A 72,089-nucleotide genomic window follows, 5' to 3' on the forward strand; every position below is an offset into this window, starting at 1 on the left:
ATGGAGCTAAAATTTATCCATAACAGCAAGTGGTTTTTTGTTTCTTTTTTTTAAAGATTTATCGTTAGGTACGAAATTTACTGCAGCTGGAAGGTTAGAACCGCAGTTACCAAGGGCCCCAACTGTGTCACAAATAGTGTCTATTCATCGAATCATCCCAGAGGCCCCGTGAGGTCAGCATCCTCAGCTGCAGCATGCAGGTGAGGAAAGTGAATTCCAGAGCCAGGCAGCGTGAATGCCGGGATGCCAACGCGTGTATGCCCACTCCCAGGCTGGTGATCTCCCCACATGCCCGGCTCCCGGCTGAGAATTGGTGCCCAAAACGTCACGCACACGTTTCCAATCTAAATGTTGGCCACGCTTGAAAAAGGCATTGTCCTTTCTATTCAGTGGATGTTACAGAAGGAAGAACATCCTTTTCACTCCCCTTTTTCTCAAGCTACAACCTGAGAACTCAGGTGAATTGAGAACCATAGGGAATTACAGAGACATAGCTGAGAAGAACATGCCCTCGGTGGTTTTCTCCTAGGGTCACAAACACTGCATCTGCAATTCGGGAACCTCAGCAAAGCTTGCTGTGTCTCACTTTCTCCTCTCGGTTGCAAAATAAATCCATGGACCCCCATGCCCTCCTTGGGAATTTGTCAGATAAAACCCACAGGATGTGCTAGTGAACGAGCCCAGGCTGGTCCTTGCCCTCACAGTACTTACCTGCTCTGTAGGAGGAGAGACAGGTGATGAGAAATAACTGAACGAGAAACAACTACAGGAGAGCGTGGTGCCGGGAATGAGGACCCCTCTGTGTGTGTGTGTGTGTGTGTGTGTGTGTGTGTGTGTGTGGTGTGTGTGTGTATACGTGCATGCGCAGTAATCCTGTCTGCATCACCCTGAGCTCTGCCACTGACCTGCGATGTGAGCTTGGGCAAGTTCCTTAGTGTCTTTGTGCCTCAGTTTCCTCATCCATAAAACGTGGATAAGGATACTCACACATTCACAGAGTTGCTTTAAGAATTAAATGGGTTAATACGCAAAGCTCTCGTTCAGAGCAGTGCCAGCCCACAAGCAGGGCCACATGCGTGTGAGTGAAAAGGGTCCTAGGGGAGAAGGCGGTGGGCTCGTGACAGGCAGAGGGAAGGGTGAGCACAAAAGCCCTGGAGTGGAAAATAGCCCGTTTGAGAGAATTTTTTCCATATAGGAGGATTTTCCTCTACAGTCATGGAAAGCTTACCCATTTAAGTACCTACCAAAGCTTGTATCATATTGAGAAATAAACATTTAAAAAACGAGTTTCCACATCTAAATAAATGTCATGTGGATCATTTCACGCTATTTCTTAACTACTCATTATTCACATCATCTATTGCATGATGACACCAGTCAGGTTGGAGGATGGTTGGCCCCTAAACTAAACAGCCCCAGGATTTTGTCTTTATGAGCTAATTATCCTACTTTTACCTTTTTCTTTCTTTGTTCACGTGGCCAAACTGAGCTGCGCCCTTTTTTGGTATCTCTTCGGACGCCCAACTGTGGCAGCGTGGAGACCCTCTAATATTCTGTTTTCCATCTGCCTCGAGGTGAGAAGCCTGAAACCCCATCTGCATTGAACACGATGACAGCAGAGTTGGAGGAGGGGGTCCTGGGATGAGGCTTCTCCACTTAGCGACTCAGGCCTGCTGTGTCTGATCCTCTTACCGAGAAACACGGCTCACGGACGGGCGCCCTTCTCGGTTCCGACGGATCTAGAATAAGGGCTTTCATGTCACTGGAGCGTTACCGTGCAGCTTCAGTGCTTGATGGTCCCGAAAGGACTCCAGTGGGGCTGGTCAGTATCCCTGACTGAATACGCAGAGTCTCGCCACGGGAAAGTGGCATTTCCCTCCGGAGAATCACAGAATTTCAGAGTCAGGATGACTGACAGGTGTGCACTTCCGTGCCCCTCAGCCCCGGAGGAGAAACCCGGGGTTAGAAGAGGGGCAGGCGACGCAGTCAAGGGCACGCGGCATCCAGGTGCCGACGTGGCTGGGGCCTTCAGTTTCCCGCTTTTCTGCTTCGCTGGAACCTCTCTGTCAGCGGTCTCCCAAGAGTGGTAGCTCTGAACCCCCGGCCCCCCGAGAATGAGTCCTGGGAACTCGCTGGGCTGGGTCTCCTGAGTCCCCACGTGGTCCCCGCAGTCTCGGGCCATCTCCCCACACCAGCATCCCAGCCTCTGAAACAGCAGATAAAACAAGAGGAGGAACAACAGTCATTTCACGCTATTTCACGTGGGTTTGGAGTTTAAATAAACAGGGAGGTGAACCTAAAGGCTGGTTTCAGTAGGTTGGCGGCAGAAGGGATTCCTGCAGCTGGAGGCGATGAAATAAAACTACACAAGGGATCTTCCCAGTCAAACTACAAGACAGGCCCCAGAGACCAGAGGAGGCTTTGGCTGAAGAGGACGAACCCTCCTTCGCCCTAGACTAGCTGGAGAGGCCTTCATCGGCACAACGTTTGGGGTGAGAGGGGTTTGTCTTTTTGTTTCTGTTTTCCTGGTTGCCGGGCTAGTTCCTACAATTATGATGGTTCTCAGAGAGGACGTGAACTCTCGTAATAAGATCAAGCGATGCCAGGTGCCATCTGCAGAGTGTTGGTCGGTGGAGTGCCAGTCAAGGGTCAAGAACTGGCTTTCCAAAAGAGTGAAAAGAAATGAAAAAGCCCTGATTTGTGGCATTTGCCCGTGTCCACGGTGTAGACGCTCCACGTGGGCTGATTTTAAGCTACTGACAGGGTGTCACTGTCCTCTGATTGGGAAATTGGGCAGAAGAATGAATGGCCAACCCCGCTGCCCAGACACAGGGCAGCACACAGCGACAGGGGGTTCCGAGCGACGGGAGAACACGTGTGTGTCACGGGGAAAGGGGAACGCTGGTACACGCCTGTGTACAGGGTATAACTGAACTCTATCAACTCACCCACCCACCTACCTACTTACCTCCTTGTCAAGGTGGGAGCCTTAAGTGTGGAACCAGATTACCAGCATGGCACTTTCCGGTTCTAATATTTTGTGGTTTCGTCACGAGATGTTATCTCACTGAAACACTTCATGGCTTCACCTTTGCTTTCTTTGTCACGGTGCCCATGCCCTTCTGTGTCTGTCCTCACAGCACTCATGACCTCTCAAGATCCTAGGTATCCACTTGTCATCCTGTGTTTTCCCCGGAAGCTGAGCTCACTGGGGACACGGCGGGTCCCCGGAACCTACAACGGGGCCTGGCTCACGGCGGCGCCTGGAAGGCATGTGTTAAATGACATGGTCCAAGCTCTTCCCCGTAAACTTAGGGAAATCGAGGTCCTAAGAAATGAAGGGATTTTCCTGTCGTTTCGCCGCCAGGGATTTGTGGCAGAACTGAAGGTAGAACCCACCTCCTGAGACCCAGGCCTCTCCCCTGAATCATTCTTCGGCTCACAAAGTCCCAAGTCACAAAGGCCTAAGAACAGGCCGTTGTGTGTTCCCAGGTCGCAGAGGTTACGGGAATGGAGGGAGTTGAGAGCTGCCTGCCCTGCTCCCCTGACCGTCGTGCTTTCCCCTCACGATGGTGTCCCGTCTCCTGATTCTGGTCTCTTCGGGGAAGGCGGGCCCCTGAGTTGCTCGTTGTGATCAGATTAGTTTATGGTCTGAGGTCCCAGTGGAGGTGGAATTTGCGCTGATTCTGGCCCAGGGACATCCCCTTGCGCCCACTGTCATCAGAAGGCCTGCTGTGTCTTTGGCCCCTGCTTACTTCAGCAGAGCCTGAAGGTCAGGTCCTACGTTAGCTGCAGGAGATACAAAGGAGGGGAACACAGGTGCCTGGTCTGCGGAAGGCCCAGGCGTCTGGGGGTGCTGGGAGAAGTTGACAAACACACGCCGTGCGCAGTGTGACGACCAAGGGAAGTTCCCAGCTGTGGTGTCCAGGGCAGGGGACCCCACGCAGAGAGCGGTAGAGGTGTTTTAAAAGAGACTAATTTGGGTAATCTCGAAGCTATGTGCTTAAGGGTTTTCTCATCTCCAAAAGGAGTGGTATTTGTGAAAATGAAGGTCTCCACCCACCTGCAGAAAGTTCTACAAAAGCAAAAGGAAAGCCCCTTGGAATTCTTCTTCTTGCAGACACTGTGCCCACACTGCAGACCACACAGCCCTAAGGTCAGGTGCCCGGTGATACCCTAGTGGCACATCCTAGGGCCGCATCAAGAGAAGACCACCTCATGCAGCTAAGCAACTCCTTACCTGTGTCCCAGATGGACCCTGGCCATGACCCATTCGAATATCTCAGCTGGATTAAGAAAATTTACTGGATGGAAATTCAGCGGACTGAGTCAGCAGGACCATTCAGTCACAGTTAAATTACTTCAAGCCTGAGGTCGCCATAAAGTTTCTGATTTTACAAATGATGGAGAGTCTGCAGGTCCAGGGCTTTAAAGAAACCTCGCTGTGGGTTGGTGTCAGTTTTAATTAGATGTTAGAGACCAGCATTAACCACCTGGAGACCCATCACCGAGGGGCTTCCTCTCCACTGCCTTTAGTCCTGTGAACTCTCAGGCTTGTCCACCAAAAAAAGTCAATGAAACCCAAAGTGCTTTCCTGCCTGGGGAGTCCTGAGTCTCCTCAGTTAATGGTGAGGTAGGAAAATGGCTCTGTCTCAGCCGCTGGTGACAGCTGCCCTGGGCTTTACCTGCTGACAGTTAAAAGGGAACGGACACACCAACATTTGCTTATCTCACTTAATAAAGTTATCACGCGGAAAGGTAAATCAATAATGGCTGAGATCAAACATACCGATCTCCTGCTGAACACACAATGCCCTCATTTAATAAATCTCAGCCCTTGACGTGTCCCCCTGTGAACACAGGCGCTGCCAGCCTGGCCGAGGCCTGCAGCTCAGGGCACTGCTGCCAGAGGTGAGCCGGGGACCCTCAAGTCCAGGGGCTTCCTAATCGACCTGCTAACTGAGCAGGAGACCAGAGCGGGTGATTGGAAGTCCCTGCCTCGCTCCCCTTCTGGGGAGAAAGTCTGGCTGTGGCCCCGGGTGAGCCCAGGCAAGGAGCCAGGGAGGGGCAGATTTGCCATCTGCTTAGTTAGGCAGCTCCATCTTCCTCTCAGACCTTCAGAGGCGGCCCTGTGTCCCCCGAGGCCGGCTCTCTGTGTGGAGCTGGGAACAGTCTTAAAGAGAGGATTTAAAACTTCTGCAGGAGTTTCCAACTTTGAAAAGTTCCAGTGGTTGGGCCCCCTGCCCTCCGCTCCAAGGGCCTCCGGCTGGGGACAGAGGGGGCCGGGCTGGGAGGAGCCGCTCGGGGGGGCCTGTCTTCCTCTATCTCCCCCCCCCCGATGCCCAAGCAGGCGTGGGTTCTTAGTCCTCTGCCCACCGTGACACAGTGCAGGCCGTGTGGGAGCCAGCTTGGCTGTCCCACTGGACGGTCAGCCCTCTGAGCGTGGTGTCCGGCTGGCCTGGGGCCCAGCAGTTCGGAGGTGCTCATGAGAAGCTGTCGGAGAATCAATTTACTGAAGGGAGTTAGAGGGTCCCAGGGGTCCCGTGTCTACTTAAAGACTTCAGTGCCCAGGGATCCCTGTTGTATCTAAAATTCCATTGAGTGACCACTGGCCTCACGGGTGCTGTCAGTTGCAGGGTTGTCAGTTACGGAGAGGAACTCTGAGGTGTCCCTCAGTGGAGCCCTTGGGCCAGAGTGAGGGGGAGGGTCCCATGGTGAGAACCGTATCGGGTGAATGTGATCTAGAGGCCGTGTCCTGGGGCGTATACGGCTCGTTCTGTAGGGACTCCGGGTGTTGAGGCCGGCTTGTCACTCCTGTCCAGGAGGTGAGCAGAAGACCCCAGGTCCTTCCTTAGTCCATCCTTCAACTCCTAGGACTGGTGAAGCCATTGTACCCTCTTACGGAAGAAAGAAGACGGTGACCACTGAGGGGCATGTGTGTGTATACACATGTATGTGATATTTATACGTACATAAATGTTCAAGGGAACAGCCATGTCTATTTTTAAAACCCTTTCTGGTTCAGATCAACCATGTTAGCTATGTTAAAAACAAGACAACAGGCCCAAAATGGAGTCACTTAGGCTAAGCCTCACATCACCAAAATGAGACTTGACTTAATTATGCTCTCAGAAATGGGGTCGTAAACCATCACTAGTGAGGGGAGGTGCCTGATAGACCCCTGCCATCTTCTAAAGGGAAGTAACCCAGCAATAACCAACCTGCTTTTCTGCTTCGTATAACTTCCTTGTCCCTCCCCTTCCCACCCACGAAATCTTTCATTTTGTACAGCATCTTGGAGCTCCTGTCTGCTAGACCAGATACTGCCTGAATATAGCCAATAAGATCTCTAGCATTTGCTCTATTGAATTTTGATTTTTAACAGTAAGGATCTATTATTTTTTAGATAATATTTGACACGTGGGATAGAAAGGCAGGGACATGCTCCTTGCACACCATGAAGTCACGGGTTGGGGGATCGTCTGAGCCTTGGTCAACTTCTCTTTGGCTTTCAAGGTGAAGAAAGTGAATTAGAGAGATTTCAGAGAGGAATTCCTGAAACTCTCTGCTTATGGAATGATAATCTCTAATGTGATATGTTACAGCAGGATTTTAGTTTAATGAGGATTCATGATGTTAAAGTTATAAGAATATTCTGTTATGCTACCTTCTAGGATTATTAATAATGGAAAAGGCAACATGTCAATCTTTAAGATTACTCATTTTTTCATTAAGATTATATGCAAGGATTACAAATCAAAAATCTCTAGAGAAAACATTCTATGTCTCTTTCTCGTACCTTCTAAGTGCTCTTGGTTTAGCCAAGGAGTTAGCAAGGCTGCCATGTACGGTTGCACAGGTTGTGCACTGCTCCAATCCAGGGAGCACCGCGCATAGACCCCGATGGAAACAGTGCCTCCGTGGAGGTGTTCACTGCACAGTCTGCCCAGCCATCAATGGTGGCGCTGCTTTTTTGGCACCTGCCATGCGTTTGGAGTAGGGGCCATAGATGTAGGCCATGTCTTTTCCAACAAAGGAGCTGTGTGGTCTGACTGTGCTTGGGCCATGACAGCACCCACAGTTGGCTCGGATTAACAGCCAGGGATGACCAATCAACCTCTGCTTTGAGCCTCACTCTCGGGGTCACCTGTGTCCTGGTCATTTTCCATTTTCTCCTCCAGATCTTGGCTCAGCCCTTGTCTGTCACGCCCAGGAGCCTGACCTCTCAGACTGTGTGGCCCATGCTCCTTGGCCCTTGGGCTTCTGGTTGGATTTGGTCAAAGGGAAGCTCTGGCAGGTGGCCAGGGAGAAGGAGGAGAGAGTGTGGGCGTTCGCTTGGGCTGATCTCTCTTGCCAGGCTGTGGTTTTGGTGGCGGGTACCCTCTCGGCTGTCCTCACAGCTCCATCCCTGGGGCTGCTGCCCCCTGAGATTCCAGGATCTCCCACATCTCCCTCGACCCTCGCAGACCTGGGGCAGTGCCTCCCCTGGTCCTTGTCCCTGTGTCCTCCACCACGCCTTCACCTTCCGGCACAAATGTAATAACTCTGCCCAAACTCCGCTCAGTCACCCCTCGGAGAGAGCTGTGTGCTCATAAATCTGCAGTTTTATTTCACTTCCTCTAGCTCACTTATGTCCTTGATGTTGGTCCCACCATGCCATCATTTCCCATGGACACCTGGCTGCTGTCCCCCGCCCCCAGAGACAGCCCTGTAGCCACATCAGTTCTCCTTCTACCACGACTTGATTTTTTTTTTTTTAATTTAAAAAATTTTTATTTGAGTATAGTTGATCCATAATGTTATGTTAGTTTCAGGTGTACAGCAAAGTGAATCAGTTATATCTATATCTATCTATATATCAATATACATATATATGGCCATTCTTTTTCAGATTATTTTCCCATATAGGTTGTTACCGACAAGGAATTAATCTCCAAAATATACAAACAGCTCAGGCAACTTACTTCTTGAACCTTCCCTCCCGCACGACTGAGCTTCAGCCCTCTCATCACCAAGGTCTCCTAAGATCACCGCCGGGCACTGTTTGGGAAGTTGATCCGAGCCTCTTACTGGAGTGTGAGCCCCAGAACGCAGAGGTCGTGCATGCCACCTTTGTGTTCCCCATGGCACTTAGACAAGCCCCCTGCATGTCAAGGCCACTCAGTGTGTTTTGGTTGCACCAAGTAGCATTTGGAAGGAAGCGAATACGGCGCAGACGACATTGCACGTTGTGATGGGGGCACATCTAGTCCTTCATGTGGGTCTTCTAAAACTATTGGTTCAGATGGAATTGCACTGTATACCCGTATCTGCACTGTTTTTAGTTAACGATGTGTCTTGGAGAGCCGTCTGTATCAGCAGGGAATTTTTAGTCTGTTAGTTTATTGGTGTCTTTTTAAAATATGGAAACATCATATACGTATATATATGAAAATCTCTCTTTCATAATGAAGAATTTTGGCATACATAAAATGCTGAGAATAATATAACAAAATCTTTACCCAATTTACGTATAACTTTTTTCCATTTTGTTCAGATTTTTTTTTTTGTAACTAGGGAGAAGAGAGCTGAAGCCCTCTTTGTACCTCTCCTCACTGCCCCCATTGTTCCTTCTCTCCCTTGCTTTCTTCTTCCCTCTCCAGAAATCATCATTATTCTGCAGTTGGTGGATCTTTCTCATCCATGATTTTATACTTATACCACCTATGAATGTACCCATAAACAGTAGTTTAGTGTTACTTTTTGTATTTAAAATCATCACAAATTCTGTTGTAAACTCTCTTTTAACATTAGAATTTTTTTTATTTGGTAATAATTTAAAACTTTAAAGAAAAGTTGCACTTAACCCAGATTCACCAGTTTTCAATATTTTGTCCTGTTAATGTATCATTCCCTCACACACAGACACACACAGGCATGCACACACACACACACACAATATTTTCCTAAAGCACTGGAGAGTAGTTTATACACATCAAATGTATCATTCCCTCACACACAGACACACACAGGCATGCACACACACACACACACACAATATTTTCCTAAAGCACTGGAGAGTAGTTTATACACATCATGTCTGTTGACCCTTTAATATGTCAATGTTTCTTCTTAAGAACAAGAATAAGGATATTATCAAATTTAGAAATTTAAGATTGACAACATATTTATCTAATCGGAAGCCCATATATTAATTTCATCATTTATTCCAATAATGTCTTTTATAATAACTTTTTCCAGTACACAACTTAGCCCAAGATCATGCACTGAATTTAATTGCCATGTCTACCGCCTTTATCTGGAATATTCCTCAGCTGTTCGTTACCTTTTTTTTTTAAATTTTTTATTTATTTATATTTATTTTTGGCTGTGTTGGGTCTTCGTTTCTGTGCGAGGGCTTTCTCTAGTTGCGGCAAGCGGGGGCCACTCTTCATCGCGGTGCGCGGGCCTCTCACTGTCACGGCCTCTCTTGTTGCGGAGCACAGGCTCCAGACGCGCAGGCTCAGTAGTTGTGGCTCATGGGCCTAGTTGCTCCGCGGCATGTGGGATCTTCCCAGACCAGGGCTCGAACCCGTGTCCCCTGCATTGGCAGGCAGACTCTCAACCGCTGCGCCACCAGGGAAGCCCCGTTACCTTTTATAATGACATATTTTAAAGCACATTGGCCAGTTGTTTTATCAGATATCTCTAAATTGGAGCTATCTGATATTTCCTCATGATTATACTCAGCTGCAATACCATTATGATTATTAACAGATCAGAACTTATTTCTTCTTTCTCTGTCTCTGCCTGTCTCTTGATATACCAAGCTTTCTCTTTATTGGATTAATTGGATTTGCATTATTCGTCATTTCCTCTGTATTGGTTAATAAGTTACAGGACTCCCCCTCTTTTTAGTCGTTACCTTCAACATTTTAATATACATGTGACTCAAAGTCTCCAAGTCTTAATATTGTGGTCTAGTATTATTGTTCCTGTTAAAAATGCTTTCACTTTAGCCGTTTATAGGCTGAAGTCTATAATTTACATTCCTGCTATGTTCTTCTGTGGAAGGAACCTACATTTTTGTGACCTTTGCCAGTCCCCTCAGGTGAGGAGGCAGACCTTACCTGTTGATGAATTTGGGGGAGGAACTGAGCTTGTAGAGAAGATTCTCCCTTGATTCCTTCTCCTTGGGATCTGGTCCCCACAGCTAGGATCCTGCTGGTCCTCCATTCTGTGTCTGTTACCTGGGAAACAGCACTCGCCACAGTGATAAACACAGTTCTGGGAATCAGGATAAAGAGGACCATTATTGACATCATCTTACTTTCTCAAATATCAGATTTTTTTTTTAGTTATGAGGGTAATATTTGATCTCCAACTACCTACTCTTTTGTGTTTTGTGTTGACTAGTTCCCTACTCAGGTGTGACAGATGCATGCATTTTATTGAACGTCTTTAAACCCTACTTAATAGCTACTATTTTTGTTGTTGCTATCATTATTATTAATGTAGTAACATTTTGATGTATGAATATAATTTTATTGTTATTATTTTCTTAGTTTTTGCTTCTTGAATCTTATTAATACTTTCTTCTGGGGTCAAATTTTGTAACTAAAATGTGCCCTTTAATCTTTTAAATATTGTTAATCTATCATCTTTTTTAGGATTATCCTATTATCTCAGGTTCTGGGGGTGTATGTTCTTCTATTTGTTCTTTTGTTCTTTTGTCTTTCCTAGTGTTTTATTTCTTTTTCTGACATTAACTTTTTTGGGAAGCCCATCCAAGTGGGGGTTGTTTTTCTAAGAGTTCTGTATGTATAATGCACGTTGACAGTGTCTCTGCAGAGCAGTTTTGCATTTATTTTTATCTGGGTCCTAGAGTTTCTTAACTGTCATTATTTTCTCATATTGTAGCTTCTGTCACGTAGAGGCATAGCATAAATATTGTTGCCCAACACACACACGGCTCATGTTTGGAGTTTGTGGTTCTCCCCTTTTCCAACCTAATCTTCAGTCAGAGAGGAAGTTCCCAATGTCCTTTGCTGGGGAGTCATGGAAATTTTTTGTGTCACCTTTTCATGGACCAGAGACAGTACGGTCTCTCAAGCCCACTGCCCTGATTTGTGCCAATGTGCCAGAAGTTTTATTCACCAAGGTTTTGTACAACTGATGCAAATGCCAATACAGTAAAAAAAAAAAAAAAAAAAAAAAAAAGCAAGCCATAGTGTCCTAGTATTATTATAAAAATAGTTTTGACCTTTCAGATGCCACATCAGGACCACATTCTGAGAACCAGTGTTTTAAGAGGTTGTAGATTGCTATTCATATAGGTTTAACAGTGAAGGGCATGGCTTTGGTTCCCCTTAGGTTTTCACACCAGCAGGGAGTTCTCCAGAACTCTCTGAAATGGTGGTCAGGTAGTTTTCTGCTGGACTGGACAAACTCTGGTGGCATCTGGCGACTTTCCCCAGGCAGCAAAAAATAGAGTCCATGATTGTTGTATCATCTATGTAATCACAAAGGACCTGTGACTCTTCCTACCTCTCCTCCCTCCAAATCTCTGGAACGTGGCACAGAGTCACAGATACTCAAAACTTATTTGAACAAAACTGGATTTGACTGAATGTGGCATTTATTTAGTATGAACTTTTAAATTATATCAGACTTTTTTTTAAACATCTTTTTTGGGGTATAATTGCTTTACAATGGTGTGTTAGTTTCTGCTGTACAACAAAGTGAATCAGCTATACATATACATACATCCCCATATCCCCTCCCTCTTGCGTCTCCCTCCCACCCTCCCTATCCCACCCCTCTAGGTGGACACAAAGCACCGAGCTGATCTCCCTGTGCTGTGCGGCTGCTTCCCACTCTAAGATATATTGAAAAAGGATCCCATAGAATTAGATTTATATGTTTGACTTAATGTTGAATAATCTCTTCATTCCACAAACAGGTACCGTGCGCCTCTCACGCAGACCCCACAGATATGAATGAGCAAGCTGCTTCTTGACATTAGTGGTTACAGCCCAGCGTTATGTACTAAGAAATACAAAAAGAGGTGCTCTAGAGAAACTAGAGGAGAAGTAGACGCGAGACAGAGCGGAGGTTCGGGGAAGAGAGTGCTCACCTTTACCTGGAGGCAGGTGGGGTCCAGAAAGGTCTCTTAGAAGAGCTAAAGGTTTGACGTGAGCCTTACAAGGTGAGTGGGTGTTTGCCAGGCAGTCAAGTGTGGGGAGGGCACTGCGGGCAGAGAGACAGCTTGTGCAAATGCAAGAATGCAGCGGCTAGGTAGCTCAGTGTGGCTGGAGCATGGGCAGTGCAGGGAAGTGAGGGTTAAGGGTGAGGAAAAGATGAACAGGGAAAGTAGGAAGAAGCCAGATCATGTAGGAGTTTTAGGTAAGGCATATGGATACCATCCTGAAAAGGAGGAGGAACCACTAGAATGTTTTAGGACGAGGTTACATTTCAGAGAAGTCACTCAAACACAGACCTTCGTGGTAGAAGAGGGGACAGTGTTTGAGAACCGCTGTTGGGCTGGGAATCCATCCTAACAGCCTAGAACTGAGGGAGAAAGAAGAGGGCAGTGGCTACAGACTGAGGGACTTGGCTGTGTGGTCAGTTCAGCTTATAAAGCACAGTGGATCCGTAGGATAATTAGAATTCTGAAATCATTCATGCACGACTAATTTTGTTACATCATGTACATTGTTTCGGACTCATTAACAGCCTGAGTTGGAGCTGAAGCTATTTGAGATTTGCGGCTAGAATACATCGGTTTCTGTTCACACAACCGTTTACATTATTTGGGTAATTTCTTATACCTTAGGCACTAGAGATGGAGGACACACTTTATTCTTGGTGGTTTATGTCAAAGTGCAATGTTCTTAATCTCAGTCCTTGATCTTTACAACGCTCTCTATAGTATACGCCAAGAAATGTAACCAAAGGCTTTATGGTCTGAGAATTTCATTCCTTTCATTATGTCGTACTAGAACCTATAATCACAAAATATCTTCGCCTTTAGAGCAAATCAACTGTAGTGGAAATTCTTGATTTTCCCAAGCACTAGTGTTTTAGACTTCTTATCCTCTGGAAATGAAAAAGAGGAAATTGTTAGGAGACAATCATTCATTCATTCTTCCCACATTCATTCTGTGTTAACACTGGGGCAGTGCCATGTGTAGCTTTGAGGAAATAAGGATGAATAAACAATCATTCTTGCCTTTAAGGATCTTAGTGTCTGATGGAGAGAAAGACATCTTTGTAATTAACTGGAGTGTGAGACAGACTCAAAAGATGTAGAAGAAAAGTGTAGGCGGAAATTAAAGTTAGGATGTGTAACTGACAAGATAAAGCACAAATTATGTCAAGGTACGTTGTGATTTACATGTGTGTCATGACATCTTAAACTCTATTGGATAAGGGCCACAGAAACTGTCATCATTTGATAATAAAGGTAGGCATTGGCTCATTTCAGAACGCATTTGAGATATTATATATACTAATAATGTTGATAGTAATGGCAGTAAGGATAAAATGAATAGTGGGTAGCTCCAACGTGCCAAGCACTTGTAAAGGATTTTATGAATGTATCGCATTTGATCCTAGAGATAAAACTGGGTGTCAGGGAAACAGTAGAGCAGGTGGTTCATGAAAAGGATGTGGGATCAGACACCCTGAGCTGCAGACCTGGGTCCATTCTAGTTACACACGTGACTACACGCAAGTTACCGAACAACTCCAAGTCTCGGTTTTATTTCTTGGGGAGAATGGGGATGACTCATTCAGAGAGTACTTATGAGAATATTGAATTAATTCACCTAGCACAGTGTGTTATTATTTTTTTAACCTATGGGAAAAACCCTGGTTTAGAGAGTTTATATAACTTTCCAAATTCCACAGGCAAGTTAGTGGCAGAGCTGAGGTTCACCCAGATCTGCAGACTCCAAAGCCTGAGTTCTTTTTACACTAATATTGGACATATTTTAACAAGTCTTTATATATATTGATGATATAGTTATATATCATATAAATCTTAAAAACTTCCAACTTCAACCACCATGACATCTAGAAATAAAAGTTGATTTTACTTCCTCATTTTAGATTACAACTTTGTGTGCACTTCTCGTGTGTCTAATAAGTTTAGCTTTAATTAAATGACATGATTTTCTGTGGTATTAAAAGTTGGCGTGTCTAAATCATCCCATGAGCTGATATCAGATTAGATTTAGAAAACTCTGCGTTATGATGGAGATGTGTAAACACTGACCCACTCAGACATACAGAGTTCCCTTTCCTGACCACTGCCTACGTGATGCTATCTTTAGTTTTGTTAGTTTTGGAACAATTTGGGGAATGCGTTTTACAGCTGAATAGTGAAACTAATATTTAAGTAATGCTGACACAGCAAAAACAAAGCAAAAAAAGACTCTCTGCTGTTCTCTTTGCTGTTGTTGTGAGAAGGAGCACGTTAATAGGAGAGGACTTGGCAGCCGGGGTAGAATGGCAAGGCTGGCAGTGGCGGGGGTGTGCTCTGTGCTGCAAAACTTACAAAATTGCTTTACTGCCACATACGCCTCATTTTTCCTGAAGTTCTTTCTTCCTCATGTGCAAACCATTAGAAAGTACCAAACCAAGGCGTTAAAGCACTAGGAATTTTTTTTTTTTTAACATCTTTATTGGAGTATAATTGCTTTACAGTGGTGTGTTAGTTTCTGCTTTATAACACAGTGAATCAGCTATACATATACATATATCCCCATATCTCCTCCCTCTTGCGTCTCCCTCCCACCCTCCCTATCTCACCCCTCTAGGGGGTCACAAAGCACCAAGCTGATCTCCCTGTGCTATGCGGCTGCTTCCCACTAGCTATCTATTTTGCATTTAGTAGTGTATATATGTCCATGCCACTCTCTCACTTCATCCCAGATTTGCCCTTCCCCCTCCCCGTGTCCTCACATCCGTTCTCTACGTCTGTGTCTTTATTCCTGTCCTGCCCCAGGTTGTTCAGAACCTTTTTTTTTTTTAGATTCCATATATATGTGTTAGCATACGGTATTTGTTTTTCTCTTTCTGACTTACTTCACTCTGTAGGACAGACTCTAGGGCCATCCACCTCACTACAAATAACTCAATTTTGTTTCTTTTTATGGCTGAGCAATATTCCATTGTATATATGTGCCACATCTTCTTTATCCATTCATCTGTCAATGGACATTAGGTTGCTTCCATGTCCTGGCTATTGTAAACAAGCAGTAGGAATTTCTGGTAAGCTTTAGGGAAGGCAATCAGTGGACGATTCCTCCTTCAGCACCTGAAAAATGTTGTGTTACTTTATTCTGGCCTCCATGATTTCTGATGAGAAATCTGCTGTCATTCAAATTATTTTTCCCTATAGGTAATATATTATTTCTCTCTTGCTTTTTTCAAGATTTTAAAATTTGTCTTCAGTCTTCAGAAATTTAACTATACTGTGTCTTGAGGTGGATTTCTTTGGATTTGTGCTGTTCAGAGTTTTCTTCAATTCCTGAATCTTTAGGTTTATAGTCTTTTGCCAAATTTGGGACGTTGCAGGCATTATTTCATTGAATACTTTTTCAGCTTCATCCTCTTCCGCCTTTCCTTCCAAGATTCCAGTGACAGGAATGTTAGATCTTCTGTTACAATCCCATAGGTCCCTGAGGCTCTGTTCATTTTATTCAGTCTCTTTACTGCAGTAGATTCTGATATTAACTGCTAATTCAGCCTCACAAGGAGCTGGTGAAATCCTTAAGAAAACTGCCTCTATTCGAATTCCAATACGAATTTATCTTCTTTCATTGCCCTGGCTCTATTAAGCGTGTGTTACATATTATTCCTGTCTATTTTATGCTAGTAATAACTAAGCACTATGATGATAGTAATAGTAGAGTGGTAGTAACTGACATCTATATAGTTCCTTCTACATAAATTAAATGATTTAATACAATGACTCAATAATTAGTTACCCTTATTATTCTCTTAATACAGATGAGAATTAATGAAGGGGGTGACTCAGTGACTTGCCAAGTTCCCTCAGTTAGTAAGTGGCACAGCTGGGGTTTGAACTAAGACAGATGTGGTCACTTTTCTGTTTCAGAGAGTTTAGCGAAAATTGCAGAGAACTCTTACTAATTCTTTCAGTTGGCCATGACTTCAAGTCCAAACTTGAAGCACAGTCTTGACCCCTCACTTATTTCTCAAGTGACTTTGATTTCTTTGAAATGTCTGCCACCAGTGATTAATTATCCTACGAATGGCTTCTCTGCCTGATGTTCTCTGGTGCGAGACCCTCCTTCTAACATGGGCTTCTCAGGCTCACACATGTCTTGCTATGTCTCCAGGGAGCATGCAAGTCCCTGACTGCCCTTTACCTGGGCCATTTCTCAGGGTTTTGTTTGCACTGAGAGCAACCTTGAGGGAGCAGATACCATCCCCCCTCGAAAAAGGAGCAGGCTTACGTCCACTAACTATGAAAGCAGTGATCTCCCCAAACTTAGGGTTTCTCACCTGCAATGCACGCCAGGGTAGGAGGAGGTGTCCTCAGTCTCCCCATGCTCTTGTGGGGTGTGGGGCTTGGGGAATTGAGGCAACTATGTTGACACCCCGGCTACTGCTTTCTCTGTGAGTAATAACATTTTTTGTCTCTGCCCCAGGTGTCCTGGGTCTTCTGGAGCATCAGTGAAAGTGTAGCAGTCTAACTTGTTAGCTTGCAGGTAGGGAGGAGTTCCAGACCCTTCAGATTTGACAGAGATGCTGGTCCCCTCTTGCTTCCGAATCGGAAGTGCTCTGGGGCTCAGCTCACACTTAGATGTGGGAAGAGTAAGTCAAAAATTGAGTTCAGGCAGAAAATAATTTCAGAAGCATGAACTTGCTGATTCTTCCTGTGTAACACTATTAGAAATTTTCCTTGATTAGAGCAGTTTCACATTCATCATTGCATGCCCACAGCCAAACAGACTAAATTGATCTGTTGGTAATATGTTATCTTATCCATCTAACTACCCAGGGGAAAATTCTAGAAGATACAGGCTGATACGTGCTTTTTTGGTCAAGTCAAAAAATAAAGACATTTTGCAGAAATGTGATGAAAATAAAGACTTTATGCTTGAGAGAAGTTCCAGGATAAAAAAAAAAAATGAGATGAAATAAAAGCAGAACATACTCACTTGGAAGTTATTACTTTACACATAATGAAGGCAATGTTTGCTTTTGTTTGATTTAAACTTATATTTTGACTCTGAAGTCTTAACTTTCTAGATACTCTTCTAAGGTGCTGGGTTTATCACCTGCCTGTGACACAGCCCTCACTGGGTTCACCTGAGGTCACATCTCCATCCATCCTCTTTAACATTAAACACGAGACATCATGATGATCACAAGATAGGAGGGCGTAGCCTGTCCCAGAACCATTATGCAGGGTTCATGCAAACACTTAGCCGATACTTTGTGAATGATGTGTAGTAGTAGTAGCCTTGAAGGTGGTGGAGAGTTTATTGTCTGAAAAGAGGCAACTGAAAGAAACATGAACAGAAATAATCTAATGACAGCCTGGAGTGAGGTTAGGAGCTGCTAGGAAATGTCAGCAAATTAGCATCAAATATTCCTCTCCTGTTGTTTTTTCTTCCAGTATCATACCAACACACACACACACACATACACACGATTCTCACACAAACTAAAAGATTCAAGGGAGAAACTGTCTTCAGAGAACAGACTTATGTTTGTCAAGGGGGAGGGGGGAGGGGGGAGAGAGATGGAGTGGGAGTTTGGGGTTAGCAGATGCAAACTAGTGTATATAGGATGGATGAACAACAAGGTCCTACTGCATAGCACAGGGAACTGTATTCAATATCCTGGGATAAACCATAATGGAAGAGAATATGAAGAAGAATATATATATATAAAACTGAGTCACTTTGCTGTACAGCAGAAATTAACACAACGTTGTAAATCAACTGTACTTCCATAACATAAATTTTAAAAAAAGCAAAAGAGAAACTGTCTTCTAACCACGTCAGACTAAGCTGTGTCCTTCCAGCAACCCAGACGAAGTGGAGATGAGAACAGGCCGGGAGGTTAAAGTTTAAAAGTTTCCCCCTCAGCTTGCTCCTTACTGAGAGAGATCTGACACAGTAGGCGATTTCCTCAGGGCAGAACACTCTGGGGAAAGATGAATTTCAGTGTCTCTTTGCTCCCCACTTCCGTTCTTTCTCGCTCCTGGCCATCCCGTTTTCTAAACACACTTGCCCATGCTGGTTTGTTTGTTTTTTTTTTCATAGTTTGCTAAATATGCCTTTTAAATATCCTCTTTTCTTTAATTCTCTCTATTTTTTTCCCTCTGGTTTTTGTCTTTGTCTGGTTTCTGGACAGGAGGCTCAGCCTGGTTTACATGTCTTTTTGTGTGTGTGCTCTTTTCAAAACAATTCCTTCCTTTCTCATTATTATTCTCATTCATTTATTTTCTCATCAGAGAATTGAGTGATGTGCAAAAGGGACTTCCTAGCTGATCCTTCGGGGTGAATGTTTCCTTCTGTGCCTTTAAAAATATTCTTTGATGATGTTGGAAGATGGGGTTTAGTGCCTTCCTTACACGTTTTGCTGCTGAGTGAACTGATATTTGTTTTGACGAATGATGCTCACTTCTCTTTCCTTCCTCTACGGAACTGGGTAGAAATTGTGCCCATGTCTCTGTGTGTTTGCAAGCCTGAGTGTGGTGTAGCTGCTGAGGAAATGCTCTGTTTGTGCTGGTGTGTTTGTGTGTCTGCGGGTTTGTGCGACCGTGTACGAGGCAGGGGAGATGCATGGAATAATGCTCCACTGCGCTTTGGCATGTTTATTTTGGAATGTCATCTCCAATCAAATCTAACATTTATAACTGGCCTCCCTTCGTGGCTTTCTGGGCCACAGTTTAAATGCCCAAGAATAAACAAGTCAGCTCTGAATGGAAGATTGTGGTAACAACCGAGGCAGCTTGCATCTCAGCAGCTGCTTAAAAAGTAAAATTTCTTTCGTGGTTAGACCTGCTTACAGCTATGCCTATGCGCTGTGAAGAAAGCAGGTATTTCATGGAGTGAATGGGATAGGGGCTATAAGATGTTGAAAAATAGACAAGATACCTTGTCTCTCATAACAGAGAGCCCCCAGAGTATAGGAAGTTGAGCCAGAATGCTTTTAAAGGAATTTCTCCCAAAACACCACATTCTAGTGATTCTAGAATCAAACAAGATTCAGTTTTGCAGTGGGATGTGTATTCTGTAGTTATTAATGCCCAGAGTCGCATATTGCTGTGGAAGTGCATACGTTTTAAAGATGTCTAGTTGCAAAGAGAAGTGTAACTTAAGTTTTATTTTCTATTTGAAAGTAGAGAGTGTTTTTCACAAAGAACTCTACCCAACTTACTGACGCCTTCTCTGGATTTATCAAGCAAAACAGCAGTGTCAGGAGTAATTTGCCAGTGTCTTCAGTAAGCATGAACTTCATACGTGTTTCACATTTAAGAAGCCACCAGAAGCTGTCAGCTTGCCCAGCCCAAGGGTGTCCCACTGAGATGGTCCACGGCTGTCAAGTGAAGGCAATGATATATTACTTCGCTGGTGATGGTGCAGGGTGCCTGTGTCAGAGGCTTCTCTTACGAGATGTTACTCACCGTGGTGCTTTCCTTGATCATTATAAAATATATTGATTCCTCCCCTTTGCTCTGGCCAATTGAAGTGGTCTGAGAAAAGGGGTTTCACAAACAACTCAAACGGATTCTATATCATATAACGCTAGCCTTACTGCTATCGTAGCTCGGGGCTTTATCAGTGCAATCGAACCATTTTCTGGATCCTCACACGAACAAATAAGAAGGCAGGAGTTTATTCCTTGAAACAGCAAGCTGTGGCATTGGGGGTAGTGACGGTGGCCCGATTGATACATGACATGTTCCCAAATGCTTCGTCGTGTCCCCAGACTTTAGTCCGAGAGAGCAGCAGGCCAACAGCTGTTGACCCAGAAAGGTGGATCAACGTTCATGGCTGCAGCCTGTATTCGTTTCCTTATCTCTGCAAGCTGGGTCCTGCTGGGTTTCAAAGCCAGCCACCTCCGATGGACAGAAAGCCTAGAGCCACGACACGTGAAGGGGTTACCAGGTATCGCCTAATTCTGTGTTTGCTTGTAAACAGGCAGGTGGGTACGCAATGAAACTGATGAGGACAGTTCCAGCCAGGGTGAGACCACAGCCCACGGCAGTTACAAGAAGTCCATAACTTTTTTCAAGGAGCACTTAGCTTGTTAAATGATTGTTTAAAAAGTGTCGCTTCCATGTATTAAGTCTGAATTGTCTTTAGATGAATAGCAGGAAGTTATGTCTATCTTCTTAAAAAATATAATGTCTATGTTCATGCAAACAAAATGAAGTAAAGCATTGAAGTTTTATCTGTATAATTCAAGGCCCTAACTTTCCTTTATCTGAATATTACAGGAGAAGAATCTTGGTGGATGTGAATAGGACCTAAACTCTCTGCAGAATTGATCTAATTCTCATTTTATGGTTTTATTTTTCATATAACCTACAGGACATGACTTTTAACAAAATAAAAAAAGAAGACATTGCTATTGAATACAGGTTACATATTGACAGGAAAAACTGCATCAAGATTGGTTGAAAGAGACATTGATAGGGTTTAATAATCTTCCATCTTAATTTCAACTGTCACCAATTAGACATAGTTGGTGTTACGCACCAATAAAATTTGGACTCTGATTTCTGTAGTCTCTAAAGTTCTGCAATTGTAGAGTTTATAGCTCTGTTGTCTTTAAATTTAAGTATCATTAATGTATTTACAGATATTTTCACTGTTTCTTTCTGTGGCAGTTATGCACATACTAATCTTTTTTTCCCATACTTACTGTAAAAATAAAATTCACCAATGGTTATCTAATGATATATATCTGACAACCCCTTGGTTACGGTAAATTTCACACATACTGACATTACTTTGTGAAAACCGATTTGTACCTCCACTCCCATCCCAGGAGAATGTTCTGACTATCTCAGTAATGTCCAGCAGATGAGATCAAGACCTGGGTCAGCTGGTGAGCACATGTGGGATTATCAAGAAAATTGGCCTGAAACAGCTCAAATTCACCAATAAGCCATGCCCTGCATGGTATTTTATTTATCAGGAATCTTCATAAACACTTCCATCATAATTCTCTTCAAAGTCGCCTTGGCACGCTCGGATTTCTTCCTTCTTAGGGTCTTTATAACTCTGCAAGCATGAACTGATAAGTCGACAGATGCCCGGGGGGACTCAGCCATCCCATGCCCAGGTCCTGCTCTGAGAGCCAGCGAACACTGTTGAAGAGTGAATTAGCTGCCTCTCTAAGGCCTTTAACAGAAGAAATTTCTCCAGTAATTGTTCGAAGCCTTTCTTAACCTTAAGTGGCACATGAAAGAAAGCTGTAGACATTAGAGGGTTGGGAAGAGGATTGTTGGATTCTGGTGATTCTTGGCCATGCACAAAGCCCGCTACACTCCCTTTACTGGGATCTAACACAGATGGAGGGCTTACTGGGGGTGCTAGGTGCATTGGCAGGTACTCTCTATTCAAAGTAGAAAGTACTAGGAGTAGTCCTTTCCCCCCAGAGAAAATGGGTGGAGCTCTTCGTATGGAAACCAATGAATCTGAGTACATCTGACACAGGGGTCCCTGACTAATAGCGGGGGAGAAGCAGATAAGTCACTGACTTGGTCCACTCGAGGCGTTATAGCAAAATACCACTGAGTAGGTTACTTATAAACAAGAGAAATGTATTGCTCAGAGTTCTGGAAGCTGGGAAGTCCAACATCAAGGCACCAGCATAGTCACCTTCTGGGAAATCCCTCTTCCTGGTTTACCCCCAGTGCCGTCTTGCTGTGTCCTCACCTGGCGGGAGGGTCGAGGGATCCCCCTGGAGCATTGAACCTCCCAAAGGCCCCACATCCTAACGTCACCATCCTCGGGGGTTAGGATTTCAGCACGTGAGTCTGGGGTGAGGCAGAAACATTCAAACCAGAGTAATCACTTCTGCACACCTAAGACCGAGACTCGTTCAAGGGCACAGAAAAAGGTATGGAATTTATTTGAAATTATTAAGAAAGAGTTTTATTTTTCTACCAAAGCAAATACTTTCTTCTTCTAAATGTCTGTGCTGCAAACTCTGTACTATTTTTTTTTTCACTCCGTGTGCCAATCCCCTGCTGGCCTCTTTATTCCATCAGAGACAAAGAATAAACAGTGTGAGGGTCAACGTGTCCTTGGGAGCGGGTCTAAGTGATGCCAAGAGAATGGTTTCCAGGGGGAGAATAACTACTCCTGAAACCGGAACAACTTTTATTTATTATAGAGCCAAGATGTTGACCTATTGCCTGCATCCAGGTCAAAATTAGAGAAAATAACATTAGATCATTACAATTACAAAAAAGTAGCATAAAACTCGAGGCAAAGTATAGAAAATGTTATTACACAATACTTAGTGATTGTATTGAATCTTCCCTCTTCTTTCTAATTTAAACCCAAGGACCACTCATTACTATAATTCTACCCCCCCCCCCACCCCCAAACGCCACTAGAGCCTCCCACCGGCTCCCATCCCTTCACCCTCTGCAGGTAACCTTACCTGTTTTACTGAGACGAAGTTATACACAAGAGATGTGAAACCGTTCAACACCCTGCCTTCTTATTACAGCTCTGCCTGCTCAGCGAAACTTCCCTTTTGTCTCTGGTTCCTGCCCCAAACCAGCCTCTCCCCAGGGCCATTGATCCTACATTCTTTCGTCCCATCACCGTGTATCTGCAGTGTGTTCCTTCTGCACTAATTTCTTTTCCTCAGTCGATACACACGGTTGATTGGCCCATCCTCGGAGAAGCTCCTGGGCCCTGCCCCATTCTCTAATCATGGTCCCTTCTTTCTTTCTCATCCAATGTCATCCATTCATTCAACAGCGGTTCACTGTGCATCTATTCATTGCCAGGCAACATGCTAAGCTATTTTTATTCTATAATAGAAATAACACTTATTCTTTTTCAGATGAAAAAAAGCACATAAATTTTAGGTTAGGAAAATATAGACATGAATAGAGAATAAAAATCACAAATACTCTTACTTATATACTAAACGTTACTAATGCTTAATGTATAGCCAACCATTTGTGTATAACTACATATTGATAATGATGCACTTTAGATGTAGATATAGAAAAATACAAAATGTGACTTACAACGTAGCCACTGTTCTCTCTCTCTTTTTTTAAGGTTGATATTGTGAGATGTTCCTCATACTCTTGGATTGTCTTTGAGGCACAATTTGTGATAGTTGCACAGTGTTCCGTGTGACCTGAGTAGCCAGCGGATGACCAGACACTCACGGTCTTATTTCATTCTGTAAAGTTGGTCTGGGACGTGGCTACGTTGCTAAGATTAAGTTTCCTAGCCCACTTTCCTTAAGGTGGGACCATGCCACGAGATCTCATTAATAGTGGTGTGTGTTACTTCTGGGCCAAAGCAGTTAAGAACCAGGGATTTCTTCTCCAAGCCATGACTTCCCTTATCTGTTGACTGGAAATCAATGGCCAACATCACTCCGGAAGCCATGTGCTGAAGACTGACAGACACTCTGTCAATTAGGGACACTATTGACTCCCCAGAGTTAAGTGCCATCCTATCTACCCCTACTGCCAGCTAAATTTTACATAGTGAGAAATAAAATGTTATGGGATTAAGCCATTGAGATATGGGGTTTGTCTGTTATATTAATTAGTGTTACTTTAATACAGACATTAGCACTGTAAAGTGGATGCTGCCAGAATGAAAGTCTTAAAATATGTGGCATTGTTTCAGAGACCAGGCGGGATACAGTAGGAAACCCGACACTGAAGGCTGAGAGGATGGAGGCCCAGGTCATGGAGTGACAGACCATTCGGCTGAACTGTCCTCTCTTCGCCTTCTTCCCGGCACTTCTAAACTCGTTCTAATCTAGCCGCCACCGCACTGAGCAAGTGGAAACCCTTCTCGATAGTCTGTAATGACTTCCCAGTGATGAGGTCAAAAGGACATAGTGAATTCCTTGTCTGACTTCAACTCTTTATAGCATTTCTGAGACAGTGAACGGAGACTTCTTCTTCCTTGTTGCTGTCTGCTTTCTGGGCTTCTGGCTTTGTCATTTCATCATCGCATCATGGTGATGATTCAGTATTTGTCACCATGCCTTCTGTTCCTTCCTGGGTCTTCTCCCTGGCCCGGTCCTTGCACGTTGGGGGTGCTTGCTGTCCTGCCCTGTGCTTCGCACTCACGTTTTCTCCCTCCACGGATGCTCCAGCACGTGCCTCCTGGGTGCTAGCGGCTTCCGTGTCTGCGTGCTCACCTCTCACGGCCGCTACGGAATAGTCCCCACCTCGGCGTCCACCCAAGACCTCACACGAAACAGAACCGACTTCACGGTTCTTTCCTCCTGCAAACCTGCCTGCTCCTCTATGCCTCGTGTGGGTTGGTTGCTCCACGATTCACTTATTCCCTGGGCTGTTGAAGTCACTCAGTCTTCTTAAATATCCACATCCCGTTCTGTGGAGCTGCCAATATTCTTCATCCACATTTTGTGACCCAAGTCTAGCTCGTCGTCACCTGCAGCATAACTGTCCTTTTGGGTTCCCTTGTTTTCGGTTCTCACGTTGTCCACAACCCCATTCTCTGTATCAGGCCCTTAGCGAGCCTCCTAAAGCACGGCGTGACGGTGCCAGTGCCCAGCATAATAAAGTCTGTTTGCGCCCGTCAGCGTACAGGACACAGGAGAAACCCAGTACCCCGCGAGGGCCTGCCTAGGTTTGTAGATTCAGGCCCACAGCCCAGGAATATGCAGCTGCTAAGTTTCCCTGTTCAGATGGGGTTTCATAGTGTTGCACCTCGGCATGTACTTTTTTCCTTTGGATGAAAGTCTGTTCTTCTATGATTATGGATATTGTTGTTGCTGTCATTGTTATACTCTGAAAACTTGTGTTGTTATTATGCTCTCTAAGTGTATTATTGTTGTTTTTGTTACTGTTATTTTCCGCAATCTTGTAGTTATTCAACAAAACTCACTCGTCAGTTGCACTGGAGGGGCCTCCTAGACACAGCATTGTCCTCTGTTACTTTTGTTTCTGTGCATGATGTGCTCCTGTTATTGCTGCATCTCGCTGTGCCATTAGCAGTTTTTAATCCGCTTGCGTTCGTCTCTCTCGCTAGACTCTGAGCAAAGACCTTGGGTTCACGGCACACAGCACAGTGCCGTGCTCAGCAGCTGCCGTACGTGTTTGTCAAGTAACAGAAGCTCAAGTCAAGGAAGGTTCAAAGAGCAATCTCCCATACATAGAACTTCCTTTCCATCACGGGTCTCATAAATTCGTGAATCTAAGTTTCTCCCCAGTTCCTAGACCAGAAGCGTTTACGAGGGAGCGTATGCGTAAAGAGGAGACAGGGCCAGCTCGGGCCACCTCACTGTCACTTGGTTGGTGATGTCTTTCCACGCCAGGCATGGCAGGAGGCAAAGGGAACGTGCTGACGGGCAACGCGTGGTCCATCAAATGGCAGCATTTAGAGGGAGACTGAGACACAGGGAGGTTTAATGACCTTACCCAAATCACACTTCTGTGATTAAGACAGGATTAGAACTCGGTCAGGATCTAGAGCTTTTCTCTCAGCTGCTGACTATACTGCCATCGTGCAGAAAAAAAAAAAAAGATGGTGGGAATTGTAGGTAGAAGGTCATCACAATAGTCCAAAGTAGAATCTGAAATTGGAGATGAGCGCGCGGCCGGGAGAGGGGAGCGGGTCTGAGCCATGTGTCGGGGGCGTGATGGAGAGACGACGGTGACCAGTGTTGGCGGGTGTGTAGGGGGTGGGTGTGCGGGAGACAGGCGGCCCCCACTACCAGCCTCCTGGGCTTCACAGCCTGGGTGATCCCCTCCCCTTGGGCTCGGCTGGACCCGGTGACCTGCTCCTAATGCAGAGGGGGGGAAGTTGATGGGCGTCACTTCTGAGGTTGGGTCACAGACTCTGTGCCTTCGGCCCGCTGGCCCTCTCCCCCTAGAGCAGAGGGTACCTGGGATGGAGCCGCCAGCCTGTCGGGCCGAATGCCGCCTACAACCATGGACACAGCTCGGAAGCTGAGATTCGGCTTCACTTGAGCCCTGGGATGACCGTGGCCTTGACCGACACCTTGATCCCAACCTGGTGAGAAATCCTGAGCAGAAAACCCAGCTCAGCCCCGCCCAGCTCCTGACCAAGGAAACTGATGAGACAGGCGTGGTGTTTTGGCGACTACTTTATTACATCACTAATACAGGGAATAAGAAAACAAACATCATTATGTTAACATTTCTGAATTGTAACTTCTGAAATTTGTGATTATTAACGAGGGGAATTCTTAGTGGTAATATTCAGATACTTCTTAATACTGGTGTGTGGAAATATCATGTTTTAGCTTCTCCTGGCGTATATGATGTGACAGAAGTATTTTTCTTAAACGTATTTATTCATTCTTGGTATAGGTACTACATGAGAATTATAAATGTGTATCTCAATGGTCAAGAAATTATGTAAATGTTCATTAATCATACAGTAATTAGAATACATGGTTCAATTAAACCTCAGTTATTGACAGATAGCTATAAAGAATCAAAGCAATGCCCCTTGACCTTACCTTGTATTAACATTTCCTTGTGTAACAAAAGTGCCCCCAATTCCTTGAAAACATGCACAGCATTTGGCTCTTCCAACGCAAATTTAAGTTATCATTTTACATACCCTACAACGTAGCAAGTGGCTGCAGCTCCCAGGGTCCTGGCTAATTGCGTGTGTATGTGACTTAATTTAAGTGGCTGTCTTGTTTCGGTCATTACCTTAATACTCCCACCTCCCTCTCTCTGTCTGAAATTACCTCCAGGATGAAACAGAACGCTCTCATTCTAAGGGTAGAAAAACATTCCTTGTGAGCCACTCTTCAGTCACAGGTCAACAATTTTGATAGCTGGCGTTCCATTGGCCAGCAGGGTGGAGACCGACGGTCTCGTGGCTCGGGGACTCACCGAGGTACTAAATACCCCCCAGAGGACAAAGACAGGTGTTGTCAAGGAGGGCAAGTACCATGGCACATTTTATTGTGAGCTATGGCTGCATGATGAAGTTTGGTTCCCCAACAGACATAAATCACATTCACAGATTAAACTCATTTTCTGTGGCCTAAAGGAGCTTTTCTAGATTCGGTCATTAAATTTTTGGTTTAATCATTTTCATATGTGGAAAAAATGATGTTTTCTACAGAGATGGAATGGTTATCCCTACTCCAGAGAAATTTACAGCATTATATTGCCGGGGCTTAATAGAGATTTAGGTTGCATGTGGGGAATATACCGAAGATAAAATTTAATGGTGCGTAGAACCACAAAGGTGACTGGTCCTTGTAAGTCATACAAAAAAGCCGTAAGTGATGAGACTAGCTATCTCCTCACTGAAAGAAAACTGTGAAAACCCAAACTGAAAATAATGCCTGTACCATAAATTTTTATTTCTATGTACTCTTGCCTGTCACCAAGTATCACAAAAGAGCACTCCCTTCATTCTGAGATGTGTTGACTGTAGGTCTATATTTAACACTAAAATATGACAGCAGGCGGTGTTCTACTAACCTACAATTTAAAAAGATGCTTTCTCCCTCTTTGTACTTTACAACACAAAATAAAAGCAGGTGGATTTAAATGATTTAGTGGGTTTCTCCTAAGTTTTGCTCCTCACAAAGGATCCCCAGACACCCTGTACGTCCCCATAAAACTGTATTTTTTCCGCCTCATTTTGGCACCCAACATGAACTACCTTTTCTATATGGTGCCTTTTGCTCTGGACCTTTTGTGTCTCTTCACTCCATCCAGCATTTTCAGTCCTATGTTTTTATTCCCTCAATTGTTCAGAACAGGGCTGTCAAATAGAGCTTTCTTGATGATGAAGATATTCCACATCTGAGCTGCCTGAGACGGAGACCACCAGTCATGTGTGGCTATTCCTCCCTCGAAGTGTGACTAGTGCAACTGAGGAGCTGAGTTTTTAATTTCATTGCATTTTAATGAGTTACAATTTAAATAGTCACCATGGGGCTACAGTATTGGATGGTGCAGTTCAGATAATCAAGGGATTTACATGCTTCGTTTAAATGTATTGTTCCTCTCGGTATACAACTCATTGTGTTCCCTTAGCATTTTATTTATTTTATTTGGTTTTATTGAGTGCTTGTTATGTGTCAGGCACTGTGCAATGTTCATCAACACAGATGAACACTGCATTTCTAATTTCCATTATTTTTATTTATTTCTGAACACTAATTGGCCACTGAGCCTCGTAGGAAACTACCTTTGACCTTAGAGTGACTTGAGGGTGCTTGGAGCTTTCACATGGAACGTCGTGGTTCTCTCAGCGACGTGCCCTTGGCACTGGGCATCCTGCTGGGATTTCACAGTCAGCTGGGGGCGGTCTCTACCACGCACAGCCAGTGGAGCTGTGCATATGATTCAATGGAAAATATGTTAAATAAAAGGACTTTTCTGTCTCTCTTTTTTGCCTTTCCCCAAATTCTCTTTGAGATTTTACATTAAAGCAGTGAGATTTCCTTCTAACGGAATAAGAACCTTGTATCTAAAAATATGATACAACTTATCATGAACTTATTTATACAAAACAGAAATAGACTCACAGACATAGAAAACAAACTTATGGTAACCAAAGGGGAAAGGCGGGGAGGGGATTAATTAGGAGTTTGGGATTAACAGATGCAAACTACTATATATAAAATAGATAAGCCACAAGGACCTACTGTATAGCACGGGAAACTATACTCAGTATCTTGTAATAACCTATAATGGAAAAGAATCTAAAAAAGAATATACATATGTATAACTGAATCAATTTGCTGTATACCTGAAACTAACATAATATTGTAAATCAGCTATATCTCAATAAATTTTTTTAAAAGGACCTCGTATTGTAATGTCTATGGCATTTTCATAGATTCTCTGAAAACTAAATCCCAAATTCCCAAATATAAAAAGACACCATTGAATGCATTTTACTTAAAAGTATTCAGGTATTATAGTAACAACTAAGTAAATTTTTCAGAACATTTCTGCCTGATTTGATTAAGATCAAATTTATTAAAATATGTCCGAACCAATTAAGTACATTGTGATATAATGTAAAGTACAAAACACCCAGCAATGATAATAATTTCTATCAACATTTCACATCTGCAGTTAACTTAAAGCAGATGCTATAAGACATGGCCCATTGTTTTATATTTGCATGTGACAACATGTTTTGATGTTTGCTTTTTAATTGTAACATCATGTAATGCAGCTTTTAAAAAGTGCGTGTGTGGTAAGTGTCAAAGGCTGAGTTAAAATTTTATTTCCAAAACTCTTTGTAGCATTTCCAGTGAGCCTATCTTTTTCCATATACTCGACAGGATCGACAGATTTGGATTGCTGAGAATGGAGTTACGGGTTCCAGGCACACACACATTTTGCTTGTGCTGCTTCCTATGTCTCGATGATGAATCAAAATTATCCTTTTTTTATTTTCACCAAGGAACTTCTGTCTAATTCACAGGGGGGCGCCGGTGGTGGCCTCGCCGTTCAGAGATGCCCTGCGACTCACACGTGAGGGGCTGGCCTGGGAGAAAAGCTGGGACCCTTTACTTCAGGGAACAAGTAGGAAAATGGGGAGAATCCTCAAATTTTCTTTTTCTTTTTGGTCTCAAAGTGACTGTGCATGGATGTAGAAGAAAAAGCTTTTCCAATTAAGGAAAGTTCTTATTACCATTAAGATGTGTCTGAGCAAAATTGTTTAAAATGTCATGACCGCCTTGAGATAGAATTAAATGAGAGGCATATTAGAACGTGAAAGTACCTTTTATTAACATACTTTTTAAAGTTTATTAAAGTAAATATTTGCACAGAAACCATAATTCAATAGCACAAGTGGAACTAGGTTAAAGGAAACACGCGGACATCAGCTCTGGTGCCTTGGGGCCCCACCTAGTTCTTGACTTTCTATAAACATTTGCTGGTAACACGCCCAGGTGGGCCAGAGCGCAGACGCCCCTTCTTCATGGCATCCTTGAGCCCATGGTCCCGCTTTACTGCATCTCTTTCTTCCTTCCTCCCTATGACGCCCTCACCATGCAGTTAACCAGTAGGTGCTGTGCGAGGGTCCCTCTCCCATCCCCATGCACTTCTCCAGCAGGGGGCCTGTGAGGAGACCGGGGCCCAGCTTCCAGGAGCCCCGCAGGGTCCCCGGTGGAGACCCAGACACGGCGTTTGGCAAAGAACTGAAGACAAGGCCAGAGACAAACGCAGAGTCAAGGCTCAAACACATAGTCCAAATCCAGGGTTCTGGGTCGATGGTTAAAACCAGTCCCAGCAAGGAGATCACAAGGAGGGACAAAAGGACAGGGAAGGCGTTGGCCCAGAGAGGGCACAGGAGCTGGTAGAAGATGTTTCACTTCTACACAGACTCTGCGACCTACGGGCATTGGAGCTATTTTGGAAAGTAGGAGGAGACCAATGTGTATAATAAATGGTCTTATCAAGGAGTTCTTGGTGAGGAAATGTATTGCTTGTTGCTAAGAAGAAATCATCACATGTTCAAAAGATACTGATGGGTAGGGTCTAGTTGAGGTGGAAATGATCCTTATAAGAATGGGACACACTTTCTTTGCAGAACATGGTCATCACTAGTCCACACATGTGATGTTGTTTGTTGTTTTCCTTATTTTTCTCACAGAGGCAATTCCTGCGTCACTCACTGAATTGCCATGTGGTTGATCCACCTGGAGAGTTTTCAAAGAGTAAATCGCAGGGTTGGACGGTGCTACGGTGTGGTTCCTCCAGGCCTCATAACAAAGGGGTCCGACTGACTTACAGCCCATTCACGTGTAATGGCCTTGGCCATTACTGCAGTGCACGTGCACACACACACACACACACACACACACACGCACACGCACACAGTGCAGCCCTTGTAGAGATCTGACCATCAGCTTGTCAAATAGACAAATGATTCCGAATTCTGAAATGCGCCTCAAGAATATAGAAATGGAGTCTTCATCATGACAGGAGACTTTATCATTCTGCTCTAAATTACACCTTTTATGAAAATTCTCCAGGTTATTTTTACAGACTGCAAGGACAGTTGGAAACTGGTTGATGGTTAAAGATCAAACTGGAGAGGAAGAATATACCTTATTTTCCACATAGAAAATTAAGCAACCAGTTCCTATCAAATATATGTGTGGTTCTTACGTAAAGATAGAGTCTGTGTGTGTGTGTGTGTGTGTGTGTGTGTGTGTGTGTGTGTGTGTGTGATGTATTTTCGGCTTTCTTCCTCTAGCAATAGTAGACACAGAGAATGATGCCAAAGGGAATTTTCTCTTGTTTTTTTCCTTGTTTTCCATTGAAATGTGCTAAAAATCTTCACATACAATAGCATGTGTAGTGGATTAAGATGGTTTCTTCCTGGGTTACTTACTTGAGGATCAAGGCTTTGACATTGTTCTAACTGCATTAGTTTTTAACTGTTGAGGGTGAAGGCCTCTTTGAAAATCTTATTAAAGATGTGGACTCTCTTCCTAGAAAAAGTATATGAACATACTTGAAACCTTGGCCCATGGGACTGCCACCCCGGGTCTCTCCCACAGGGCACACAGCTGAAGCCTGGGGTTCTCAGGGTGGTCCCCAGACCAGCAATGTCAGCATCACTTGGGAGTTTGTTAGCGAGGCAGATCCTTGGGCCGCTCCCCAGACCCACTCAATGAGGAACTCTGGGGGTGGCCTGGAAATCTAGACTTAACAGGGTGATACTCATGGATCCTGAAGTTTTGAGGACTGTTGTCCCACGGATACTTGGAGCTAGGAATACAGCAGCTTCTAGGTAAGCAATCAGTGCTCCTGCAGGGCATAAACCCTCACCTGGATGATGAAAGAGGACACATGTCTCTGGGTGGATCGAGAGGAAGTTAGCCCTTCCTTCTGACATTGGAAGCTATCGGGAATCCATTTTGGCTCCGTATAGAATGATGATCAGATGTAACACTCCTCTTGTTCTTCATGCCACGAGCACCCAGCATAGGGTCCAGCTCAACACAAACACATCAGTGTATGTAGCAGATTCAACCGTTGTAGAGGTTTGTGTCTACAGATTCTTACACTCAATCTAACGATACAAAAACTATACCAAAAAGGACAGATTCTGTTTGAAATGTGTGGAGATACATAGAAAACACTAGGAGAATTCTTGAAATATAATCTAAATGATGACAAACATCCTACGAATTGTCTGGTCGCGACGTGTAGAAGCGCCTCGAAGGTTTGTGACTGTTGGTTTCCAAGGAAGTACTTTTGGTAAAGTGAGTAATCACAGGAATTAAAATCTGAAGATCTCGGCTCGAGCCAGCTCCACGGCTCACGGGAGTTGTGCAAACCTGTACAATTGCTTAACTTCCTCGAGCCTTGGTTTCCTTCTCTGTAAAATGGAGCTGATATTATCTACCTCACAGGAATATTAGGAGGACCAAGCTTAACACATTGTCTAACATGTGGCATGTGTTTTTCCATAAGTATGTCTTCTTCATTTTTCCCCAGCTAGAGTATTTATTTTTATCTTTCCCCACTCCCCTGCCCTAGCCCAATATATCAATTCTTTTTATATGAGGAGTTAGTCCAGCATAAACTTTCCAATAGGCTATTGAATCAACTTGGTATAATACAATATTTAGGGCGTATTTCTATCAGTATACCTTTAAAAGAAAATAAATGCAGAACATCTGCTTTATTGCTTTTCTAGATTAAAAACAATCATCCTAAAGGAGTAGGGGTCTCAACTTTCTGCATCTTGATCTTACTGGAAAGAATGTAAAAGAGTTTAAGAGGCAGAATCACTTTATGTCTCTAGAGACTTTTGTGTTTCCCTCATTTCGTAGGAGAACTGGGAGTAACTCTTGCATTGGACATAATTTCACTTGGATTGAATTAGATCATTTAAGCATTTTGCCTCTCTGAGACTTCTTTTTGAAAACGCCTTTTGATGGGAAAAGGGAGGGGAGATCTGGGTGACTTCTGGAATGCTTTTGACACATGTCTCTGTGAGCCGAGGATAATGGATCTTGTTTTGGGGGAAGGTTCTGTAGCATCTTGCTACTCAATACATGCTCCACAGGGACCATCAACATTGGCCACCCTGGGGGCTGTTCAGAAATGCAGAATCTCAGGCCCATCCTCAGAGGTACAAAACCAGAATCTGCAATTCAACAACATTCTCAAGTGATCTGTACTCACTTTAAAATTGGGGAAGTGCTAATCTGGTGTTTGCTTTTGACAAAGTGTAACCTTTTGTATCTGTGTGCCTACTTGTGATATACTAAGGGAGGATTTCCCAGGCTATTAGAATAAGCCTTCCTTTCCATAGAAGGAGGGAAAATCAAATATGATAGAGCACTTCCTATAGCCTCCCAATGGACCCAACATTCGAACTCGGGTCTAAGAGCTTTTCATCAAGCCATATTATCTATGGGATATAAAAAAGCAAGAGTTTAGAACTCAAACCCCCAGAGACCCAACCCTGAGCGAGAGTGTGAGGCAGGGCGTTAGTTCATGCTGTCCCCATGTCACTGTCCTGCACACCCTCCATCCCAGCCTTAACCACACCCTCTTCCTCCTTCTGTTTCTTTCTCACCTAAGAATTCCTGAAGCAGTGACTGTAGCATATCTAGGAATGGAGTTGCCTTTCCTAGAGATCTTTATTACAGCCTTTTAAAAACTGAGGCCCCCAAAGTCTTAATACCCAAAGGAGGGTAAGTATAACTGTGAGATTCTAGGCATCATAATGGATTGAGCTTTGGAAGTAAGATCCCCCATCTTGAACTCTTTTTTGTTTTGATTCGTTTTAAGTTCAATTTTTTATTTTAGATTGGAGTATAGTTAATTTACAATGTTGTGTTAGTCTCAGGTGTACAGCAAAGTGATTCGATTGTACATATACATGTATCTATTCTTTTTCAGATTCTTTTCCCATATAGGTCATTACAGAGTATTGAGTAGAGTTCCCTGTGCTATACAGTAGGTCCCGTTGATTATCTATTTTATATATAGTAGTGTGTGTATGCTGAATGCTTTAAAACACACTAGGGACGTGTCTGTTGGTTTGTAAAGTCTGTTTAAAACCCAAGAACTGTGTCTGTATCAGAGATGTAGGGGAGGCTGCCATGTGCACACTTGGGGTCAATTTTCTTCTTGGGTTTACCATCTTGCAAGGTTTCCACCAGCAGGAAGCTACGGTGGACCCAAATTTGTAATGTAGCTGGTGCCCCCTGCTGGAATAGGGTTTCTTAAATTTCCATCTCTTGGGGTGTCTGTGCCAGCAGCCCTGTTAAGACAACAGCCTTGCCAACATAGCCTACGGGCATCTGGGTAAGTCATTTAATTAACCTCCGCTTCAGGTCTCTGACATGTAAGAGTGGGGTAACAATAGCAGCCAATCCTAAATTTCTTGTTGAAAGGTAGAATTAATTAGGGAAGACAGTAAAATACTTTATGAAAACCAAGGACTGAAGAGTGGTAAATGTTTGAACATGCCTCTGCTATTCTTGGGCAGGAAAATGACCACATGATATGTATTCTTATTAAACCTGCTGTTGCTAATTTTATCTCTATTAATTCTCACTACTCTCCAAGTTGAAATGCATAGACACACCTCACATGTCCCAGTTGATGTTATATAAGCTAAAGGATCTGGGTGATCGTGGGCTCTAGCGCATGGGTGTGGGGAGGAGGGGTTTCCATGGGTGTGGAGAGGATGGAGGGCCCCAGTCCGTAGGTGCATCTCGGCACCGCAGGTATGACACTTTGGAAGTCTGCTCTGATCTGTGCTTTCACTGATAAGGGAGCATGCTATCTCTCTGCACAACAGTGAGAGTGCCGTTAGGATCCCAAAGAACGAATTCCCCTGGAAGACAGAAGGGAGTAGAAGATTGAAGGTGACCTTCCTGATACAGGAGAAAGAAGTGTCCTCTCCTTCTGGTTGAGCAGCTGATGGGAAAAAGAAGAGAGAATGGATTTGAGTGAAAAGGTCAGCGTGGGTCCCGTTTCCTTCCTTGAACTAGAACCCCAGTGGGGCAGGGGGAAGTCTGCAGACAGAGTAAAGATCTAGGAACTTTCCAGGGCAGTGGCTATAGCTGGGGGGCTGCTTGTCTCCAAGAGGAGTTGTGCTCACGTTTGCATCCTGCCTGAGGCACCAGCGGCAGAAGCACAGGGGTGAAACAGGCAGGCCTGTGGTTCCCGCTGCCTGTGTGCGGTGTGCCAGAGATCAAGAAACAATCCCGGTGGGAAATGGTGAAGGAGTGAGTGAGCCTGGGCTTAAGACAAAGGGTGCAGTTTGCTAAGCCTTCAGGATTCGGGGCCGGTGGCTGGGACCATGGATTTCGGCAAGGAGAGCCATCACAATGCCCGGATGGTCCTGGAATCAGACACACCATAGCGGCTGTGGGCTGGCGGGTAGACAAGATCACCCACCCGCAGCAGACACTTGAGGATGTTATAGATCCGGACGACCCTGCTCTCCGGCCACTCAGGCCACAGCAAGACTACAGTAGGTCCACTCAAAGTGCCCAGATGCTGTCTAGGAGGGATAAGGACCACTGAGGATTCACCCAAAGAAATAGTAAATTATTGGATCAGACTAAATTCACCAGACTGAGAAAGTAGATCAGCCCCAAGAAGTGAAGAAGCTCTCGTGCACAGCCTACTTTAGTGTACACATTTGTGGCCCCTCTACATGTCTCAAAAACTGTACCAAAAATGCACGTATTTCCACCGGTGGCCCAACTAGTTTAAGTATTATCCAGTACAAAAGTGTTGTATTGATACTATTGCCTGCACTGTAGAACTTGTTACAAAGGACCTGGTCTGGGTTAACCTATGAACTAAATGGACTTTTGTAGGCCCTCAAAGACGTAAAGTGGCCCTTACCACGTGATGTCCAGTTAATAAAATTATTATGGGATATGATGTAAACAGAAAGGATATATGCCATGCATGGAGAAGAAATCGGCAATGGAGGATTTCAGTTTAGATAATAGCCAAATTTGTTTTCTGTAATGGTGCAGAGGTCTGAGCAAGAACCAAGAAGCCAGATTCACTGACATTTAGAAACAAGAGGAATCTGGGCTGTTCTCTGGGTTTTTTTGTTGTTGTTATTGTTGTTGATGCTGTTGAAGCAGCCGCATAGCACAGGGAGATCAGCTCAGAGTTTTGTGACCCCCTAGAGGGGTGGGATAGGGTGGGTGGCAGGGAGACGCAAGAGGGAGGGGATACGGGGATACATGTATACGTATAGCTGATTCACTTTGTTATACAGCAGAAACTAACACACCGTTGTAAAGCAATTACACTCCAATAAAGATGTTAAAAATAAATAAATAAATAAATGTATGGAATGGATGGATGGAGAAAGTATGTTTTCCTACTTAAAGCCATTGTCAGGGAGGTTGATACTAATGACATCACTATTATGACTGTTGCCATTTTGTCTAATATTCCTTCACTTAACTAAACAGCAGGACTGAAAAAACCCATGGGTTTTGGACAAGCGAGTCCCTGGGGACTTCCAGTCTGGACTGGACCGTGTAGCCCCATCTCTTCCTGCTCTTCCCTGATAAATACAGCTAAACATCCTGGAAATAAAGCAGTAGACAACCAGAGGACAAAGTGAGAGGAGGAGTGAAGAAGACAGACTGACCGGCGACCTCTGAGAGGAGGGAACCCACGGGGGCGTCCATCCAGTGATGCGGCCGTCAGGCCTGGTGTTGCCTGACACGCAGCTGGGCAGGAGGTCGGCCCTGGGCCAAGGGGAGTCCTGCTGGAAACGTCACTGACCACCTGGAGACACCTGGCAGGGGCCCTTCTGCAACAAGCCCACCTGTCTGGAAAGTGCCTTTCACCTCGACCTCAAAGCCAACACTAATTAACAATGATGAGAGACTCAGGTTTTGTATGGATGTCACTGTAAAACCTAAATAAAATGTTAACAAATAGGACCCAGGATCACATTAGAAGAATAATATACCATGGACGGTGGGTTTATCTCAGGAATACGGCCTGTATAATATTCACAAATTATTAATACACAATATTATACCACGGGTTTACCATGTCACTTGGCACTTGGCGACCATTTGGTAAAGTTTTGTGAGATGGATGAAGTCAAGCACGCTGGCGACCAGCAGCCTTGGCCATGGGGGAAGCACCCACTATAGGGTGTGCCGTGATCCGTGAACGGTCCGTGTACTGCCTGCTAGCAAGCAACCCCCTGTGGGGACCAGGAAAACAAATCGCAGGAATGAGAGGAGCGGCAGGCCTTCCCGGTGGAGCATCGGCCCGGATTCCGCTCTCAGGAAAGGGGAGCAGCCGTCCCTGACACAGTTGGGAATATCTTTTTAGTTTTTGAGTAATTCTCAGTGTCAGAGCCATTTAAATTTTCCGAACGTGCAATGTAAAACAAGTGCTCAGCTGGGGAGAAAAGTCCAAGAGGAGAAAAGACTAGAGGCTGCAGACTTGTTTCCACTAGTCGGTGGCCAATAAATGATGTCTAGACTCTGTGTCTTGCCCCATCTGGAGGGTTCTTACATAACAAACGAATCGGAGGAAAACAGTGAAGGGCCGGAGAAACAGCGGGCTGTCCACATTTTGCTTCCTTTACGATGTCCTTGCCGACAGGAAGACAGCTCTTCTACTGAGGCCAGTGAACCCCATGAAAACTGCCTTCTTCCCAGCCTTTCTGCCCCCCTGACTAGCCAAGTGGTTTGGGGTCGCCAAGTCATATTTTGGCTCAGGACTTTCTTATACTCTGAGAATTCATACCAAGAATATTATATACATTTTCTGACTTCTTTTTTCAGAGCCTGAAACCAAAGAAATGTTTAAACGTTTTATTATCTCTCTCTGGTGATTATGTCTGTGTAAGTGATCAGTGTTTTCTAAGGGAAAGAAAACGGCAGATTTTGTTCGGGGAAGGGAGCAGCAAAGAGAGAGCGTGTTTCTTGTGCAACTGCGAGTGAATGAAATGAGAGTGACGGAGAGGGCGCGGGACTGCCTCCCGGCCTCGGACGGTTCCTTACATTTGGGTAGACTGCAGCTATCTACGCTTTACTGAGTTTTCTCTGTTGCCCAGGTCCTTGCGCAAATGAGAACAAGTCTCTTCATGCCCGAGGCCTTCCTAGGGGGAGGGGTGCTGTCCAAGGGGGAGGGCTCGGGCCCGGGAAGGACCCTGGCTCCTCACAGCGGGCAGGAGCGGAGCTCTTGGAAGTTTCCGTGGCGTCCTGTGATGCCCCTCGGCCCCGTCTCCTGCATCTTCGGGTGGCTGGAAGGAGGGAGGCTGCGGGAGGCTTTGAGAATGGTTCCTGAGCGGTGTGCTCCCAGCTCGGCTGCTGTCCCGGGCACCTGTGGTGCACCTGGAAGGTGCAGTCCGAGTGCCGGCCTGGGAGGTCACGGCCCGTGTAGGGACCGAATTGTGTCAACCGCTGCAGGGCCGTACTCACCTATGACTCTGCTCGTCAGTAGAGACGTTTCTGCTACTTTGTTTGGGGGGCATGTGACACGCTGTGATGGGACAGGACATAAAGGCACGAAGCCCGTACTGCTTTGGTCAAAGGCACACAGCTCAGCGCTCCCTCTTCGATTCCCCACGGCTTTGTTTCTAACTGGTACGTTTCCGCGTCTGTCTGTCTTGGGCTGGCGGGTCCTGCCGCGCGCCTGGAACAGGGAAGCAGCTGTGACTCACGCTTTCCTCATCCTCCGACTTCTAGGTCTTCATGCTTCGCTCACACCCGAGAGTCTGGCGGCTGCAGCTCCGCACGCCGCCCTCTTACAGGCGTCTTTTACTTGCCATCGCCTCTAAAACCTCAGTGTTTTAACAAGAACGGCAAGCACAACGCTGAAAGCTGCCGTGGGCTCAAGGGCAGGGGGAGCGGCTCATTCTTTCCTGGCCGCTAATGCTTACAAGGAAAGCTTGGGCTAGATAGGGCTCAATAAAATGTGGCGTCTGCTGAGCTTCCGTTTAGGTGAAATTCCTCCAGAATTAGACCCCGAGACAAGGATCTGAACGCGTGTAGTTTGGCGGCGGGGGAAGGTCCGGGGTCAGGATAAAAGGAGGGGTGAAGTGATACAGGGAAGGGAAGGCAGCCGATAAAATGTACCTTATCCAACCTACTACCACAGGGCCCACGGGAGCTTAATCCCACCGAGAAATTCTGGGACACATTGTAAAACACGTGCTTCCGAATTTTCCCACCCAAGAGGCAATGGAGCCAGTGCGATTAACCAGCAACTTCAGAAAGTAGATTAAGGGCTGTTTCCTGGAGTGTTCACTCCCTGCCACTTCCAGCCTGCCTTGCTGGGACCAGAGTGACCTTCCATGGCTCAGGAACTAAATGCCCTCGGACACAAAGATGCGGATAGAAGCAGCTGGAAATCCACCAGACACACTGACAGCCCAAGGTCGTCCAAGGGCACAGATAGGATCTGCTCCAGTTAGTTGTTTCTAAGTGAAAGTAGTTGTTTATTGTACTGATGTCTCTGGCTATAATTTTAAGGCTATCAATGACATTTTTATCACAGTCATTTCAGTAATATAAAAATAAGTGCTATTTTAATAAAGCCCAAATTATCTCTTTTTTATCCCTCATACTTTTGGTGTCATGTCTAAGAATCCACTGCCAATTCAGGTCATGAACGTTTGCCTCTGTTTTCTTCTAAGACTTTTATGGTTTCAGTGCTTCTATTTAGGTTGTTGATTGACTCTGAGTTAACTTTTGTACATATGTGAGATAAGGGGTCAAGTTCACTCTTCTGCGTGTGGATATTCAGTTGTCTCAGCACCACTATTCCTTCCACACTGAGTGATCTTGGTGCCCTTGTCAAAAATCCACAGGCCATGATGTATGGTTGATTTCTGGACTTTCAGTTCTACTCCATTGGTCTAAATATCTATTCCTATGCCAGCACTACATTGTTTCGATCACTGTGTCCTTGCAGCAAGTTTTGAAATTGGGAAGGATGAGTCCTCCAACTTTGTTCTCTTTTTCAAAATTGTGTTGGGTATTTGGAACCCCTTATAGTTCCATATGAATCTGATGAACTGATTAACCATTTCTGTAAAAGAAAAGACCACTTGAGTTTTGATAGGGGTTGCACTGAATCTGCAGATCACTTTGGGCAGTATTGCCATGTTAACAATATTAAGCATTCTAATTCATGAATATGGGATGTTTTTCATTTATTTAGGTCTTTTAAAATTTCTTTCAGAAATTAAAACAGTTTTTCAGTTTCCACTACACAAGTCTTCCACCTACTTAGTTGATTTTATTCCTAGATATTTCATTCTTTGAATGCTATTGTAAATAGAATTATTTTCTTTCTGGATGGTAATTACTGGTATATAGAAACACTGATATTGGCATGTAGATCTTGTACTCTGCAATTTGCTGGATCATTTGTTAGCTCCAGTTTTTGTGCAGATGCTTTGGGATTTTCTATATATAGGGTCATAACATCATGAAAAAAGATAGTTTTACGTCTTCCTTTTCAATTTGGATAACTTGCATTATTTTTCATGCTTCATCTATCTGGCTGTAACTTCTAGCACAGTGAAATCAGGGATCTGTGTCTTATTCCTGATATTGCAGGAAAGCTGCTATTCTTTCACCATCGAGTATGATGTTAGCTGTGGGTTTGTCATAAGTACTTTTCATTATGTTGAGGATACATGATATTCTATTCCTGTTTCTGAATGTATATTATGAAAGGGTGTTTGATTTGGGGAAATGCTCTTTTGCATTTCTATCGAATTAGATGATCATGTGACTTTTCCCCCTTCATTCTATTAATGTCATTTATTACACTGACTCATTTTCAATGTAATACTGAAATGTTGAAACACCCTTGCATTCCGAACTTTTGTACATCAAAAGACATTATCAGGAAAGTAAAAAGACAACGTACAGAATGGGAGTAAATATTTGCAAATCGTATGTCTAAAAGGGGTCTAGTATCTAGAAAATATAAAGAACTCTTACAACGGAGGGGAGAGGGTTAATCACCAAGCCAGCCATGGTACAACACCAAATTCCTAAAACTGTACACATGAGAGGCCACATTCTGCGAAACTGTGGTGGTTTGAAAGCAATCCCCTGTGCTCATCTATGGAGGGAAAAACGATGTTTTCTATGAATCAGGCGCCAGTTATTGGAACTGTGTTTATGGCTCTCAACTTGGCAGAAATGCTTTTAATAACTTTTTAATATTTTATCTTGGCATTATGGATTCCTGGCCCCCATTAGTAATTGTTTCCTGCTTTGTACAGGTCTGGCTGAGATAGTGATTTCAGGTTTTTATCAGTTCCCTTATTTGCTCTTACAGCTGAAGAGTGACGGACAAATGACGTTGCAATATTATCATCCATATTAATAGTCTACTTAGGATTTCATATTTGAATTAGGGATTTTATGTGTATTTTTTGTGTTTATATATGTTACATATAAACATTAAAGAAAATTTAGAAAACAGAAATGAATTATAGGAGAAAGTTAGAATTAGCCATTACCCAGAGATAACTGTTGGTTAAATGTTAAGAATATTTCATTCCAGACTTTTCTATATACATAACTATGAACGTCATAAACATATATATTATAAATTTGCATTCATGCTGTTTTGTATCTCACTTTTTATTTAAAAGGGATTGTGAATATTTTTGCATGCAATTAGACAGTTGCTGTTTTATTACATTCCTGGCTCTTACCTTTAATTTTTATCTTCGTATATATACAATGTATTTTGTTTCCTTATATATTCTCTAGTGACATACAGAGCCCATGGTAGGCCTTTTTTTTCCTTCTTCTTTTTTTAATTGAGGTATAATGGACACATAACTTTATATTAGTTTCAGGTCATGATGGGCTTTTATATGTACTAGTGGTTAACTTTAAGTTTTTCAAATGTATTCTTAACTTCTGTATTGTCAGTCAATGAAACAGGGAGTTCTGAGTTCTTTCTGTGTAAGAAAATTAAATAAACATCCTTTTGCTTCCATATTCTGTTGTCTTCGATAGCTTAGTCTTTGTCATTTAAAGTCTAGGATTTTAGACTTTCAGTAGAATTATTTTTTAATGTATAGATTATCTTCTTTAAGAGTTACTAATGGCTTGTTTTGTACCAACATATATCGTATAATTTGATGTTGGTCATTATTTTCTCTCAGGATATTAAGGTTAGCATCTCATCCTCTGATTTACATTGTTGCTTTTGGGACGCCTGCTGTTAGTCTAATGGTCATCCATCTGTAGGTCATTTGTTTTTATTTCTGATGCTTTTGTGATGTTCCTTTCTGTCTATGGCTCTATGTCACTTCATTATGGTATCGTGTTTCTTGATTTTGAAGTCCCTCCCTTCCTTCCTTCCTTCCTTCTGATAATTAAAATGATCAGATTTTAGGTTGTATTCAATTTTAGGTTGTATTCAATTTTAGGTTGTATTCAATTTTAGGTTGCTTTTGCTGAGTCTCACTCACACTGGATTTTTTTCCTAATTTGTTTTGTGATTTTCTTTTTACTTGTCAGTATATGATTCCTGAAACTTTGTGAAAATTATTTGAGGTCTGGGTTTCAGAGAGTTTTTTCTGTCATTCACCTGGGACAAGCTAAAACTAGATACTGTCCCTGGATTTTTGGAGGTCATGGAAATAGTGTGTCCTCTAGCCCCCAAACACAGATAAGGTCGCCTCTCTGCTGTGAATTCGAATGGAGACGGCTTGCAGTTCTCCTAACTAGCCATGTCCTCTCTTATCTGTCACCTTGCTTTTGCTTAGAGTCTGCTCTCTCTTTTTCAAGACTAGGGAAGCATATCCTAACCAACCAGCCCTACTCAGATTAATTAAGGTTTCCTCAGGCTGGTGCATCACCTAGTTCTTAGCAGTTTTTTTTTTTTCCCTTAAATAAATAAATGTATTTTTTTTGGCCATGCCTCGCAGCTTGTGGGATCTTAGTTCCCCGACCAGGAATGGAACCCATGCCCCCCTGCAGTGGAAGCGTGGAGTTTTAACCACTGGACCATCAGGGAATTCCCTCTTAGCAGTTTTGACACTGTATTTCAATCATCTGAAACCTTCCTGAAAGCAGGCACTCTATCTTTTCCATCTCTTATCCTCAGGGCTGAGCACAGTCTTTGCCACATCCTAGACATGTCATAAATCTTTGCTGAACAAATGAATAAAGACAGTTCAAAATTAATAAAAACAAAAACATAATACTCCCCTGTTGCTGATGGCTTGACTGTAGCATCACATTTCAGGCCCAATGGTGAAGAATAATTGAACATATTTACCAGTTCCTGTCATCAGGGACAGTTAAAAACAAATTACTGCTCAAACCAAAATCGTGATATTGGGAGAGACTCGTCGGGATTACTGAGTGGGTAACACTAAACAACACATGCAACAAACTCACTCATCTCATTATGTGGGGACCATGGAATGCGTAGCTTAATCATCCCAGTGGAATTGTCTCCGAGCAGCTCCTTCCAAAAGCCAAAGTTGATGTCAGTAGAAAGAACAGCCTGTAGCTCCCTGACGGCTGCCTGACCTTGTGCTCCTGACACACCTCTGCACACATTTGGGGGTTTCTGGGAGGTGGCCTCTTGATGCAATTGTGCAGATCTGAAATTGTTGTTTTGGGGAAGTACGGATTCTGCCTGTCCAGCTTTTCCTGCACCAATCTGTAAAACGTGGTTAGAATACAAGCAAATTTCCTTGATTTACATCAGTTTGTCATCTACACTGTTGGCATCTCAAGCTTTGGCTGTTCTTTTGATGAATAACACAAAAACACTCACACTCCAGTCGCTTTTCAGCTTTTTATGATTTGCCAAAAATCCAGCTAAGAAAGTGGACCTTCAAAGGGGAAAGTATGAGCAGTGTTAACTATTCCTTCTTTTAGAGCCCAAATCTCTATCTCTGTATCACATCAGAGTATCAGAAAGTCAAGACCTGCAGTTTATTCCCTTGGATGTCCATAGAAACTTTTATAGTTCAAGAATAGATGCCTTGATTCAAGGTCAGGGTAAGAAATGAACATGAATATTTTGTTGTTGAAACCAGACCTTACCCTAACCTACGCGACAGATTGCTTCTTATTTAGCCTAGTGATGTTTATGGAGCACTTATTGTTCCAAGAAAAGTTTATCTTTTCAAGAACTAGTAGACTATCATTAGTTACATAACTCAAACTATGCTGTGCCTTGAACTTCCTTCTTTACTTTTGCTGCCAGAAAGTTTAAAAGTAATTTGGGGGCTCAACTGCAGTGATTTTCTTTTAACCTCACATTTCTAGTGCAATTCTCTCTCCTCCACTCTTTTCCCGTCCTCCTGGTTCCGTTCTCTTCTTGGTTCTTATTATCTCACCCCTATTCAATCTTATTAGGGTTTAAACATTATATTTCGTGACCTAAAAAAGACAAGTTTCTTTATAATAAATAGGGGTGCAGCAGCGTTGCATTTTTATTCTTTGTCAACCAGTGGTCCAGGGCAGCATTAAGAGTCTTAAAGATCATGATGAAATACACCAAGTATTTCTGGCTTAAAGGAACTTAGTGTCAGGTGGAAACTGGAATACCTGGGCTCTGCAAACTCGAAGTCCCGAACAATGAAGCTATTTTTAAGGGCTTAGCTGCTTTTCCTCAGTTCTGTTGTATTGTGAGATTGGCTGAAGCAGCATTGCTGACATGGCATTTAGAGTTGGCTGTAGCATGACAAAGGCCATCATTCTGGGCCACCATCTCTCGTCCAGCAAAAACAACTCAGAAATTAGGAGCTTTTATTTTATTTTTTTTGCCAGTTGGATATGATGGTAGCACAGGTTACCTAAGTTTCTGAAGCATCTAAGCTAACATATGACCTGTCACATCTATGTAAAAGTTTTTAATAAAGGCCCATTTATGTATCAATATCATCTGTTAGCAAAGAAGGTATGATGATGACTTACTGAAACACAATCTAAATGATTTTGAAACAACAACAATAGGCATACTAAATTGCAGCCCAGCAGTCGAGGGGGTGGATATTTTAGAAGATAAGAAATATCCTACCTTATAATCCCTGTAGACTATGTAGTGTGTGTGTACCATTCACACAATCATCTTGTTCAGTTTTCACAATGCTGTGCGTTGACTAGGGCAAGATTAGTACCTAAGATTCTATGGTTCAGAAAACTCAATTCCAATTCTAAGTCTCTGAGACAGCAATTAAAATAAGTAAACTAGATTTACTTGTATCATCATATATTTATATATATATATATATATAAAACTAAAATAATAATTAATAAAAGTTAATTGCAATGCATGCAAACATACTTCAGGAATAATGATTACACTTGGGGGGATATACAGAGGATGAGATGGACAGTTGTATCTATAACATGTCGTGCAAAAAAACCAAAATATAATAAATAAACAGGGAAAAAGCTAATATTCCTTTAATCTGGATTGTGAGTGTATAAGTGCCTGTTATAACGTTTTTTTGATGTTTGAAACATTTATTTCAAATAATTAAAATTTTAAATTAAAAATCCTCTATGTCTTTGTGATCTCATCACTTATCCATGGTCACATGGATAGGAGTTTGATTGGAGCTCTTCCTACAAAAAATATGTCTGCCCAGAACATCAGAATGTGGCTTTATTTGGAATAAGTTCTTTGCAGATGTAACTAAGGTCAAGATCTCAAGATGAGATCGTCCTGGATTAGGGTGGGCCCTAAAACCAATGACAAATGTCCTAAAAGACAGAGAAGGAAAAGAAACAGAGATACAGGGGAGGAGGCCGTGTGACGATGGGGCAGAGACTGGGGTGCCGTGTCTACACGCCAAGAACGCCTGGAGCCACCAGGAGCTGGAGAAGGAAGGGTCCTCCCTGGCGCCTCCAGAGGGAGCCGGCCCTGCCGACATCTTGATTTAGTACTTGGCCTCCAGAACTGTGAGAAAACACATTTCTGTTGTTTTAAGCCACCAAGTTTGTGGTGATTTGTTATGGCAGCCCTGAGAAACTGATACAGAGGGAAATATAAGACACTCGCTGCATTTCCAGACTCGAGTGCCTCTTGCATTTACTTCTAGAGAGATTCCAGGAAGCCAAGCAGCCAAGATGCAGACTTGCCAGGCTCTGCCCCATCATGGGTCACGCACAGGTGCTTGGAGCCTTTATAAATACACAGGGAACGATGCCTTTCCAACAGCAGCAAAGGTGGATGGTTTCCTGGAAGATAGTGAGGAAAAGAATGTTCTTCTTTTCCATTTAAAGGTTTTTCAGGAAAATGTCCAGATTTCTCTGTGTTCTTCCTTTACCATTTGCGGGACTTAAACAGACACCCAACTCAGGCTGCCAGACGAATCCTACACTTGGGAGTCCTGTCCTGGGTGGGTGGAGATAAACATGGGGCCCTTGGGAGGTCAGATGTGGAGCCAGGGTCAGGCCAAACCCTGAGCATGAGGTCAGGGCTGGGCTCGGCCAGTGTGGCCCCGGATCCTGAGGCGGGAGAGCAGCTGGGGACCAGGCGGGGAGACTGCAGGCTGGCGCACGCGGTCGACCCCTCTGCCGGTGCAGCTGGAAGCTGGGGACTCCGCTCTCAACCTGTCCACCCCTCCCAGCCGAGCAGCAGGGCGAGCCCCGTGTGTCCTTGGCCGCTGCCCGCTAGCTGAGCTCAGCTGGCTCGGCCAGAGAGGCTTGTCTGAGCTTCCTCTCTTTCTTGGCAGGAAGACCAGAGAAAAACATCAGCTTTGGAACGAGCCTGCACTGGCGAGTGCACCTCACTGCTCTGTGGACAGCAGATCGTTTTTCCATCTGTGTGTGAGGCTTGCACGTGGCCTACAGGTTGGTGGGTGTAAAGGACCCACCCTTGCGCTTTGGTCTCGGTTCCACAAGGAGTTGATGTTTCTTGAGGGGGCTTGAGGTCACCCAGCAGATTGCTGGTATTTCACCCGAGTGGGCCAATGCTTTTGCTTCTTTTTCATTTTCTTTCCCTCTTTCTTTCTCTCTCTTCCCCTCTCTGTATTCTTTCTCTGTCCCTTTCTCACTTTCTTTCCTTCCTCCCTCCCTCCCTCCTTTCCTTCTTTCCTTCTTTCGTTCTCTCTCCCTCCTTCCCTCTTCCTTCCTTCCCCATCCTCCCTTCCTTTCTCATTTTTTTTTCTTTCCCTCCCTGTCTGGATTCTCCTTCTTCTCCTGTGTCCATTAGCAACGGGTCTTCAGTGGGCTGCGGTAGGGCAACTGGGGAGCCATAGGGTTGAGAGGTTCTCAAAGCATCATAGATCAAACCCCTTCTTAAAAATATCAGAAGAGACTCTAACTCTCCTGAAGACAGTGGGAACGGTGCAGTGTGGACTCAGGCAGTTCACGCCCAGCACGAGGGTGCTTACTGAGACCCACGGTGGGACTGGCTTCCTGCCGGGCACTGCGGAGCTCAGAACGTCCGCGTCATCTTACAAATCCAAGTTTGCACAAGTCTTTCTCCCGATGCTTGGCCCGTACTAAGGAAAAGACAAGAGTTCTGCTTTTCAAAACACGTTCGGTACTACTGGGGAGACAAGGGGATTTTTCAGAACAAAACAGAACAAAATATGTATATAAAAATAGAGGAGAGGAGGGAATGGCTTGAGTACTGGTCTCTCTGCGTCAGAAGGGTTTCCTGACACCAACATGGGGCATGGTTAGTCCTGCGGGAGGGCGACAGGGCCCCACCCGCAGAAGCAGCAGCAACAGAACGATTACGATCCCAGGAACCGAGGACTCTGGCTTGGTCACGCGCAGCCTTCGCGCCGGACGGTGGCGAGGACTGTAAGCCTGGACACGTGGATCGTTAAAGAGGCTAAAGCTTTGTCACATTTGTCCTTGGCTCTATTCTAGGCGGGCTGATGGTCTCCTTCTTTGACCACAGACTGGGCCCTGGGATTGGGCTGTGAGAACACAGCACCTTGCGATGGGGATCCTGACCCGACATGCATCTGGCTGCAGTGGGCCTGCTCAGGGACGTTTGTGACCCCCATGGGCATGTCCACGGCCACACACACACTACTGCACGCCCAGCCCACGCCCCCATCTCCCGGGACCAGCACTTCTGCATCCTCTGGCCCCGCCTGGACCGGAAGTACCGATTCTCTCTGCCAGGCCTGACTCCCCTTTGCGAATTGATCCCAGTTTTTCCTATTTCTTTCAGAAAATGGTCCTTTCAGTAACCCTCCTGCCCTGCCACAAAATCAATTCATCATTTCTTCCTTTCAAATCATTATCACTCTAAGTGGGTCAAGGTTTTCCAAATTCTAAATCAAACGGACAAAACTTCCCTCTTAAAATCAAACAAAAGAAGGACATAAAAAAGAAAGTTACTTTTGGCACAAATTTTCCCCCCAGTACAGTCACATCCCACTTAATCACGCACATCCAAACTTTTTAAAGAAACTGACCCTTATTTACTTAAATTAGTTCACTGTGTTTTTTGTTTGTTTGTTTAACTTGGCTTCTGCTCTACAACACAACTGAAATCAGTCCTACAAACGTCACCAAACATCTCCCCTTTGTTACGCTGAACGGACCTTCGGGTTCTCGGACTCCTCACTCATCACCGTATCTGGGACAGTTAACCATTTTCTTCTGATGGATTCCGTGGTCTCTCTCTGTGTGTCTCTGAGCGTCGCTTGTTTCTCTGAGTCCTCTTTCTCCTCCCATTTTCCAGTCAATACGGTTCGCTGGAGCTTCCTACCTATGCCCTTCTGTCCACAGTCTCCTCCCGTCGTTGCAGCTGGGACCTCTCTGCGTGTGACCTCAGCCCGTCCCCATCTCCTCCTTGCTCTCGCTTTAACCGTCATCCCCCGCCCCCCATCTCTGCCTCCTGCTGAATGCAGTGGGTCCAAAACAGTCCCCCTCATTTCCCCAGACGTACCAGTGTCTCCTCTTAACTGTTCTATTCCTGGAATCATGCAGTGGAAACATCTGTAAATTCCTCTTATTCTCTAAATTCTCTTAGTCATCAATTCTTAGTGCGGAAAAGCATTTTGTACCTTTTTTATATTCCCGCTGCCCCTGCATCTCCCCGTCTCTGTTGTCAGCAGCTTTATTGAGATATAATTCACATGCCATACAATTCACCCATTTAAAGTGTACCATTCAATGTTTTTTTTGGTATATTACACCATTAGCTTTCAAAATTGTGGTAAAATATCTATTACATAAAATTTCCCACTTTAACCATTTTTCAGTTTCAATTAAGTGGCATTAATTACATTCGTGATGTTGTGCAACCCTTTACTTGTACAACTATTTAGTTCCACACTTTTTCACCATCTCGAACAGAAACTCTGTAACCATTAAGTATAACTCCCCCACTCCCCTCTCTTCTCAGCCCCTGGTAATCTGTAATCTACCTTCTGTTTTTAAGAATTTTCCTATTCCAGGTACCTCATATAAATGAAATAATATAATATTTGTCTTTGGTTGTCTGACTTATTTTGCTCAGCATAATGTTTTCAAGGTTTATCCATGCTGTAGCATGTTTCAGAATTTTACTCTTTTTTATGGCTGGACTCTTCCACTGTATGTGTATTCCACATTTTGTTCACCCATTTATTTATTGATGGACATTTGGGTCGTTTCATCTTTTGGCTGTTGTGAATAGTGCTGCAATGAGCATTGGTGTACAGGTATCTGTTCAAAGCCCTGCATTCACTTCCTTTGGGCGTAATAGGAGTGGACTTGCTGGGTCATGTGACATTGTACGTTTAGCTCTTTGAAGAACAGCCAAACTGTTTTTATAGCAGCTGCAACATTTTGCATTCTCACAAGAAATGTACAAGAGTTCCAACTTCTCCACATCTTCACTATTATTATTATTATCACTATTATTATTATTATTACATCCTCACAGGTATCAAGTGGTATGTATCTCTCTTATCATTATCTGGTGCCTGGACTATTATAATAATCTCCTACCTGATCTTCCTGCTGTCGTATTTCTTTTTGAATACATCCAGCACACTAATGCTACGTTCTCTTACCTAAAAAAAAAAAAAATTCTCTGATCAACAGCTTTCAATGACTCTTTATTGCCTCTTGAAAAAAGTCTAGACTCTACTGGCCTACAAAACTTGCCATTTTCTTGGCCCCAATCTATCTTACCTGAACATGGGGGCATAATATTCCTCCCTCATAGGGTATTTGGAAAGGAAAGATAACACTCGGTTAGCACAGTTGTCTAACACATGTGCTCAGTAAAGGTTTACTCTTTTGAAGTAACAGCACCTTATTTGCAGATGAAAAAAGTAAAGTCCTGAAAAGATAAGTGGCTTAACCGAGACTAGCTGCTCAGTCTGAGATGAAGTCCGATTCTGAGCTGTCCAGGGTCAGGTTCAAGTGAACTAACCCCTTACTTGTTCTACTGGTCCATGCAGAATTATGAAACAGGGATGATTCACGGCCTGTGAGACATCGTCTGATGGTCAGATTAAGGAATGACCCTATCACGGGCCACCCATCTCCTGGTGTAACATCCAACCTTCGGTTTGGTTCCACCTATATAGCCACTTTCGCATAATCTCTGCCTTATCCTGATGACCATATATCATTGCAAAGATTCTGTTTTAATCCAATGGCAATTTAGTCACGTGAATAAAATCATTCTTCTGATCGTATGTGGACTTCACACTCAGAGGGGTCTCCCCGGCCCGGGGGGCGGGGGGGGGGGAGCTGACCACCACCTCCTCATCCTAGGCCGCCCCCATTGTGCTCGGCTGTGATGGGTCCACCTTCGTGTCCAATATGCCTCTGAATCCACCAAAGTACCCTTCCTCCATCTTCCCCATTGTTTCCTGAGAGCAATAACCTTTGATTTATAATACGTATCTCCTCTCCCTTGATGTTTTTAAAGGTCTTTGTCTTATTTAGGTGATAAGCCCAAGGGATCCAAGCAGCTCTGTTTTCTAAATTCAGAGCAGCTCCAAGTATGCTGTCAGCATTTAATTATTAACGCATGAAAATAGTAAAAACAATACCAGCAACGACAGGCAGATCCCACCATCTGCTACTGCTTCGGGCTAAAAGGGGTGCAGGTCCAAGGCCAGCTGTTTTGGGGGGCTTCACTTTTTCCTGCACCATTTGCTTTCCATTTGAGGGCACCGGGGCCTGAGAACATTTTTAGAATTTGTTTCCTTACTGACATGGTACTAATTTCCATATTATCATCTTATGGCTCTAACATTCTCATTTCTACGTCATATTAAAAATTCTGCTGGAATATTTCATAGCTTTTCCCATATCCTTTTTACCCAGTGGAGATCAGAACTGCCAAAAAGGTTCCAGATGCACTTGAACCGGGCTGTGCAGAGCAGAGCCATTGCTTCCTTGTCCCCCAAGCGAGGGTCCCCCGTAGAAACCCGAGATGGGCCTGCTTCCCCCCCCACTGTGGGAACGAAGGGAGTGGGCGCTACACCCGGATTCTGGATCAGTAACATCTGCTCACACCCACTCCTCCACGCAGAGCAAAGATGCTATGTTTTGATACCTTCATTAAAGATCAAGTCAGCTTACTTTCCCTCCATCTGATCTGGTGTTTAGTAAATGGTCCCCTAGGATTCAAAATATTCACGGAGGCTTCTTTGAACCAAAACTGGAAACCAGCTGGAGACAGATTTGCTACCTTGACTGTTTTAACACATATTAAATGAAGAATACTTGAAATAGACTTCCAGCAATAATTTTTCTGGAAAAGTGAATGTTAGAGTCAAGTGCAATATCTATGAATTAAACTATGTCCCGCATAATGTTAATAAAACTTTCAGAAGTAAATGTTTCTTCCCTGTACTTGAAAATTCTATATTGTAGGTTATTAAGATCCCTCAGTATAAGGCTTGTGAGAGAGGTCTGCCATATATATCATATAATTTTTTTTCATTAACAGGTGTGAAAACCTTTTAAAATTCATGGTTGAACATAATTCCTAGAAGCTGTCCTTATTTGGGGGACATTTTTTCACTTGTGGTACAATTAAAACCAATGAAATAGTAAGCTATGTTGTTATAGGCTTTCCTCCAGAACAGCCGGTAAATTGGATGGTCCCCAAGGCTGTTCCAAGCTCACATAATTTGCTAAAGTTCCCAATCTCATCACACTTCCACGCATCCCAGCACACTTTCCGTATTATTTTGCCTTCAACATGAGCAAGAAAACAGAGGTCATTAGAGGTGAACGGTCTCTCCATCCTCATCCTTTCACTTTACATTACATTTTATACCTGTCTCTGTTCACACTTAACTATTTACCTTCCACTTCTCAAAATCAAGCCATGGCCCTCTTCCTTTTTACTGGAAATCCCTCCTCTGTGACTTGGTCATGGAAGAGCTTGGGCATGGAGTCATCCAGACTTCTGTTTGAACTCCAGGCTTATTGACTAGTTGCCTTCTGTTGGACCAATTGCTTCATCTCTTTGAACCTTTGTTTCCCCATCTGGGACAGAGAAGGGGATGCAGTGTGGTAAGCCAACAGTGGACACTCAGAGCACGATTCTCCTTCCAAAGTCTTCCAGGGCCTTTATTCTCTTGACTATCTCTTATTTCTTGGACATGTTCCTTCCCTCTCGTCATTGGCTTCTTCCTCGGTGAACAAACAAATTTCCCATTTTGAAACAACAAATAAGTTTTTAAGTGGAGCCTTCCCCTTGTTAGTGTTTCTCCTTTAAGCCATACTTCCATTTCTTTTTCCAACTTGTTTCAATGTTTCTTGAAATCATATATTCACTGTGCCACTGTTCACATTGCTTTATTTCTTAACCACAACCCCTGGTTCCTTTCACTGCTTTATCCAAGGTCTTCATTGGGCTTCTATCAGTTCTGATTCTGCCAGATGCATATGGAGCTTTTTACCATATTGAAGAGTCCCTCCTAAAAATTGTGACATGGTTTCTGAAACTGAGCCCTCAACTCAATTCGTTTTCTAGCCCTCTAGCTCCTTTTTGGCGTCCTTCTCTAACTATGCTTCTTCTGATCACCTGTTAAGTTAAGCTGTCCCTGACATTCTTTCCTGGGACATTGTTACTTTTGCCCTCTCCTTGGACAATTTTATTTTCTTCCATGCCTTTGAATTTATGGAAACAACTTACACTTGATCATAATACCTGAATATACAAATATAGTGAATGTCTGTGTCACAACAATGTTAGCGGATGTACCTTCTGAAAAAGTAAATGTGGGATTATCTGTTTTTCCTCCATATTTTTTTCAGTTCTACTGGTTCACTCCAAGTTCTAACTATGTTGCCTTTAAGCCAGTTGTTCCCCATTCAAAGAAAAAACTCATTTATTTGCCAAAACGACATTTTTAAATGTTGGCCAGAACAAAGGCCATCAATCTTGAGAAAAGTGATGACATTCCAGTATAAACCATGATCTCTAGTGATCTTTCCTAAACGTAGAATAGCTGAGGGAATTAGAAGCCACCCCTGAAGACCTATTTCTGTGAGAAAGGATTATAAGGAAACATTATGAGTGACATATGCCAATACATTAGACAACATAGATGAAATGGAAAAATACATAGGAATACATTAGTTACCCAAAGTGATGCAAAAATAGAAAATCTCATTCAACCTATACCTAATAAAGAAAAAAATGAATTGATAATTAAAATCTTCCCACTAAGAAAAGCCAGGGCTCTCATGGTTTCAGTGGTGAACTCTATCAAAATTTTAAGAAAAAATAATAAAACCCTACATAAACTCTTTGAGAAAATAGAGAAGGAAGGAACACTTTTAACTTAATCTACAACCTTGATATGATTAGTATAACACTGATACAAAGCCCATCAAACATATCACAAGAAAAGAAAACCACAGACTTATATCCCTCATGAGCTAATTGCAAACATCCTTAAATTTTTAGCAGTGTCCATCAACATTAAAAATTGATTGCATATCATAACCAAGTGGCATTAATCCCTGGAACATAAGGTTGATTTAGCATCTGAAAAATCAATCAATGTAAAGCACCATATAAGTACAATAAAGGGGGGAAGAAAAGCATGATCATTTCAATTGGCACATTAAAAATTGACAAAATTAAACACTCATTCATGATAACAACTCTCAATAAACTTGGAACAGAAAATAATCTCCTGAAACCAACTAAATGCATCCATGAAAAATCTACAGCTAACATTATATTTAATGCTGAAAGACTAAATGCCTAAGATTGAGGAAAAGGCAAGGGTTTTCATTCTCACCATTTTTATGCAACATTGTGCTGGAGGGACTATCCATTGCAATGAGATAAGAAAAATAAATTAATGGAATACAGATTTGAAAGAAAGGAAGTACAACTGTCTTTATTTACAGAATACAGGATTCTCTGTGCAGAAAATCCTGAGGATTCTACAGAAAAATGACTATAAGTAATCAAGTTTAGCAAGGTTGCAGCTTACAAAAATCTATGTTATTTCTGCAAGTTAGCATCAAAACATCAGAAAACAAAATTGGAAATACAATTTCACTCACAATAACTTATGAATACATTAAATACTTAGGAATACATTTTAACTTAAATAGTGCAAGAGCTGTACACTGAAAATTACAAAATATTACTGAGACAAATTAAAAATCTGTATAACTGGAAAGACATAACAAGCTTAGGTATTGGAAAACTCAATATTTAGATGACACTTCTCCCCAAATTTATGTGTAGATTTGACACAAAATCTCATGCAGAATTACGTATAAATTCACAAGCTGACCCTAAAATTTATAAGGAAATGCAAAGGACCTAGAAGAGACCAAATAATTTTGAAAAAGAAGAACAAAGTTGGAAGACTAACACTACCTAATTTCTAAACATACTATATTGCTATAATAATCAAGACAAAGTGGCATTGGTTGTAAATATATATATTTACATATGTATACATATATGTTTACAAATTTAGATATATACTTACATATATGATATATACATATAATACATATAAATGTAATAGATTAGAGAGTTCAGAAATAAACTTAATTTTATGTCAATTGACTTTTAAAAGGTGTCAGATTTAATTCAATGGAAGAAAAATACTCTTCAATAAATGCTACGGAAAAATTGGATATTCCATATGCAGAAATATTAACTTAGGCCCCTCAAAGCATAAACAAAAAATTTATTAAAATATATCATTATTCTGTATTTAAGTGCCAAAGCTATAAAACTTCTAGAAGTAAACATTAGAGAAAATCTTTGTAATCTTGGGTTAGATATATATATTTACACCTGACACTAAACACACAACACATTACAAATAATACATTGAATTTCATGAATATTTAAAGCTTTTTTCTTCAAAGACACCATTAACAAAACATAAAGACAAGCCACTGACAAGAAAATAGTTGCAAATATTTCTTGTAAAGAACTTGTATCCAGACATATAAAAAGTTCTTGCAACTCATTAATAAGAAGACAAACAACCCAATTAAAAAATCAGCAATAAATTTGAATAGACATCTCACCAAAGAAGATATGAAAAACTAATAAGAATTATGGATGAACAGCTAATAAGAAAATGAAAAGATGGTCACCATCATTGGCATTAGTGAAATGCAGATTAAACCCAAAATTCCATACCATTAAATACCCACTAGTGTATCTACAATCCAATATATGACAATAACAAGTGTTGACCCTGATGTGGAGAACTTGGAACCCTCCTACACTGCTGATGGGAAAAAATAATGATATAGGAACCTTGGAAAACAGTTTGGCAGTTTTTATTATTTTCCATATAATCCAGAAACTTCATTTCTGTCCACACAAAGACTAGTATGCAAAAGTTCACACCAGCATTTTTCATAAGAGAGAAAGACTGAGAAAAATCCACATGTCCATCAACTTGTGCATGGAAGCAAACTGTGGTGTTTCTGTATAATGGAATACTACTCAGCAATAAAGACAAACTATCGGTACACGCAACAATACAGATAATTATCCAAAATATTATGCTAAGTGAAAAAAGCCACAAAAAGACAACATATTGTATGGTTCCATTCATAAGAGATTTTAGAAAAGGCAAATCTATAGAGACAGAGGGCAGATCCAAGGTTGTTTGGGACTTGGGGCAGAAATAGGAATTGACTGAAAACCAGCATGAAGGAACTTCCTGTAGTGATGTACAAATTCTAAATTTTGAATTAGGGTGAGGCTGGTACAACTGTATGCATTTCATAAAAATCACTAATAACTGAATCACTTTGCTGTACACTTGAAACACTGTAAATCAATTATACTTCAATAAAAAATATTTTAAAATTTCATAAAAGTAAAAAAATAAATACAAAATAAAAATAAAAAAATAAAAGTAATCCCACCCCGCCAAAAAACGTCTAGTGAAATTCTAAGTTGCCTGACGCAAATAAAAGAAAAAAATAAATGTCTCACAATATTTGAAAAAAAAATCATTAAACTTTACACTTACAAAGGGTGCATTTTTTTCTACTTAAATATAGCTGTTAAAAACTTTATCCTGTCACTTCAAAAATTTAGCAAAACTGGAAATGTATTACAATTCTAAGTGTGCCTACTAATCATAACAGTAATAAATGTTATATATTAAATTTAGGAAATTGGAAGGGAGGAAATTTGTAGTCTTGATTGGTATTTAACAAAGAGATGGGTTGTCAAGAAGTTGTACATTAAACATGAGCTTCAGATGATGTAACTAATTGAAAACCAATAAAGTTTCTCTTTATTGAGTCTCATTCTGTAAACCCCAACACAGTGATCTTGTGAGTCCTAATTTATTCCATCATTTAAAGAAGCCTTAATTCTTGCAATAAATATTGCCGCACTTCCTTAGACACAAGCATTGTATATTTGCTAAGTCATAATATGAATAATAAACACTATTTCAACACTTGAAAAATTGAAAGCACATTCATCTGAACAATATAGATGTCATTTGTTTTAAATCACTTTGTTATAAAGCAGAAACTAACACACCATTGTAAAGCAATTATACTCCAATAAAGATGTTAAAAAAAAAAAGCAATCTGAAGTCTTTAAATGTAAAATAATTCATTCACGGCTTCATAAGTAATTTTTTGGTGGATCCAGGTCTAGAACTTGCCAGACAGGTATTTTGTGACCACATATATTCATTATTTGGCTTTGAAGGGATACCATATTTCAGAGATGCTGGAGTCCATTGATTTGTAAAGTGGGGGCCACAACCCATTTATAGGTTGTGAGTATAAATCAGCTCGAGGAATGTGAATATAAATTTTTTTCTAATGAAAGAGAATATTACAATAGAAAACAATATGAAGCCCAGGCAGTAAATTGTGGTAGAGATTATTATTCTTTCAGAATTTTCTTTTCCTTCCCACTCTTGCAATAATTTGGCCTTTGGCTTTGGGCTTGTCTATACAATTTACTGTGACCAAAAGAACATGGACAGAAGTGGCAACACGCAGTTCTCAGCAGAGGCTTTAAGGGGATCACATGTCACCACACATGCTCTTGGGCACCTGTACAATTTCACAGGAGATTCCGGTGCAAGATGGGGAGACCAGTGAGGTAAGCCCAATTTCAGCTCTCATCCTGGAGCCTGACCCAGCAGGTCCTGACTATTCCCAGCAGAGTCACAGCTGACACACACAACCCAGTTTGAGGAAGAAATGCTTGTTACTGTAAGCCATTAAGGTTTGGGGTTGTTTGTTATGTAGCATTAATACCGCAAAACCAATTAATACCCAAAGTTTACTATTGTATCATGAAACTTTTTTTTCACTTAGGACACATATGTTTATGTGTTTGAGGAATTGAGCCATCCCTACAGTTGAGATATAAAATACATTTCATTTTGAGTGTTTGGTCAAAAATTGGAAAATTATTTCCTTAACTGACTAAAAAGGGAAACTCCTTTTAGACAAAGGAAGATACATATTTCTCTCTAGGGAGTTATCAGCTGTTTTTTTGCATCACTTTGTACCTAGTGGTCAAATTCATAATTTTTTTTTCAAAATATCTGGGCTAGAAGTACAGTCAGGAAGGGGTAACGTGGAGCCATCAGCTAAAGCTGGAACAATTGGGCATCCTTAATTGTTAAGAGCCTGCAGGAGAAGAAAGCATTCCCTGGGGTCGCGGCTTGTTTCAAGTACAGGCAGGAAGAGTGTGTGACGATGGTGCCTCCTGATGAAGTGTGCCTACAGTGGGTTAGGAATGTTCCAGAAACTCGGAACCACAGAACCAGTGTGGAGATGATGCAAGCCGATTAACTAAGAAGTATCTCCGAGCCGCAAGATGTGGGGAGGGAGATTTTATTCTCTTTTTGATTTTTTAAAGCTCTATGGGAAAATACTACTCTGTAAGAACTTTTCGGTATAGTAATATTCAAAAATTATACAAGTGAAGTCAATTTTTTAGGTTTAAACCCTAGGAATGGCCCAATGATGCATACTAGGTCTCTCCTGCCTGCAGGAAATATTTGGGTAGAAATAGCTGAACCCAAAGTTGGAAGTCATTAGAAAAATTAAATTAAAGCGATAATTTATATCCAGATAGAATAGGTTTTAACAAAGAATTCAATTAAGAATTTTAAAAATTTCTGGAGTAGGTTAGAGGAAAATGGGATTTGCCTAAAGTATCAGGTCTTTTGATCTGATTCTGGGAACCCTACAAATCAGATAGCTAAAATGAATGAAGACAAAGTGCATATAGTAATGCTTAAAACCTGATTAAGCATGATCACAGGACCAATTTTGGCTGAAATAAAATGTATGCTGCGTAACCCTTAGTGCACAAATTAAATAGAGAACTTATGAAATTCTAGGGAAAAAAAAAAAGAGAGTTTGGTTTTAATCTGAGGTGTTCAGTTTTCCTGAGGAGGAGGTGAAATGATAAATTCCGTGCTTACTAAATGGTTCTCAACTTTGGCTGCATAAAAAGCACGCCCACTGGCCAGGCCTTATCCCACACAGTCAGCAGCGTCTCTGGCGGGTGGGAGCACCTGTGACTTCTGATGCAGCCTAGGTTGAGAATCACTGCTTTAAATATTCTAAATAAGTGTTTAATAGAAATATACGATCATTTATCAATATTTGGAAAGTGGGAAATGATAAAAAGTGATATGAAAGTTTTTTAAACTTTTTCTTCAGTGGGGCTGAGAAGAGTATTAGAGCTGTAGCCTTAAGGTAAACTTTTGATAAATTTGGATACTTTGTCCAACATTTGACTGATGGCTGAACATGTTACTAAAGTCATAGGGGGCTCTGGTGCTAGAGAATTTCCTGAACATACCTGGGATCTTCTAGATTTAACCAGTTCCATCTGGACTGGGAGAACACTGGATCTTATCAGTAGCCCAAGTCCTTTAGTAAAAAAATAACGAATTGTAAATAAACACAAAATAATGGTAAACACCAAGTCTTATTTTTTGATTCATTTTGGCAATGCAACCTTTCAAGCTGGACTACATATATGTCAGAGGGAAGGGAGGTTGCTGTTTTATGGGTCTAAGAGGAACATTTTCTATTAAGATTCAATCTGTAACATTTGCCATATTTTTCAAATAATAAATTGGCATAAAATTTCTTCTTATAGAGCCACTGTGAGCTCTGTATATTAACAAGTGGGACTCTTGTGTCTCACTTGTATCCAGCCCAATAACACAGCCCATAGTAAATACTTAATAAATATCTGTGCAATGACGGTGGAATAATTCTATGCTCGTCTTTCAGTGAGTTAAATGAAATGTTATCCTAAATTATTTTTACTAGTTACACTAGTTCCCCCGCCCCCACCCACCCCGGCCTCCATTTTGCTCTCCGAGGTTTCAGATACCTGTGGTCCACCAAGGTCCGAAACTCTTACATGGAAAATTCCAGAAATAAACAGTTTATACGTTCTAAACGGCGCGCCGTTCCGAGCAGCTGACGGAATCTCGCGATGCTATGTCGTCCCGCCGGGACGGACGTGAATCACTCTCGGTCCAGCGCGTCCCGCCCGCCCGTGAGTCACGTGGTGGCCGTCTGGGTTATCAGACCGACCGGGGTGTTGCAGGGCTCGTGCTCAAGTGACCCTTATTCTACTTAATAACGACCGCAAAGCAAGAGGAGTGAAGCTGGCAGTTCCGACACGCCAGAGAGAGGACGCACAGTGCCTCCTTTGAGGGAAACGGCGGAAGTTCTGGACTTAATCAGGAAAGGAAAAAAGGTGTGTGCCGAGGTTGCTGAGATCCACGGTAAGAACGAGTCTCCTGTGATGTCGTGAGGCAGGAAAAAGAAACGCCTGCTCGGTTTGCTGTCACATCTCAAACTGCAAAAGCGACAGCCGCAGCGCGTGGTCAGTGCTTAGTTACGATGGACAGGCATTAACTTTGTGTACAGTAAGATTTTTGAGACAGAGACAGCTTCACGGAAGTTTGGACAGTAGGTTGGCATAGTTGTTCTATTTATTATTCGTCATTGTTGTTCATGTGTTCCCTGTGCCTAAGTTACAAGTCAAAACTTGACCGCAGCTCTGTGTGTAGCGGGAAATATATGCAGGACTGTGTGAGGTTTCAGGCATCCACTGGGGGTCCTGGGAGTATCCCCTGCGGACACGGGGGGACGACTGCATAGCCTAAATAATCTCTCTCTCTCTCCTCTCTACCTCTCTGTTCCTCTACTATTCAATAGTAAATTGAATGAGCAGGAACAATATATGTCTCCAACTATCCTTTGACTATATACTTGGTGAGAGAACTTTTTCTTCGATTGCTAGAGCATGCCTTTTCTATTCTTTCACAGGTGATAATAATAATGTCACAAAGAGTTTCACTCAGTTATTTGTATGTAATTATGTATCATATTTAAGATCTATTTGTACATTTATATGTATAGATTATTATTACACATATAAATGTATAAGATCTATATATCATATAGATATGATATATCAGTATAGATATAGATGTCATATATCATTATATAAGATCTATATATCATATTTAAGATCTGAAGCTATACATTTCCTTATATCTAATAATTAAAGTTTACAACTCCATTTAATGTAAGATTTCTCCTCCCTGGAGCCCTGGGAGGAACCTGCCTTCAGAGCAGTGTTTGGTGGTTCTGTCTCTTTTTTTCTTCTTTCCTCCCCTGCTTTCTGGCTGCTGTTTGCACCCCTTCTGGTGGTGGGGGGAGGGATGGAACTCGTGGACCCCACCGTATCAGATTCCATGCTCATTCCCACATTAATGCACAAAACCCTCAAAAACATCTATGATGTGAAAACACACCCTGCATTCCCCCCGAGACTAAAGCCAACATCAGTGCCCAAAGTGAAAATACGAGCTCTCTGCTGAATGTAGAGATCTCTCAACAAACCCTGCTTTATTCCAGATACAGCTTTTCCTGTCAAAGTTGTATTAATTCCAAGCTTTGACAGCAGAAATTGTTCTATGATCAGGTGAAGCATAGATCTCTTTATAAGACATAACGATCTGAAGAGTTAAAAAAAAGAACAAGGAACGAGGAGAAAAGAGAAGTACATCAGAATGCAGAGTAGAAACTATGATTAGTGGTGGAAGGTTGAAGATACGTCTAAAAATACGTGATTCTGACTCTCTTTGGCTGATAATGTAGATATCGCTCATGCAGCAGTCACCCAAAGAGAGCAATAAAGGTTTCTAATGCCTGTATTTGTATTAATCTGAGCAAGTCCCTGGACTGGTTTCCAAAGATCTGCTGTTCTGTAGGCCTGTCGGACTTGTCATGTCCTTAAGGAAGCTGCTTGGTGTACGATGTTTATATTTTGCTTTGTTTCTTTTGTTTTGTTTATTTTGAATTGGTGAAGCGTGGAGGGCTGGAGAGAGAGGTTTTCAAGAACTCTGGGTGGAAATCATACTAATACTGTGAACAGTACTTGCCACATGCAAATAAGAGGTGCCAGATAAAATAGGGGTGTTCAGTGAAATGTACCCTTTACCCCAATTTCCCCCCTGATTAGTAGTCCTGGGAAGGACAAAAAAACAAGTTGCAGATCAGAAAAGACTTGCTTGCTGCCGTGTCTGGGAAAGCTTTTTGGGAGCGGGTGGTGTGAGCTCCGTCTGGGTGGCAGTCTGCATTGGTCTGTGTACCCTATGTGCATTTTCCACCGTGAGGAGCAGTGCCTTTTTAAGTCCAAATAGTGACGTTCGGAAGATCAGAGAGATTGTTTACTTTTTCCACACCCTGCACAGGGCTTCCTGAGACATTTCATCATCATGGCCTGCACTGCCAAGTTTAACCCCCTGCATACTCCCTCACTTGACAAAGCTTTTAACACTTTTTGGTTTTAAACCCAGATGCTTTTTTCCACAAACACCTGTACTGTAAGTGAGAACATTTTTTCTGTAACTATTTAATAGTCAGTGGCTGACAACACAGGAGGTAAGATAGCTGTTGTATTAAGTGCAGAGGCATACAGGATGCTCTCAGTCATCCGTTTATGTGACTGGTCTGTTTGTGATCTTTGTCTTTTGCGGGGGCCCAGGATTTGCTGGGAACCAGAGAGCTTTACCACCAGCAAACAATACTTTTGTATTTTCCCTCACGTATGTGACTTGGAAGCAGGTTTGGGGGTGTGACCGTATGTAGCTGTCGTTATTTTAGATGACTCCCAAAATAGATGCTGCTGAAGCCCTTTGTAAATGAAAGATTCTAACACCTCTTGGTAATGGTAGGCGTGATCACTGAAGAATAAAAAAGCAACTTTTTGGGTCTCAAAGTGAAAAGATAATTATGCCGAACACCGCACCTGGTTCTGCCAGCTTGTCTCATTACAGGAACAGGATATTGAAGGTTTTCATTTTCCACAGTCCTTCGCATCACTCCAGCTTGATCATTTTCTAAGATGTGGTTCTATCACGTCTCTCGTGGAGGTGTCCTGCCCCCAGCCACCTCGCTGTGTCTTTCCGTGAACTCACATTTCTTACTGCATAGAGAGTTCATTTTGCAATCAGTCTTATTTTGTTCTGTGAATTTAGTTTCTATTTGAGAGCTGGCATTTTGTTCCCCCATGCATTTAGGACTCTTCATTTAAACAGAAATGAAGTCCTTCTCGAGGGGAGGGACTGTCTTAATAATACCCTAAATACTAAATACCCGCAATAGTACTTTGCACATGGAAGGATTTTATTAAGCATTTTAAAAAATTCATTGCTTTGGCTAAAAATTAGTGATCTGATGAGCATCTCGTAGAGGCATCTTAAATGAGTCACTTTATTAGCCTTTGAGGACATGACAGTGGTGTGTCCACAATGTGAGAAATGGCTTACGTGTGGAACCTGGAATCACACACAATTTATGAAGTTTCTTAATAGAGGATGATCACCCAAAAGAAAGTACTCAGCAAATGGGACTTGTGAGTCATTGTATGTGGGAGTCTTTCAAAGCTGGCATTACTTTCAGTCTAGTGTAGAAGCCCATTAAATGTGTAAGATACACCCAAAAAACCAGGTCTTAAAACTCCTTCTCAATTGATTCAATCCACCTCTTGTTAGGGGTTTTCTCTCCTTTCCTTTTCTTTGCTTTGCTTTTTCTTTTTAACGAGTGACTACTGTCTGCTATGCTCTTTCTGGGCCGTTGCCAAGATTTCGTTTCCAATCTTAATAACCAACTTACAAATGCACTTTAATTTCTTATGGCACTGTAAAATTTATCAAAAGCAACTTGACTTTTACTTCTTATTAAGTTAACATGAATACTCTATTTAAAATGTGTAGAGAAATCTAATATCTTTCAGGTGCCACTGAAAGTACTTCCAAGCAGTTGTGATTTATTCAGTTTCCAAATAGTATCTTTTCATTCACAAAGAGAAAGGTATCAAATTTCTTAAATGAAATATAATTGTATTATTTTGTAAATTTATGGTAAATATTCTTGGCACTCATCCCATTTATATATAGTTATTTTAAATTTTTTAAAAGTTTTTAGTTTTTGGAGCAGTTTTAGGTTTACAGCAAAATCGAGGGGAAAGTACAGAGGTTTCCCACATACTCCCTGTTCCCATAGGTGTACAGCCTCAGCCATGATCAACATCATGCCCAGAAGGGTGCATGTTTCACCAGGTACCAGGATGATCTTAGACACATCATAACAACGCAAGGACCTTAGTGTACCTGAGCATTCACACGGTTGTTGTACATTGGATGTAAATAGTTATTTTTGACATTATCTATCATTTCATAATTCTCTTAATAAATATTTGAAAATGATCTATTTCTGATAATTTTTATAATACAACAAACAAAATAGTGTTTTGCTGTAGTTGCTGGTTTATTAACATGAATTTGGTAGTTCTCCAATATAAATGATTTGATAAAAATGAATGATTTACAGTGTCACATTTTCATTTATACTTGTGTAAGTTCCACCATTCAGGAGTTCTCAAAAAGAAAAAAAAAAAAAAGAGAGAAAAGAAGAGAAACGAGGTAATAAAAAAGGAAATCTCTCTAGAGAATTTCTTTGGTGAAGCATTTACACATACAGACATTTTCATCTCCAAGGCAGTCATCAGAAATAGGATTTTCATAAGTGCAGATTTAGATGAGTAGAGCAACTAAAATAATATCTAATCATAGTTGTCAGTTTATTATGGAAATATTTAATTTTCCAGGGATTTTGAAATTATTGAGTTATATTTTATATTACTTTTTATTGGATAAATGTAAGTGAACATATTTTAAAATATGAGAAATTGGAATCAACGCAAAGCAGCCAGAAAGGAATTACAGGTTTAACCCCATAGGAGAGAGTTCCAATATAAGGAACGTGGATATCTGGCCATGGAGCTGGTCTTCACACAAATGATTTTTGGAATCAAACAAACATTTTTTGGGGTTAATTGATGATATTCTATGAATCACCTTTACATTCCAAGATGTAAAGGTGATCCCTTTGCTTTCAGAGCTCATGGATGTAATACCAATCAAGTCACCATTTTCTTCTCTTAAGCTTAATTAAGTCTGAGAAAGAAAACCAGGTAGATGAACAAATAGGAAGCCGATGAAAAGAGCACCTATTTAGAGAAGTAGCAGTGAAAATATTTTCATTTGTAATTGAGCGATATTAAGTTACTGGTGCTAACATCCATGTGATATGCTCAAAGATCATCTTTTCTTCCTGGGCACGCAACCAAGTACGGTTCTGGTCTCCTTGTAGTTCATGGGACCATGCGACTGAGTTCTGGCCAACAAATGTGGGCCATCCACGGGTGCCACTCCCAGTGCTGGCCTTTCAGGGGTCTTCCCAGCACTCTGTTTGCTAAGGGGATGGCCAGGGACTAAAGACCTAGTGGAGGTCTCCAGGGCCTTCTGGGCTCCCAGGTCAGCGGATGGCAGACACTTAGATGGAAGCAGCCTGAATGCCTGAGTCATTTCACGGCCGAAGCTGTGCGAGGACACCACCCACAGTGGGACATCTGCACTGGACGTTTGTGAGTGAAAAATAAACTATTACCTGGGACTTCCCCGGTGGTCCTGTGGTTAAGACTTAGCCTTCCAATGCAGGAGGTGTGGGTTCGATCCCCAGTCGGGGAGCTAAGATCCCACATGTCTTTGCGGCCCAAGACAAAAAAAAAAACAAAACAAAACATAAAACAGAAGCAGTACTGTAACAAATTCAATAAAGACTTTAAAAATGGTCCACATCAAAACAATCTTTAAAAAAAAAACCAAAAATAGATGATTACCATGTTAAGCCCTTGTGATACTGGGTTTGTTTGTTACAGGGCTTAGTCAGTACAAGACCAGTACTTTCTTCTGGATACCCTGAAATATTTACGAGACTGCGTCTGCTTTAGGAAGAAGCTAGAGGTATGTATCTCAAATGGAACGAATGAAAGGGGGAGATATGTACACGTATGTGTATTTTTATTTAATACGAGGCTTCTAGTCTTATAGATAATTCTTTTACTCATCAACTTTGAAAAGGCTTAGCTTAGAAAATGAGACAGATTTTGGCTCTGCACTTAAGTTAATCGTAGCTATGTCTACACAGTGCTAAAGCTGAGCAGCATAGGACGCAAACCTAGGAGCGCCAGTTGGATTATACAGTCAATTGTTTTCAAAGAAGTAGTCTGTGCGCTGGCACAGGATTCTACCCAATTGCCAAATGACAGAAAGGGATTGCTTCCTTTGCCTCTGATTCTGTGTCTGCCTCAATCCTAGACTATCCAGACAGAGTCATGGTGATCGCCTGAATTAATTAGAGAAAACATTCTAATAAATTCTCCAACATCCCAGCATCTGCCATACTTGTAACAGTAGTGGCAGAACCCAGAAGATAACAAGCGGCCCGAATTGTGTCATGTCTCACCTCAAGTGAGATTTGATGTACTTTTCATTTTAACTACTTAATTCCAAAAATATTTAGAGGTGGCAAATGTCTAGGGAAACCTTCTTGTATTGGATACAAGTGATTAGCTCACAAGGCTGGGACTGTATCTACTTGGGGGGTACGGTTCATCTCAGGAAGTATGGGACAACGTGGTTTAATCACAGGCTTGGGTTTCTTAATAGCAAAACCAGGGCTCCTGGGGGAAGTGTTTCTGTGACACACGCTCCCTGAATCCATCAGGGCTGCCTTGACTGAGGGGAAATTTCTGGTTGAAATGAATAGCTCTGAGGTGAGAATGAATGCAGCTGCTGTGGTCTTTTAGATGCTGGGTGCTGCTCGCTGAATGGCAGGGGTGTTAAACCTGCCAGTCTGGTCACCGTTAGCATTTGGTGAAGAGGTATCAGGTTACTGCCTGCTTGGGGACCTCTGCAGCAGTCTTTAAGCAAAAGTTGTTCTGGTCCAGTTGGAAGTTAAGAGCTGTGGCTTCTTTTCTTTCTGTCTCTTGTTTAAATCACTAAACTACTCCCTTTAAAATATGTTTGTGTATGTAATATGCATGCAGTTTCCCCCTCTGGAAATTGAACAAGATACCTCCTATTTCACGATAATTATGTATTCCTTATTTAGATTAGGAACTATTGTGTGTATTTTTTTAAATTTATGCTTTGGGGCCTTGTCAAAAACTGGTGATTAATTAGTGTAGATTTTGATATTGGCACCAAGATAGCAGAAATAATTAAGAAGTTTCCAATTTAAAAGAAATCAAGAATTTGAAGCAAAATTAAAAACTGAAGTTAAATAATATCATGACAGTCTTTTGAAATGTTTTATATTGTGTGAATTTAATACACACTTTAAAAAGGAGACTAAATAGGTTTGGTGAGAGCTTAAAAAGAATGGGGCTAGATGTTTGGTAGCTTGATAACAAACTAAGTATTCTCTAAGCTTGATTTTTATAATTTGTTCTTTTATGCCTTATAGAGAATTTATAGTTGAAAGAAAATACTTGCTTGATTTTAGTCAGTTGATGAAAAAGTTGGTAGAATCTAAGGATCATATCTATGAGTGAGAGAATGACATTGAGAAGGACATGTGTGTGATTTGGAAACCTATTTCTAATGTGGGATATATCCTGTGTACACTGTAGACTTCCCTTTCAGGTAGGGACTGTTATTACTAAGAAGTGTGTCTGTTAATGCTTAAAAATTTTCAGTCTGAGTAAGACTTTACCTTACGTTTTATAATGGTTTTCCTTTTCTAAATGAAATCAGCAAAAACTTTCTGTAACCATTCATTTAATGTCCTGCCCTTCTCCACTTGTTTTCCCATGGTTATGAATTCTTTGGCTGTCATTACCCCCTATTGAAAAAGCATTCCCTAAAATTAAGATTTTCCAAGTGAACTAGAGGATTAGTTGCCACAGGGATTTTCAAAATTATTATTTTTTTTCAATGTTTTATTTATTCTTAAAAAATTTTTTTATTTTTATACAATTTTTAAAGGTTACTTTCCCATTTACAGTTACTGCAAAATATTGGCTCTATTCCCCATGTTGTACAATACATCCTTGAGCCTATCTTTTTTTTTTTTGAATTTTTGAATTTTATTTTATTTATTTTTTTATACAGCAGATTCTTATTAGTCATCAGTTTTATACACATCAGTGTATACATGTCAATCCCAGTCTCCCAATTCATCCCACCACCACCACCCCTTGCCCCTTCTTTCCCCCCTTGGTGTCCATACATTTGTTCTCTACATCTCTGTCTCTATTTCTGCCCTGCAAACCGGTTCATCTGTACCATTTTCCTAGGTTCCACATATATGCATTAATATACGATATTTGTTTTTCTCTTCCTGACTTACTTCACTCTGTATGACAGTCTCTAGATCCATCCACGTCTCTACAAATGACCCAATTTCATTCCTTTTTATGGCTGAATAATATTCCATTGTATATATGTACCACATCTTCTTTATCCATTCATCTGTCGATGGGCATTTAGGTTGCTTCCATGACCTGCCTACTGTAAATAGTGCTGCAATGAACATTGGGGTGCATGTGTCTTTTTGAATTATGGCTTTCTCAGGGTATATGCCCAGTAGTGGGATTGCTGGGTCATGTGGTAGTTCTAGTTTTAGTTTTTTAAGGAACCTCCATACTGTTCTCCATAGTGGCTGTATCAATTTACATTCCCACCAACAGTGCAAGAGGGTTCCCTTTTCTCCACACCCTCTCCAGCATTTATTGTTTGTAGATTTTCTGATGATGCCAATTTTAACTGGTGTGAGGTGATACCTCATTGTGGTTAAGATTTGCATTTCTCTAATAATCAGTGATGTTGAGCAGCTTTTCATGTGCTTCTTGGCCATCTGTATGTCTTCTTTGGAGAAATGTCTATTTAGGTCTTCTGCCCATTTTTGGATTGGGGTGTTTGTTTTTTTAATATTGAGCTGCATGAGCTGTTTTTAGATTTTGGAGATTAATCCTTTGTCCGTTGATTCGTTTGCAAATATTTTCTCCCATTCTGAGGGTTGTCTTTTCGTCTTCTTTGTAGTTTCCTTTGCTTTGCAAAAGCTTTTAAGTTTCATTAGGTCCCATTTGTTTATTTTTGTTTTTATTTCCATTACTCTAGGAGGTGATCTAAAAAGATCTTGCTGTGATTTATTGCAAAGAGTGTTCTTCCCATGTTTTCCTCTAAGAGTTTTATAGTGTCCGGTCTTACATTTAGGTCTCTAATCCATTTTGAGTTTATTTTTGTGTATGGTGTTAGGGAGTGTTCTAATTTCATTCTTTTACATGTAGCTGTCCAGTTTTCCCAGCACCACTTATTGAAGAGACTGTCTTTTCTCCATTGTATATCCTTGCCTCCTTCGTCAAAGATAAAGTGACCATATGTGCATGGGTTTATCTCTGGGCTTTCTATCCTTTTCCATTGATCTATATTTCTGTTTTTGTGCCAGTACCATATTGTCTTGATTACTGTAGCTTTGTAGTATAGTCTGAAGTCAGGGAGTCTGATTTCTCCAGCTCCATTTTTTTCCCTCAAGACTGCTTTGGCTATTCGGGGTCTTTTGTGTCTCCATACAAATTTTAAGATTTTTTGTTCTAGTTCTGTAAAAAATGCCATTGGTCATTTGATAGGGATTGCATTGAATCTATAGATTGCTTTGGATAGTATAGTCATTTTCACCATATTGAATCTTCCAACCCAAGAACATGATATAACTCTCCATCTGTTTGTATCATCTTTAATTTCTTTCAGCAGTGTCTTATAGTTTTCTGCATACAGGTCTTTTGTCTCCCTAGGTAGGTTTATTCCTAGGTATTTTATTCTTTTTGTTGCAATGGTAAATGGAAGTGTTTCCTTAATTTCTCTCTCAAATTTTTCATCATTAGTGTATAGGAATGCAGGAGATTTCTGTGCATTAATTTTGTATCCTGCAACTTTACCAAATTCATTGATTAGCTCTAGTAGTTTTCTGGTGGCATTTTTAGGATTCTCTATGTATAGTATCATGTCATCTGCAAACAGTGACAGTTTTACTTCTTCTTTTCCAATTTGTATTCCTTTTATTTCTTTTTCTTCTCTGATTGCCATGGCTAGGACTTCCAAAACTATGTTGAATAATAGTGGAGAGAGTGTACATCCTTGTCTTGTTCCTGATCTTAGCGGAAGTGCTTTCGGTTTTTTACCATTGAGAATGATGTTTGCTGTGGGTTTGTCATATATGGCCTTTATTATGTTGAGGTAGGTTCCCTCTATGCCCACTTTCTGGAGAGTTTTTATCATAAATGGGTGTTGAATTTTGTCAGATGCTTTTTTTGCATCTATTGAGATGATCATATGGTTTTCTTCAATTTGTTAATATGGTGTATCACATTGATTGATTTGCGTATATTGAAGAATCCTTGCATTCCTGGGATAAATCCCACTTGATCATGGTGTATGATCCTTTTAATGTGCTGTTGGATCCAGTTTGTTAGTATTCTGTTGAGGATTTTTGCATCTATATTCATCAGTGATATTGGTCTGTAGTTTTCTTTGTTTGTAGTACCTTTGTCTGGTTTTGGTATCAGGGTGATGGTGGCCTCATGGAATGAGTTTGGGAGTGTTCCTTCCTCTGCAGTTTTTGGGAAGAGTTTGAGAAGGATGGGTGTTAGCTCTTCTCTAAATGTTTGATAGAATTCACCTGTGAAGCAAGTGACTAGACTTATTATGGTGATCATTTCACAATATATACAAATATTGACTCACTAGTTTGTACACCTGAAACTAATATAATGTTGTATGTCTATTATACCTCAATAAAAAACCAAAATGTCAGATGCAGAAAAGAATGAAGATCAGTGAAAATGATAAATATGTGTGTAAGTACAAACATTTACTATTTAAATATTTAAATCAAATATACACAAAAATAGCATTTAAATTTACTTGTGGAGATATTTTAAATATTCGGAAGTCCTTACATTATCTGGTAAAATAATTATTAACATTTGATTTTAATAAGTCATGAACACATGCTCTAATATCTAAGATGATCATTAAAAGAACAGAGCAAAGGATAAAGCAATCAAATTCATAGTGAGAAAATAATGGATAAATAAAATGGAATGGATAATAAATGGAATGGATAAATAAAATAAAATGGAGTGTTTATTTTTCAATTTGAAATTGGGATAAGGGAGAGAAAAATGACTCAACAACTGGTGATGCACATAAAGAGTATGTAGTAGTATGGCAAATTTAAACTCAAATTATACATAATTACAACAGATATAGATGGATTATATACTCATTATAAAAGACAAAGATTATCACAATGAGTATTTTTTAAATGTCGAACTATACTATAAACATACTACAATGTTATCGAAAACATCATGCTAGAAAGGTTGGAAGTAAATCGTTGGAAAACATATGCCATGCAAATATCACCAAAAGAACTTGTATAGTGATTCTTCAGACAAAATATTCTTTAATGGAAAAGGCATTATTGGAAGCAAAAAGTGTTACTACATATTGATAAAAGGTCATGTATTTATATGCTCTTCAGAGCATGGCTTTATAATGTATAAAAGGCTCTACTTTGGGTGCAGTGTGCTGAGATTGCTGGGACCCTGGTCACCCTTTTCCAGGTTCATGAGGTAGTGGATATATGCCAGGAGAGACGAGCAGAGAGCTTCATAGAGAAGATGCAGAAAAAAATGTTGAAAAGAACAATGGTTTAAACTTTCCAAAATTTATTAAAAACAATAACCTCCACATCCAGGAAGCTTACAGAATTCCAAGTAAGATAAACACATAGAGAACTGCAAACAGACATACAAAAGAAAAAATGCTGAAAGTCAAAGACAAGGAGGAAATCTTGAAAACTATAAGAGAAAAATAAATCACTACTTACAAGGGAATCCCAATAAGATTAACAGCCAATTTCTCAGCAGAATCAATGGAAGCCAGAATACCATTGGGTAACATATTCAAAGTGCTCAAAGGAAAACAGCTGTCAACTGTGACTCCTATATCCAGCAAAACTATCTTTCTAAAATGAAGGGAAGATAAAGCGTGTCTCAGATA

This window comes from Balaenoptera ricei, chromosome 18 (assembly GCF_028023285.1).
Source record: "Balaenoptera ricei isolate mBalRic1 chromosome 18, mBalRic1.hap2, whole genome shotgun sequence".
Classification (NCBI taxonomy): Eukaryota; Metazoa; Chordata; class Mammalia; order Artiodactyla; family Balaenopteridae; genus Balaenoptera; species Balaenoptera ricei.